At 45.8% G+C, this 72,089-nt stretch overlaps 2 protein-coding genes across 2 annotated transcripts; both read left to right on the forward strand.

Annotated features, from left to right (window-relative positions):
- The first annotated feature begins 23,584 nt into the window (after positions 1 to 23,584).
- On the forward strand, positions 23,585 to 43,180 carry LOC123084149 (uncharacterized). Its single transcript, XM_044505905.1, has 4 exons — positions 23,585 to 23,727; positions 40,544 to 40,768; positions 41,599 to 41,756; positions 42,091 to 43,180. Exons 1-4 carry the CDS (start codon positions 23,585 to 23,587, stop codon positions 42,129 to 42,131), a joined length of 567 nt encoding a protein of 188 aa, XP_044361840.1. The 3' UTR covers positions 42,132 to 43,180.
- A 6,220-nt stretch (positions 43,181 to 49,400) lies between these two features.
- On the forward strand, positions 49,401 to 52,135 carry LOC123082772 (receptor-like protein EIX1). Its single transcript, XM_044505023.1, has one exon. The coding sequence runs from the start codon at positions 49,631 to 49,633 to the stop codon at positions 51,899 to 51,901; it is 2,271 nt and encodes a 756-aa protein (XP_044360958.1). The 5' UTR covers positions 49,401 to 49,630; the 3' UTR covers positions 51,902 to 52,135.
- The last annotated feature ends 19,954 nt before the right edge of the window (positions 52,136 to 72,089 follow it).

Below are 72,089 nucleotides of genomic sequence, written 5' to 3' on the forward strand. Positions count from 1 at the left end.
AGGAATGGTTTATTGAATCTCGATCGTAGTGATACACATTTTCATGCCAAAAGATATAAGATAGTAATGATAGTACCACTTACTTGTGGCACTGCCATGTAAGTCATATTGGTATAAAACGCATGAAGAAGCTCCATGTTGATGGATCTTTGGACTCACTCGTTTTTGAAAAGTTTGAGACATGCGAACCATGTCTATTGGTGTATACGCATGAAGAAACTCCATGCAGATGGATCGTTTGGACTCACTTGATTTTGAATCACTTGAGATATGCAAATCATACCACATGGGCAAGATGACTGAAAAGCCTCGGTTTCAGTAAGATGGAACAAGATAGCAACTTGTTGGAAGTAACACATTTTGATGTGTGCAGTCCAATGAGTGCTGAGGCATGCAGTGAATATCGTTATGTTCTTACTTCACAGATGATTCGAGTAGATGTTGAGTATATTTACTTGATGAAACACAAGTCTGAATTATTGAATGGTTCAAGTAATTTCAGAGTGAAGTTGAAGATCATCGTGACAAGAGGATAAAATGTCTATGATATGATCATAGAGATGAATATCTGAGTTACGAGTTTTGGCACACAATTAAGACATTGTGGAAATTGTTTCGCAATTAATACCGCCTGGAACACCATAGTGTGATGGTGTGTCCGAACATCATAGTTGCACCCTATTGGATATGGTGCGTACCATGATGTCTCTTATCGAATTACCACTATTGTTCATGGGTTAGGCATTAGAGACAACCACATTCACTTTAAATAGGGCACCACGTAATTCCGTTGAGATGACACCGTATGAATTATGGTTTAGAGAAACCTAAGTTGTCGTTTCTTAAAAGTTTGGGGCTGCGACGCTTATGTGAAAAAGTTTCAGGTTGATAAGCTCGAACCCAAAGCGGATAAAATGCATCTTCATAGGACACCCAAAACAGTTGGGTATACCTCCTAATTCAGATCCGAAAGCAATAGGGATTGTTTCTTGAATCGGGTCCTTTCTCGAGGAAAAGTTTGTCTCGAAAGTTGAGTGGGAGGATGGTGGAGACTTGATGAGGTTATTGAACCGTCACTTCAACTAGTGTGTAGCAGGGCACAGGAAGTTGTTCCTGTGGCACCTACACCAATTGAAGTAGAAGCTTATGATAGTGATCATGAACTTCGGATCAAGTCACTACCGTACCTCGTAGGGTGACAAGGATGCGTACTACTTCAGAGTGGTACGGTGATCCTGTCTTGAAGGTCATGTTGCTAGACAACAATGAACCTACGAGCTATGGAGAAGCGATGGTGGGCCCAAATTCCGACAAATGGTTAGAAACCATGAAATCCGAGATAGGATCCATGTATCAGAACAAAGCATGGACTTTGGTGGACTTGCCCAATGATCGGCAAGCCATTGAGATAAATGGATCTTTAAGAAGAAGACGGACGTGGACGGTAATGTCACCGTCTATGAAGCTCGACTTGTGGCGAAGAGTTTTTCACAAGTTCAAGGAGTTGACTACGATGAGATTTTCTCATCCGTAGCGATGCTTAAGTCCGTCGGATTCATGTTAGCATTAGCTGCATTTATGAAATCTGGCAGATGGATGTCAAAACGAGTTTCCTTACCAGTTTTCGTAAGGAAAGGTTGTATGTAATACAATCAGAAAGGTTTTGTCGATCCTAAGGATGCTAAAAGGTATGCTAGCTCTAGCGATCCTTCCATGGACTGGAGTAAGCATCTCGGAGTTGGAATGTGCACTTTGATAAGATGATCAAAGATTTTGGGTTTATACAAAGTTTATAAGAAACTTGTATTTCCAAAGAAGTGAGTGGGAGCACTATAGAATTTCTGATGAGTATATGTTGTTGACATATTGATGATCAGAAATGATGTAGAATTTCTAGAAAGCATATAGGGTTATTTGAAAGGTGTTTTTCAATAGAAAACCTGGATTAAGCTACTTGAACATTGAGCATCAAGATCTATAAGGATAGATCAAAATGCTTAATAATACTTTCAAATGAGCACATACCTTGACATGATCTTGAAGGTGTTCAAGATGGATCAGTCAAAGAAGAAGTTCTTGCCTGAGTTGTAAGGTACGAAGTTAAGACTTAAAGCTCGACCTCGGCAGAAAAGAGAGAAAGGACGAAGGTCGTCCCCTATGCTTTAGACGTAGGCTCTACAGTATGCTATGCTAAGTACCGCACCTGATGTGTGCCTTGCCACATGTCTGGCAAGAGAGTACAAAGGTGATCAAGGAGTGGATCATCAGATAGCGGTCAAAGTTATCCTTAGAGGAATAAGGATATGTTTCTCGATTATGGAGGTGATAAAGAGCTCGGCGTAAAGGGATACGTTGATGCAAGCTTTAACACCTATCCGAATGACTCTGAGTAGCAAACTGGATACGTATAGTGGAGCAACCATTTGGAATAGCTCCAAGTGGAGCGTGGAAGCAGCATTTACAATATGACCTAGAAATTTGCAAAGTACATACGGATCTGAATGTTACAGATCCGTTGACTAAAACCTCTCTCACAAGCGGAACATGATCAAACCCCAGAACTCATTGAGTCTTAATCACATGATGATATGAACTAGTTTAATGACACTAGTAAACTCTTTGGATGTTGGTCACATGGTGATGTGACATGTCAGTGTTAATCACATGGTGATGTGAACTAGATTATTGACTCTAGTGCAAGTGGGAGACTGTTGGAAATATGCCCTAGAGGCAATAATAAAAGTGTTATTATTATATTTCTTTGTTCATGATAATAGTCTTTTATTCATGCTATAACTGTATTATTCGGAAATCGTAATACACGTGTGATTACATAGACCACAATATGTCCCTAGTGAGCCTCTAGTTGACTAGCTCGTTGTGATCAACAGATAGTCATGGTTTCCTGGCTATGGACATTGGATGTCGTTGATAACGGGATCACATCATTAGGAGAATGATGTGATGGACAAGACCCAATCCTAAGCCTAGCACAAAGATCGTGTAGTTCGTATGCTAAAGCTTTTCTAATGTCAAGTATCTTTTCCTTAGACCATGAGATTGTGCAACTCCCGGATACCGTAGGAATGCTTTGGGTGTACCAAACGTCACAACGTAACTGGGTGGCTATAAAGGTGCATTACAGGTATCTCCGAAAGTGTCTGTTGGGTTGGCACGAATCAAGACTGGGATTTGTCACTCCGTGTAAACGGAGAGGTATCTCTGGGCCCACTCGGTAGGACATCATCATAATGTGCACAATGTGACCAAGGGGTTGATCACGGGATGATGTGTTACGGAACGAGTAAAGAGACTTGCCGGTAACGAGATTGAACAAGGTATCGGTATACCGACGATCGAATCTCGGGCAAGTACAATACCGCTAGACAAAGGGAATTGTATACAGGATCGATTGAGTCCTTGACATCGTGGTTCATCCGATGAGATCATCGTGGAACATGTGGGAGCCAACATGGGTATCTAGATCCCGCTGTTGGTTATTGGTCGGAGAACGTCTCAGTCATGTCTACATGTCTCCCGAACCCGTAGGGTCTACACACTTAAGGTTCGATGACGCTAGGATTATAAAGGAAGTTTGTATGTGGTTACCGAACGTTGTTCGGAGTCCCGGATGAGATCCCGGACGTCAGAGGAGTTCCGAAATGGTCCGGAGGTAAAGATTTATATATGGGAAGTCCTGTTTTGGTCACCGGAAAAGTTTCGGGTTTTATCGGTAACGTACCGGGACCACCGGGAGGGTCCCGGGGGTCCACCAAGTGGGGCCACCAACCCCGGAGGGCTGCATGGGCCAAGTGTGGGAGGGAACCAGCCCCAGGTGGGCTGGTGCGCCCCCCACAAGGGACCCAAGGCGCAAGGGAGAGTGGGAGGGGGCAAACCCTAGGGCAGATGGGCCCTAAGGCCCACCCCAGGCGCGCCTCCCCTCTCTTCCCCTCTTGGCCGCCTCCCCAAGCCCCATCTAGGGCTGGCCGCACCCCTTGTGGGGGGGGGGAAACCCTAGATGGGGGCGCAGCCCTCTCCCTCCCCTATATATATTTGAGGTTTGGGGCTGCTATAGACACGAGAACTTCTCCTCTTGGTGCAGCCTTGCCCCTCTCCCTCCTCTTCCTCTCCCATGGTGCTTGGCGAAGCCCTGCGGGATTGCCACGCTCCTCCACCACCACCACGCCGTTGTGCTGCTGCTGGATGGAGTCTTCCTCAACCTCTCCCTCTCTCCTTGCTGGATCAAGGCATGGGAGACGTCACCGGGCTGTACGTGTGTTGAACGTGGAGGTGCCGTCCATTCGGCACTAGGATCTCCGGTGATTTGGATCACGACGAGTACGACTCCTTCAACCCCGTTCTCTTGAACGCTTCCGCTTAGTGATCTACAAGGGTATGTAGATGCACTCTCCTTCCCCTCGTTGTTGGTTTGTCCATTGATAGATCTTGGTGACATGTAGGAAAATTTTAAATTTCTGCTACGTTCCCCAACAGAATGTGTACCTGGGACATTATCGATTTCTTCCGATCAGGCATCCTGTAAGAAAGAAAGGCAAGCATTTCAAAGGTGAGGCGGATCACCGGACGAAGCCTCGCCACCGTACTGGTGCTGATGTACATGATATGGTCAAGGATTTGAAGGTGGTCTTTAGAAAGGGTCCTGGTGGACAACCTGTTCCGAATGATGCTGACGAACGCGCACCCATGTGGAAGAAGAAATCTATATTTTGGGACCTGCCCTATTAGAAAGACCTAGAGGTCCGCTCCGCAATCGACGTGATGCACGTGACGAAGAATCTTTGTGTGACCCTGCTTGGCTTCTTGGGCGTGTATGAGAAGACAAAAGATACACCTGAGGCACGGGAGGACCAGCAACGTATGCACGGAAAAGACGGCATACATCAGGGTCATGCAAGCTACGCTCTTACCAAAGAAGAGAAGGAAATCTTCTTTGAATGCCTGCTCAGTATTAAGGTACTGTCTGGCTTCTCGTCGAATATAAAGGGAATAATAAACATGGCAGAGAAAAAGTTTCAGAACCTAAAGTCTCATGACTGCCACGTGATTATGACGCAACTGCTTTCGGTTGCATTGAGGGGGCTTCTACCGGAAAACGTTCGATTAGACATTGTGAAGCTATGTGCATTTCTCAATGCAATCTCTCAGAAGGTAATCGATCCAGAAATCATACCAAGGTTAGAGAATGATTTGGTGCAATGTCTTGTCACTTTCGAGTTGGTGTTCCCACCATCCTTCTTCAACATCATGGCGCATGTCCTAGTTCACCTATGCGAAGAGATTAACGTTTTGGGTCATGTATTTCTACACAATATGTTCTCCTTTGAGAGGTTTATGGGAGTCTTAAAGAAATATGTTCATAACCGTGCTAGGCCAGAAGGAAGCATCTCCAAGGGCCATGAAAATGAGGAGGTCATTGAGTTTTGTATTGACTTTATTCCTGACCTTAAGTCGATTGGTGTTCCTGAATCGCGGCATAAGGGCAGACTGGATGGAAAAGGCACGCTAGGAGGGGAACAAATAATATGTATGGACGGACATTCTCTCACTGAAGCACACTACACACAGTTCTACAGAATTCCGCCTTGGTGGCTCCGTATATGGATGAACACAAGAATTTGCTACGCTCCAAACATCCGGAGCGGTCTGATGACTGGATTACACGTGAACAAACCAGGAGTTTCGTCAGCTGGTTGAAGACACATACCATGCATGACGCCTCTATTGAAGATGACCTGTACTTGCTGTCCCAGTTACCATCTTCGAATATAATGACTTTCAAAGGGTACGAGATAAATGATAATACATTTTACACGATCGCCCAAGATAAGAAGAGCACCAACCAAAATAGTGGTGTCCGCTTTGATGCAGAGACCAAGACGGGAAATGAAAGATATTATGGTTATATACAGGACATATGGGAACTTGACTATCGACGTGGTTTGAAGGTCCCTTTGTTTCGGTGCAAATGGGTCAATATGACACGAGGCGGGGTAACGGAAGACCCGCAGTACGGAATGACAACAGTGGATCTCAACAATCTTGTGTATGCAGACGAACCATTCGTCCTAACCAATGATGTGGCACAGGTTTTCTATGTGAAGGACATGTCTACCAAGCCGAGAAAAAGAAAAGATAAGGAAGCGAATGCATCATACGATAAGCCAAAGCGGCACATAGTTCTTTCTGGGAAGAGAAACATCGTGGGAGTGAATGACAAGACAGACATGTCAGAAGATTATGAAAAGTTTGATGAAATTGCTCCATTCACAATGAATATTGACCCGAGCATCCGGTTAAATGATGAAGATTTTCCATGGTTACGACGCAAAGGGACACACGCGAAGAAAAAGTTTCACACCCAAAGATCTAGGATGTGATCGGCTTCACTATCATCACTTTCTTCTGTGTTTCACACCCAGGAGAGAATCTCTGTAATAGTTAGGGTAGTTATGTGTTTTGGCATTTGAAACGCAAAGAAATTTTATGTGCAAACAAATTCTTTCATGCCTTTACGGATTTTTAAAGTTAAGTTATTCACAAACTAGTGATTCAAACTAATTTCAAATAATGTACCTAAAGCAAAAATATTCACAAAGAAACTCCAAATACACAAAAAAACAACTCAAAAATAAATAAAACAAAAATAAATAAAGCAAAAAAATAATATAAAAAATCCCGACTACTGGGCCAGAGCGGCCTACATACGACTAGAAACCCAAGATGTTGTTAGGCCAGGATGCAAGCCCACAAAGGCCCAGTGGGCCCACCGGACAGCACAGAACATGTAGGCTCAGTAGGCCTGCTTTGGAGAGGAGCTCGAGAGAGCTACCGCACGGGGGGTTATAAACCAGTGCGGACGCCCCTCGGCTAGCGAGGTGGGACTAAACTTGCCGCACCGCACCTGCGCCAGCGCACCCCCTTTAGTACCGGGTCGTGGCACCAACCGGTACTAAAGGGGGGGCCTTTAGTACCGGTTGGAACCACCACCCGGTACTAAAGAGGGTGCGCTTCCCGCCGCTTGGCCTGGCCAAAATAGGCCTTTAGTACCGGTTGGTGGCTCCAACCGGTACTAAAGGTCCATCCTATATAACTAAACACTTCAAAAACTTCAGTTTCTGCTTCTTCTCCTCTGCCCCGTCGCCCGCCGCCCCTGTCTCCATATCCCTCGTCGCCGCCCCGTCCCCGTCCCCGTCGTCGCCGCCCCGTCGTCCCCGTCCCCATCGTTGCCGCCCCATCGTCCCCGTCCCCGTCGTCCCCGTCGTCACCGCCGCCCCGTCGTCCCGGCCCGTCCAGCATCGTCCCCGTCCCCGTCGTCGCCGCCCCGTCCCCGTCGTCGCCGCCCCATCCCCGTCCCCGTCGTCGCCGCCCCGTCCCTGTCCCCGTCGTGGCCATCCCCGTCGTCGCCGCCCGTCGCCATCCACGTCGCCGCCCCCCGTCGCCTCTCGCCTCGCCGGTGAGCACACACACACATACATTTTTTTCTTCGGTTTTTTAGTTATAGAAATATTTATAGGATTGTTAGAAATTTTTCTGTTCTTTAGTTATAGAAATAGTTATAAAAAAGTTAGAAATTTTTCAATATTAGAAATTTTATAAAAATGTTAGTTATATAGAAATGTTATAATTTTTTTGTTTTTTAGTTATAGAAATATTAGAAATGTTATAGAAATGTTAGTTATATAGCATTGTTAGAAATGTTATAGAAATGTTAGTTATATAGAAATGTTAGAAATTTTAGTTATCAAAATCCAATCATTAAAAAATATTACTTTTTGCGGGCATATAGCTAGTATTTGTTCTCGATGATGCCCGGCCCGCATCCTCACCGTCGACCCTTCCGCGATGACGTCCGGCTGACCCATGTCCGGGACTGGGCTCCGCCGGGCTGACACTGGGAGGTGCTGCTTGGAGGGGCGCGCCGCTTGATGAGGAACCCGGCCCCGGGTCCCGTCGTCGACCCTGATCTCATTTGGTGGCGTTCGCGTGGGCCGATTTCGTGAAATTCAAGGATTCGGAATTAGCTAAGGAACGGTCGAGAATAAACAAGAAGAATGCCGAAAAAAATGATAAGTTCCATAAGCTAGGGCCAGATGGCTACGCAGTGACAATGCCTAAGTGGGATAAGTTTGAGAAAGAGATGGAGAATGCAGGTGTCACTCCGGTTACTAGGAGCTGGCCCCCCAGGTGCAAGACTTGGTTCTATGCACATGGGGGGGAGTTGGACCCGAAGACAGGCAAAGTTTCGACAAAGGCATGTCTGAACGGAGCCGACGATAAGCTACTTGTTGCAATAGAAGAGGCTCGATCGGGGGTGTTCGAGCCCAACAGAGAGAACGACGAGCTTACGCGTGCCCTGGGAAATCCTGAACACCCGGGAAGAACACGAGGAAAGGGCGCTATTCCGTGGTATGAGGGGTTTTTGGACTGGAACGCCGACTACAGAACCCGTGCGAGAAGAAAGATTGCGGAGGAGAAGAAGAGGAAGATGGAGGAGGAGCAGAGGAAGCTGGACTATGAACGCCTTCAAGTCCTAGAATCAAAGCACGCGGACTTGGCAGTCAAATTCCAGCGGCAGCAGGAGCAGATCGACTCACTTAGCCAGCAAAGGGGGTCTCAGCAGCTGCAGCGGCTAGCGGATGATCCAGCATTGGATAGCACCGCCCCATCCATGCCGAGAAGCAGCGTGGGTTCCGCCCCGGGCGACGCAATGCTGGATAGATACCCCGTGGATGACATCATGAAGAACACTAACTGCGAGCTACACTTCAAAATGAAGAACATATCCATGAAGGTGGCGGACGCCGTTGCTTTTACAAATCCCCCCGAGGCAACCTTCCATTGCAACCCGATTCCAGCGGGCTATGCTCGTGTCTTGGTTGATGAGGTGGTGGACCCATATTCGGGGCTACAGCTTGACATTCCTGGAGGTGACGCCGAGCACACATTGGGAGAGGCCATACATCGTGTCATCCTATGGAGAAAGGATTGCGTCGTCTTTCGAAGGCCACCGACACCGCGTCACCCGACTCCTCGTTGAAGTCCGCCACCGAGTCAGCAGACTCCCGCTCCTCCAAGTCCACCAATGCGTGAGGCCACTCCTCCTCCTCCAAGTCCGGAAAAGTGTCAGGCCACTCCTCCTCCAAGTCCGACACAGCGTCAGATGTCCACTCCTCCTCCAAGTCTGATACAACTTCAGGCCACTCCTCCTCCAAGTCCGGCACAGCTTCAGGCCACTCCTCCTCGTCCAACTCAGCCACGTCAGCCGTCTCCGCCGCCTCAGCAATCGCAGAAGAGACACGCCGCAGCTATGGTGCATAGCGGTACGAGTCGAGGTAGTACAGGAAGTACAGGCGGAGGCAAGCGATATAAATATGGTCCAAGCCTCGCGCCTCTTCCGCAGAGGCCTTATGACAAGTCCGAGGAGGAACCGCAGCCATATCGAAGGTCGAGGTGGAAGCCCATTTTGCACCGAAACCGCCACCGCCGCCAAGGGAGAAAGTGCCTGAGGAAAAGATTGACCACTTCATTCGTATGACTCAACAGCTCCCAAGCCTGTTGACACAGACTATGAGCGCCACATCAGGAAGTTAAATCGAGCACGTCTACAGAAGGAGGCGAGCTCGAGCTCGAGCAAACAACAAGCAGCTGTCAAAAATTGCGGGAAAACCGTTCCCCAGCTGGGAGAACAGGCGGCATAATCGATCCCCCCGCTTGTTGTGCCAACAACACATAAGAGTACGCGCGCCCAATATTATTGTGGGCAAACCGTTAACGTACCCGAGGTGGGCAATGTGGTAACCGAGGAGCATATAACGTAGGCTGAAATTCTCAAGATCACTGTTGGACAACTCCTCAAAATCGAGCCCATGCCTGTGCTTAGAGAGGAGGAAATAAGCCGGAAATATGTCCGGGGCCAACCTTTGGTCAAGCTAGCGAATGGAAACAAAAGCTGAAATGGTTTCGACCCAAGGTAAGTAATTAAGTAGTACTAGCTAGCTAGCTAGCTGCCATTTCTTTAATCATCATGCTTGATTAATTATTATCTGATCAAATTCCATTATTGTAAAAGGCCCTTCAGCAGGCGCAGGGGATTGATCTGTGTGCATACTGCGTTTGCGAGAACATTCGCATGATGGCGTCCGAAAGGAGCAGATCTCAAAGACAGGAATGGGTACGTTTGTCAGAACACTATTCAAATTTTTTACACCATTATCGATATCTAGTCACACAACTAATACACATGCATATTGATCTCCTTCTTAACAGTTCACAGAGGTGCGGGACAAGCTCCTACAAACGGAGCACGTACAAGCACGTTAAGAGAAAATAGCGGGATTTTTGCTCGACCAGGTCATAGATCCGAAGGGAGAATATCATTACTCGCTACCGCCCCCATGAACCACTTCCAATTGTCATCGTGCTCCGAAGGCACCAATTAGGCTAATGCCACTGGCTCCGAAGGCAACATGTAGGAGAAATTATATATAGGTAGCTAATTGTGTGTATATATATATATATACATGTGTGTATGTGTGAGTTAATATGGTGGTTTGTGAGACATTTGATGATATATATATGATCGGTTCTACTAGAAATTATATTTATATATATATATATATATATATATATATATATATATATATATATATATGCATAACGTGTATAATGTGTAGTATCGTAAAATACCAGCAAACGAAAAAGAATTAAATGGAAAACACAAAATTAAATGAAAAAGAAATCATAAACCAAAAACCCCCCAAACCTTGTAGTACCAGTTGGTGTTACCAACCGGTACTAAAGGGCTCCCGGCCCCCGGAGCTGGCTCGTGCCACGTGGTTGCCCTTTAGCACCGGTTCATGCTGAACCGGTACTAAAGGGGGGGCCTTTAGTGCCCACACTTTAGTGCCAGTTACCGAACCGACACTAAAGGGCCTTACGAACCGGTGCTATTGCCCGGTTCTGCACTAGTGTAACCAAAAATAACTTACTCAGACGGAGATGGGTAGGTAGCTCGAGGTGTTGCTATTGCGAGAAGGATGAAACAATACAACACCTATTTCTTGATTGCCTGCTTGCGAAGTTACTTTGGAGATCGGTGCATGTAGCCTTTAATATTTCACCTCCTAATAGCATAGAGATGTTGTTTGGGACGTGGTTTGATGGAGTGAATGTACATCTCGCGCGTAATATTCGGATTGGAATATGCACACTTATTTGGGCTATATGGAACAGTAGGAATGATATAATTTTTAACAGAAAACCTATGACTAATTTCTTGCAGGTTATATTCTGGGCTACGGCATGGATCCGTACTTGGTCATTACTCACTCCTGCGGCCTCCAGGGAGCAGCTGGCTACTGGGTGTAACCGATGAAAGATGGCAGCTCGGGTTTTTTTCAACAGGTTTGGATGACGATCACTGCATAGGATTGGTCCTTAGTGGACCCTTGTTAAGCCGGATGCGGCTTTGAGACTTGTATTTTTATTTTTACTTGGCTCCTTTTGTGAGCAGTACTTTGCACTCCAGACTTTGTTTTATCAGTTTTTTAATAAAGTGGCTACATGCATCTATCCGATGCAAAGGCCAGGGGATGACCTCTTTTTCAAAAAAAAAGCATAGACGAATAATTGAGGAAAACAAATGCAAACTTCGGAGAAAAGAGACATAATTAAGGCAAGCAAAACGCCTTAATTTCTCTACGCTTTTCCGTGATGCCACTCACAACTCGCATATAGAACTTCAGGACTCACTCGTGCTCCGTAATTTAAAATTCTAGTCAGGTCGGAAGCGAACGAACGCAAGAGGCAGCACGGTTTCCATGGGCTTTCTTGAACCATCAACAGGCGGAGGCGGCCAAATAGAATTCAGAGAAAACTGGATGCACAGAAATCCCCACAGCGCCTTCCGCAGCCGCAAGCTGCTCGCCCGGAGCTTCACAGACGCTATTCCATCACGCACAGAACACGGGCAGAGTGCACGGGCGGACAAGCTAATTGACTTGCACCAACCGCTCCTACATTGCTCTGATCCCCAATCCATAAGTGGCTTTGTGAATTGGAAGCATTGCACATATTCCCTGTGCCTCTCATTGCCACACCTAGCTACGTCAAGTTTTAGCGGCACACTGTCCAGACTATGAAGCAACTCTAAACAAAGCACATGTTGAACTATCAATCCGATCCTTATGTACAACAATTGCTGGAAGCCTTTTATTTATAAAATGAGAACGAGTGGCACCATGAAGTAATTGTACTGTCCTTCACACATTCATTGCATCTTTGGTACTAGTACATTATGGCTAGGTAATTTTACTTCTGGTTTCACTCTGAAAGATACGCCTAAGCCTAGTACGGTTGAGCTTCTTCATACACCAATAAAAAGTTATAGTAAAAGGTATTAATAGTGTCTCTAGCAGATCCGCTAAAAGCTAAATTTGAGAGAATTTTTTTACGTTTAAGGAGTTAAGAGCATCTCTAGCAGACCCCGTAAAAGTCGGACCCAGAAAACGCGTTTACAGTTCGTTGCAGATCAGGTTTGCAGGGTGACTTCGTGCGCTGCAGATCAGACCCCATATATGAAACTGTAAAAAAAAACATTCCCCGGAGAAACTTGCAACGACATTCATCATACATAGTTGATCATCATACTACATCATTCATAGTACTACATCGAGGGGGAGGGGGGTTGCGGGTCGTGCAGCGTACCCGAGCATAGGCTACCAAAATCGACCGGTGCGGCGAGGCCGGAGGAGCTCAGTCCTCGTCGTAGTCGAGGTCGATCCAGACCTTGGTCTGCTCGGCCTTCATGACGCGCAGGTCCGCCTCCTTGGACACGTGCGCCTGTGATGCCGCGACGCCCTGCTCGAGGAAGATCTCGAGCTCACAGCGGCGACGCGCGTCGGCCTCCTCCTCCCTCGCTGAGCGGTCCATGATGGCGTGCTCGAGGTAGTCCTCCTGCCCTGGGAGGAGGTAGTCTTCGGGGCCGATGACGCCTTGACGCGGCGGGTCTGCGTCGGCCTCGAGCTTGACGGCGAGCGGCCCGAGCTCCTATGGCTATCTCTTGACCGGAGTGATCCGCGATCTCGAGGCGCCTGCAGAGGAGCTCCCCGCGGAAGAGGAGCCGGAAGAGGTGCGGCAGCGGACCGCGAGCTCATGCTCGTACTGGTCAAGCTCGCGGCGTTCGAACGCCAGCGGAGGCCGGCTCCCATAGTTGAGCCACTTCCGCGCCCCTCGCTTGCGTGCGGCGGAGGAGATGCGGCGGCGGCGCGCTCCACGCCATCCCCACCACTTCCGTAGTCGTCCATGGGTCAGGAAGGGTCGCTAGGGCTTTTTTAGGCTCGCCGGCAGCGAGAAATTGGGATGGAGGGGAGGGGAATCGTGGCGGCGGAGGTGGATAGGGTTTGACCCGTATCCGAGTGGTGAAACTGCATAAATAGCAGTGGAGAGGGTCTTTATCCGGGCCACGGAAAACTTTTTACGGGCAGAGCCCGAGATACGGAGTTTATTCTGGCAAGAAAATCGGGTCGAACCTGTATACTCGCCGGAATTATATGGGTTCGGCCCTTTCACGGGGTCTGCTAGAGATGCTCTAAGCACTACCTAGCAAATCCTCTAAACGCATAATTCACTAAAAAATACAACTTTGTTTCCCTAAAAAGCTATCATTTGGACCAAATTTGTTCCAAAGAGCTCTAAGCATATTTGGGGAGGCCGCGCCGCCCCTCTCGGCTCCAAGCCGGGCTGCACCGTTGCCTCCCTCGTCATCACTAGAGAGCTCCTGATGCCCTCCCGCAGCCCTGTCATCCATTCGTCCACCTTCTCCTTCGTCGCCGGTACTGGTTTTGGCTGGATGCATTGTCACCGTCACTGTCAGTGCAAAGTTTCAATCCATCGCTTCTGAGTCCTGATTTTGCTAGTAATGGAGCCGCATGAGGTTAGAGAAGCAGATGGGGCTTCGGGCGCCAGCCCACACTGGCCGGCGGACCGGGAGTGGCCCTTCTTCATCGCCTCCATGGCCGAGCTCCGCGCCGCTCTCGTTCACTCGGCCTTGAGCTCCCCGCTATTGGTGTACGCACTCTAGCGAGCCATTGCGCTGCAACAGTGCCAGTGTCAAATATGCATAGCTTTAAATAACGTGCTAAGCCTCTTAGCAACGGATCATTTCTAAATCTAAACGCCATAGGATGCTATAGCGGAGCTATAAAGAGCTATCTAAAATGATTTTTTAATGTGTTTGGATCAAAATTCCTTAGCGCAAGACCTCTAGTAATCGATATAGCGTGCTATAGCAAAGTGAAATTGCTTCACTTACGGATGGTGATTACGGAAACTGTCCTACGGACATATGTGCCAGCGCTCATCCCCCCCCCCCCCCCCCCCCCCACCCCTGAATTTCGGAGATGGGGCCCTCCTCCTTCCAATCAGATGATTTCATTTCAGTTCGTAAGTCTAAACGCGTTGAAAGTTGCCTGTAAGTGTAGCATCTCCCATAGCGAATCTTTTTTTCGATAAAGGGCGATTTTATTAACTCAAAAATGTAGTATCAAGTGGATACAAAGCATTATGAGCAACATCCGGCCTCTGCATAATTAGGATGCACACAGCCGAACACCAAAAGTCTGACAACCAGAAGAAAACAAAAACCGACAAATCGGCAATAGTAGAGTCCTATAGACCGACACTGTGCCTATGTCAAAAGGTGAGATGGACCGATCCGGAGGTTATGCTGCCACCCATGTTGGGTAAAAACCACCCATAGCGAAGCTATATCGCACTATTTAAAACCATGGATATGTAATACATTATCCCGTATAATTGGGGCTACCCTATGCTACCAACTGTGTGAAGCTATCATTGCCATGGATACTGGATAGCATGATGCAATATATAGAGCCAGTCAAGAGGTTGAGGACAGTATTAGCAACACCAAATTCTTCAGTCAGGGAGCTGGTATGCCATTCTGTTCTTATGTCACATCGGTCATAAAATCATAGTTTTAAATAGCCGGCTATAGCCCCGCTATAGCTGTTTGAGGGTGTTGCCGCTAAATGATTTCATGTAAAATTTGCCACTATAGCTCCGCTATAGCCCAGCTATAGCTATTTTTAAGGGTCGCCGCTAAATGCCATAGCCCGTTATTTAAAACATTGCATAAAACTGGAGCAGGGAAAGCGAGAAAGTTGTAGTCGGTGCGTTCACTTGTGTGACGACACAGAATTTGTGCTGATTCAGAACTTTGATAAGCAACCGAACAATGGACTAAAGACTGGCGATGCATACATTATGAAGGATGCCTCGGAAAACTTGTTGCTGTCAGTTTTCCTTGCATGTCTAAAAGTCCCAGGCTCGTCACGTGGCCAAGTTTTTCACTGGAAGAAAATGCAGAAAAAGCCACCAATCTAATGGGATGGATTTGTATGATCATGTCTGTGCATTCTACTCCAACCGGCAGTCTAGGCCGCATACTACACAGTCTAACTTGCAGAGAGGGATGCGCCGGTCCGGAGGTCGATTGGGTAGCTCTGCTACAGTACGCACGGCTGCGTGTGTGAGGTCGAAGGTCCTCAATTTCAAAATTTGAACACAATGATTGATTTGGTTCTGCTGAAACATAGCCTGGAGGCAAACCGTGGGAGTCCAGAACTACTACAGCTGAACTGTCAATGAGGCAAGTTTAGAAAATTTCTTCAGTGACGCGTCCGAAAAAGAAAACTGAATAATTCTGAAGATTGGTTCGCTCAAACCTATCCACACCATTCCTGGCTTGCTTTACCATTCTAGCAGCGGCCAAGTGTCCGATCCAAAAAAAAAAGTTCTCGTGGCGGGTGTTTCTGCCGGCCGGAATTCAGAGTTGTTTTCAGACCTGAAGCGAACGAACGCGAGAGGAGGCATGGTTAACATGGGCTTTCTTGAACTATCAACAGAAGGAGATGGCCGAAGAGAATTCAGAGAGAACTGGATGCACGAAAATCCCCACAACGCTTGTCAGACTCGCAAGCTGCTAGCCCGGAGCTCCACGGACACTACTCCGTGACGCACAGAACACACGCAGAGCGCACGGGCAGACAGGCAGATTGTTTCGCACTAACCGCTGCTACATTGCTCCGATCCTTTGTCCAGGAACGGCTCGGTGCATTAGACACATTGCATGCATTCCCGGTGCCTCCCATTGCCACATCTACCGATGTACGCCAAGTTTTAACGCCACACTGTCCAAGACTTCGAAGCAACCCAAGCACATGTTGAGCTATCAATTTGATCCTCAAGTGCAGCAATTGTTGGAAGTCTCTGTATATATAGAAAGAAGTGGCACCGTGAAGTAATGGTACAGTCCGTCACACGTTTGGTTGCATCTCTTTGAAAGGTACTAGTACTTTTCACAAGGTTGCGTTAATTAATTTGGATTGGAGGAATTAGATAATTTTACTGCCCGGTTTACTCCGAAAGATACGACTAGACTTGTACGGTTGAAGTTCTGCATACACCAATCGGAAAGTTCGAATGAAGGCAACGTACATACAGTTGTTGTTGCCTTGGAACACCTATTTCCTTTGCTCACGGTACAACCTGTTTACATTCTTTTCAACTCTACGGCATTCCCGAAAAGTCAAAAGCATTGGGATCATGCACTACCAGAATAACCTTATATGCCTACGGCCTTATCTATGCCGACGGCTGCCGTAGGCATAGATAGAGCTATGCCGACGGCCTGGGGAAATATTGTCGGCATAGAAAAGCCATCGGCATAGCTCCATCTATGCCTACGGCAACTGTAGGCATAGTAAGACCGTCGGCATACATCGATCTATGCCTACGGCAGCAGTAGGCATAGTTAGGCCATCGGCATAGAGGTGGCCCTGGTGGCCCGAGGACAGACGGCGAGCTGACGCCGTCAAATCTATGCCGACGGCCCTGACGGCGGCCGTCGGCATAGATATCATCTGTTTTTTTACTAGGAGGTGCCACGTCGCAGAGCTATGCCGACGGCAAAGCCGTAGGCATAGTTTTCCATCTATGCCCCGCCACGTGACGCCTCCTGGTAGCCCCGAGAACTATGCCTACGGCATGGCCTTGGCGACGACGCCGTTAGCTGTCGTCTCTTCCTTTTTCTGCCGATGGTGAAACTATGCCGACGGTTGTACGAAAGTCGTCGACATAGGCAGCTATGCCGACGGCTTTAGTACGCCGGCAGTCTGACAAGAGTACGCTGACGCATTCTATGCCGACGGGCATATGCCGACGGCAGCCGTAGGCATAGGCCTATGCCGACAGCATTGTGGCCTATGCCTACGGCTACAGATTCCGGTAGTGATGGTCTGCTAAAGAAGAATTTGAAAACGGAAGTACTTACTATCGTGACGTATATATACACGTACATCACTCTTCAACGTGTTAGGGTTGTAGCATCGTATTTATGTCTCAACCTATTGATCAGTTCTTCAACTCAGGGTTTATGTGTTTCTCTTGTCTACTGCGGCCAGTCCTTCACCATTCCCATCACAATCCTGCTCCTAAACTCGCTAGGTCCCCGCAGAATCCGCTCAGTTCGATCCTCCCAGAGCTCGCTTCTACCTCACCCGGACCCACGGGAAATAGAATGGAACTGCAAGCCCTCTTACGGCCGTCGGAGACTCACACCTCGCACTTTCCTCTACTATTTCGAGTTCTTCTGACATCGACTATGCGTTGTTCCTTTCTTGAAGGCGCCGTCACGGTGGCCCTGCGTCCTTCGTGTTACTCCGGGTGAAAACCTCGATTCAATGGATCGGGCGGTGGTGGCACTCCCGTGTCGTTTCTTTCTTGGAGGCACCGCTTACTGGTACATCAAGTTTTGGCTTCGTCTCCTCGCAGTGACTCGTTCACGGTTGAGAGCTCCTTAGATCCCTAGCTATGCTCTATCTGTCCACTTCTTGTTTGCTTTGGGCTAGTGTTATTGTTCGTCAGCTCCCTTATATCTGCCTTGGGTGTGTGTGTGGTGTTAGGTTGTATGCATTCTATATGTTGGTCGTGCTTTATATATATAATAAAACGAGATGAAAGCCTTTTTTCAGTAATCACGCAACCGAAAGAAAAGAAAAACTAGAATTCTAAAGATTGCTTCGCGCAAGCCTATCCACACCATTCTTTATATGTATTCTCGGCTTGTTTTAGGGTTCTAGCAGCGGCGATGTCTCTGAGCCAAAGAATTCTTACTTGGAAGGAGTAAATTGCTCAAACCACCACATTTGTGGTTAGGGTTCTCCAAAACTTCCGCTTTTGTCAAAACATTATAAAAAACCACCAACTCTGTGGCAAGTGAGTAACAAATCACACTAATTCGAAACTAATATTGTCTAATAGCAAAACTGACGGGTGGGACCTGTCTATCCGTGCTGACGTGGCAAAGACTAGTCCTAATCTATGGTTGACATGCTGAGGTGGACGGGGGTCCCACCTGTCAATCACACATCCTCTCTTCTCTCCTTCTTCCTCCCCACATATGTCTCTCCCTCACACTGGTCATCCAACAGTGCCGCCACTCCCCGCCGCCTGGCACCGCCCCTCTCAGCACACCTCCCCATCGATGGGCGCCGGCCGAATCTAGTGCACCGCGGTCATCTATGCCCGCCGCCCCCCTCACCGCACGCCTCTCTGCCAGTTGGCGCCGACCAAATCCGAGGCTGTCGATTTTCTCTCCGGTTGCCCCGTCCCGCCGCCCCCTCCCCGCGCACGCCTCCCCCCGCCCCGCGCCGGTCGAATCCGAGGTCATCTTCGCCCGCCGCCCCCTCACCGCGCGCGCCTAGGTCGTGGCTGGTGCTTGGACAGGAGCCGGCGGTGGTGGCCTGGTTTTGGTTGGGCACGAGGCTTCGTCGGTGAGGCGATGGTTGGGCGGCAGCAGAGCCAGCAGCAAGCCGTGCCGCGTGGTCGTGCCCATCCATGACGAGCTGTTGGTCGTGGCCGAGCCGGCTGGCGCGGCTCGGTTCGCAGCCAGTGGCTAGTGCGGCATGGATTCGTGTGAGGAGCATGACATAGGGGGAAGATAGGAGTATGACAGGTGGGGCCCCGTTCCATGTCAATGTACTGTCCACATGTAAATGCCAAGTCAGACTGGCAAGTGGGCCAACTCTGTCAGTTTCTTACTTAGTGGCTGCTCAGTTTCGAATCAGTGTGATTTGTAACTCACTTGCCATAGAGTTGGTGGTTTTTTGTGTTTTTTGACAAAAACGATACTTTTGAAGTACCATAGCCACAAATGTGTTGGTTTTGAGCAATTTACTCTATTTAGAAGCCGCCTAAGCTCTCGGGTCTGGTGTTTTTGCCAGGCGCAAACGCACAATTCAGAGAAGAGACGCATAATTCGAGCAAAGATGCACAATTCAGGCCCCTTAAAAAAAGATGCACAATTCAGCAAACAAACGCACAACTGAATATGGACCACCCCGTCGCCGGCCGAAATTCAGAATTCTCGTCGGCCCGGAGGGGAACGAACGCAAGAGGCAGCATGGTTTACATGGGCTTTCTCGAATCATCGATAGACAGACACGGCCGAAGAGAATTCGGAGAGAACTATGTGCACGAAAATCTCCATGACGCCTCTCTCACCCACAAGCTGCTCACCCGGAGCTCCACAGACGCTACTGCATCACGCACAGAAGATGTGCAGAGCGCGCGGGAGGACAGGCTGATTGTCTCGCATGAAGGGCTCCTACATTACTCTCAGCCTCGATTCGGGAGCGGCTTGCTGAATTGGGCGCATTGCACGCATTCCCGGTGCCTCCCATTGCCACATAGAGCAATGCTTCGGTAGACCCCCCTCACAAAGCGTATAAAGGGCAATATAGACATTTCACAAATTATACAGTAGTCTGTTGTACACGTATTAATAAAAAAATTTAGACACATATCCGTAATAAATGCGAAAAATAAAAGCACTTGCACCTGGTATCGAACTCACAACCTGGCCATGAATGGAACCGATGCTAACCAGACAGCCTAATAACTGAGTACGGCTAAAAGGCAGTGCTAACATTTAAAGTACTATTTAGAATTGCAGATCCGACTTTTTCTTTTCTTTTCCAATACTTTTGCAAAACAATGCGAACAAAATTTCTTGAAAATGCCAACAATGTTTCAAAATCATAAAAAATAGAATATTCTTTTCTTAAATATGAACAGTTTTCTAAAAAGTGAATTTAAAATACGCACTTAACATTTTCCCAGTATACAGTGTTTTTCTTTCAAATACAAACTAAACATTCTTTAAAATATATGCTGAATATTTTTGAAATGCACGTTGAATAAAATTAGTAGACATGATGAACACTTTTTATACACAGTGAACATTTTCCCAAAACCGGTTGCTCATTCAAAGTGGGCCAACGCATATCGTGTGGGTCGCTTTACTTCAACAAAGCCATGACAGTTTGACACCCTCGGGCGGCAAATAGGGTTCGCCTTCGGGAAGTAGAGTCAGATAGAAGGTGCCACGCACAGTATGCTGCCTCGACTGGCCCCGTCCATTATCGCACGCGAAAACAGGGAAACTACCTTTAAAAGGAAAGGGCAATGAGCGGATCAAACCCTGTAACTCTCACTGCCGACCGCTCGCCGCTAGGTACACAAACTGATAAGCTCAAATGTCTAACTACAAAAACGCAAACTACTAGAACTATCCTTTACCAACCAGCTTACTCAGACTTTTTCCACTATTTTCTTTCTCTTTTTTGCTGATAGTTTTTGTTTCTTTTCCATTTCCATTTTTCCAAAATTTCAAAAAAAGTTTGCCTATTCAAATTTTGTTCATAAATTATAACATTCGCATTCTAAAAAATTATACAAACATTGAACAGACACAATTGTAAAAAAAAAGGTACAAACATTGGAATACAAATATTCATAAAATACAAGGCTTCATCTCATAGCATGTTGTTTTTCGACATCCTTTTTTCCAGTGGCTTGTATGACCAAGTTATGGCACCATGCCAAGTTGCTTTGCTTTTTGACAAATTTTGTATTTTCTGGAGTTTTCTCGGTAAAAAATGGTCGATAAATGGCGGGACGTGTCGCAACTTGCATATGGTGTAGGAAATCATTCAAACCTGGTGTAAATGACTACCATGGGCACGCCTACCTGCTTACGGAAGTTTGGGTCAGTCTTGAGATTTCCAAAAATACCATGTTCGACGGAGACTGTTCGGTTAGAACAGAAGAGTCCAATTGGGAGTAGCCCATTTCTCAACATCTCTTAAATGGTCTCAGTTTTTTTTCATGTCATTGTATGATCGATTTAAGGCACCATGTCATGTGGTTTCGGGTTTCAACAAGTTTTGCATTTTTTGGAACATGAATTGAGAAAAATATTCATGTTTGTAGATTTTTCTGAAGGATTTGAGAAAGTTCATCGATTTTGAAAATTTTGGCAAAACAAGTTCATCTACTTTGAAAATATGCATTCATTTTGAAAAACTTCATCAATTTTGAGAAAAAGGAACATCAATTTTGAAAAAAAAAACATCTATTTTCAAAAAATGTTCATCAATATTTTTTATGAATTTTTAAAAAGTTATCGATTTAGGAAAACGTTCACCAAGTTTGAAAAAATATTTGCAAATTTTGTTAAAAGTCCATTCTTTCATAGAAACGAAATTGGAAAAAGTTTGCACATTGCAAGAGAAAAGGGAAAATAAAAAATGAACAAAAAAGAAAGGAAAACGAAAAATAAGAAATAGAGAAGGAAAATAAATCTGGGACAAAACCGTTAAAAACGAGAAAAAAAAGAGCAAGAAAAAGGAAAGAAGGAAAGAAGTAAAGAAGAAAATTGGGGGGGGAAAGCTGATAGAAGAAAAGAATAAGAAAGACACCTGCAACCATGTTAAGTGGTGGTGGCAAGTTTGTTATGGCGTTGCATTTTGAACCAAAAGTTCCTGTCTCGGATCTTGGCACACTCATATATTTTTGCAATTTAAAGAGATGGTTGGGACGGCCCAGCGCGCAAGTGTATGGCCTATATGTATACATCGAATGGATATTCTAAAAAGAAAAACATACACAACAAAATATGACCATCATGTCCTTTATTATGAAGAGGTATGGGCTAATCTGAGCCGTCTTTGTGTTTAGGGGGGTCTACCAAAGCAGAAGTGTTGCCACATATATGTATGTCAAGTTTTAATCCCACACTGTCCAGACTTTGAAGCAACTCTAACCCAAGCACATGTTGAACTATCAATTTTAGCCTCAAGTGCAGCAATTGCTGGAAGCTCGTGTTTATAGAAAGAAAATTGGTGCCACCCTGCAGTAATTGCGCTGTCCTTCACATATTCGTTGCATTTCTAAATGGTACTAGTACCATTAGCTAGATAATTTTACTGCCGGTTTCACTCTGAAAGATAGGCCTACTACGGTTGAACTTCTGCATACACCAATCAAAACTCAGACATACTCCTGGAGCTTGTTTGGGTGGCTCTGCTGCAGTGCACACGGCTGCGTGAGTGAGGTCGCAGGTGCTCAATTTCGAATTTTGCTGCGCCTCAGTAACAAGAAAGCCGCTTACAAAGATCAGCTTGAATGTTGGAACAAATGTACAAAATGACGTATGGGTTCAAGCAGTACATACGTGCAAGAGTAGTTCACTTAGAACTTGGGAGTGGTAGTGAAGTGCCGAAAAAAGGTGCACACGACCTGAAACTTCACGACATCATTTAGTAATTCATCCCGGCCAGTACACTTTTGTGTAAAAAAAGCAAATAAAAATAATGTCTGCTCGGACATCCTTATGTATTTTTGTTACATCGTGTCATTAATAATATTTAGAGGCAGCGCGTAGGGTTCCTCCGGGTCGCTCGCGAGAGCGACATAGGAGAGGAAGATTCACCACTGGACGAGGGGTTCTCAACTCCCTTTTCACCCTTCCAAATGACTGAATCGCACCTGGACAAGAGGAAGATGTGGGGACACCTCTCTCTCTCTCTCTCTCCATCCTGGTCCACGACTCTCCTTTTCTCTTTCATTTTTCTTTACTTTTCTTCCAAAAAACTTAATCTCTGTGCAACATGTGTCCCAATGGGATGAAGAAAAACAAGGAGAAGAGTGTCCCTCTTAGTTCTAGGTTTAAGTAGTTGTATTAGAAAACACTACTAATAGCATCAAGAATTTCACTACAATTAATTATGTTGTCATAGAAGTCCATAAACACCAATACCGAGCACACTGCCAGTGCCAACCATGCAAACATTGATTCGAGAAATATGCATCTCTAAATTACTAGTACTGTAGTCAAGTGACTAGATGAACTCTGATATTTAGAGCAAGTATAATAAGGTGATGCAAGCGGGCTATAAGGATTTAAATATTTTATTATTGTTGAGTTGGAAGAGAGAGAAAAGGAGAAAGAAGGGAAGCGGGCTGTAGACTTACAGCCGGCCGTACCACGAGCTCGAAGAAATTTTGTGAGAGTGGAAGGTAGGCCATATGTTGACAAAGTAGTACTTTCTAATAGCCAACTATTATATTTTTGTTACATCATTTCATTAATGATATTTAGGCCGGTCGAGCGGTGGCGCAAGGCTGTGGCGGGGCCCGCGGCATGGTGGCGCGCGCTCTGTTCAGCGGCGGGGGAACCAGATGGTGGCGTGCCGGCGAGCAAGGCGGGGGTCTGCGGTGCGGCGTCCGCGGGTGGTTCGACTTCGGGCGGAGGCGTGCTGGCGCGAATCCGCCCAGGTCTGGCAGGTTGGCGGCGGTTAATTTTTTTGGTTAGAAACAAAGAGTCCTTAACAGACTCACCGCGATTCTGAGACGTAAGATCGTAGGCTGTTACTTACTCGGATGTGGTTCTAGCCCACGTCTCCCTACCCAATCGCGCCTACATATTGGAGGTGTCGGCAACCCTAGCTGCCACCCGAGATCAGATCACATCTACTCTGCCTCCGCGCATATTGCCCACCGTCATTCCACTCGCTTGTGCTCCTGTCGGCGATCCCATCCCGTCGACTGTGTGCACAGCTTTAGGGGAGAGCAGGCCTCCGGAACTCTTCCCTTTGCGATCCTGCACCGAGATAAGGGCAATTAGGTTTTTGGGGAGCGTCTCCTATGCGTCTGCTCACCGCCATTCTTCTACGTCCACCACTTTGTATAATTTCTGGTCGCCTTCATCATCAACAAGTCCACTGGCGCCGAAAAACTTGCCGCCAAGTAGAAGGCCACCACCACCACCGCTGTCGTCGTGGTTTTAACCTGGCCTAGTGGATGATATAACTCGTTTATCCCGCTCCTATTTCTATTTGTGTTGGCCGTATTAGCTATTTATGTAGAAGTTTTTGCTATATGCATAGTACAATATGTGATTAATACTGTCCATGCCGGTCATGATTTATATATATATGGATTAATTGAATCGAAAAATTACTGATATACTCAATAGACATCTCCAAGCTTGCGTGCCTTATGATGCGACTAAGGGCCTGTTCGGTAGCTCGCCAGCTCCCAGCTTCCACAAATCCGCAAGGGAAGCTGGCCCGAACGGCCCAGCTCCAGGAAGCTGGCTTCCTAGATCGAAGCAACATCGACGTACAAAAACTTGGAGCCGCAGTTTTGTCGATCCCAGAAGCTGGATTCCTGGAGTTAGCGTTATTTACAATCGGATGCCACCGCGAAGTGCCTCACGTACCAGTTCGTTATGTTTCCCTCCGATCTGGGCCAAGCCCATCCTCTCTCGTCCTGTTTCACACCGATCCTACCTATTGAGCCGATTGGGCTCTAGCCCGCTCAGGCAGGCCGGCCTGCTAGCGTGACGTGAAGCCGAAGTGATCGAGCCGAACGGTTTTCCATCGATCCCGATTCGTGGAAGAAGCTAGCGATCGAAAACAGAAGCTGGATTTGAGGATTTCCTGGAGCCAGGGAGTTACCGAACAGGCCCTAAAAGGGGCAACAATAGTGGTTCACTTATATTACCATGGAATCTAGGCACTTGAGAAGTTGTAATACAATATTACCATATTGGAGTTACCATATGCTACCAACTGTGTGAAGCTATCATTGCAATTGGATCCTAGAAAGCATGATGCAAAATACAGCTAGAAGTCCAGAACTACTATAGTTGTTAGTTGAACCGTCAATTAGGTAAGTTTAGAAAATTTCTTCCGTGACGCAACCAAAAAAAAAGAATTCTGAAGATTGCTTCCCCCCAAACCTATCCACACCATTCCTTATATGAATTATGGGCTTGCTTTAGCGTTCTAGCAGCAGCGAGTGTCCGATCCAAAAAATCTTTCTTGGAGGCCAGCTAAGCTATCGGGTCCGGTGTTTCTGCCTGGCACAAATGCACAATTCAGAGCAGGTATGCAAAATTCAAGAAAACAAACACAAGACTCAGAGCAAAGACGCACAATTCAAGAAAAAAACGCACAATTGACCCCCCCCCCCCCCCCCCCCACACACACACACAGACACAGACACACGCACACTCACAATTGCCCGCCAGAATTTAGAGTTCTTGACAGGTCGGAAGTAAGTGAACGAGAGAAGCAACATGGTTCCCACGGGCTTTGTTAATCATCAACAAGCGGAGACGGCCAAAGTGAATTCAGTCAGAACTGGATGCATGAAAATTCCCACAAAGCCTTTCTCGACCGTGAGTTGCTCGCCCGGAGTTCCACGGACGCTACTCAGTCACTCACAGAACACACGCAGAGCGAGCCGGTGGACAGGCCGATTGTCTCGCACCAGTGGCTCCTACAGTAATCTTATCCTCAATTCTGGTACGACTTGGTGAATTGGATGCATTGCACGTATTCCCGGTGCTTCCCATTGCCACATCTATGTATGTCAAGTTTTAGCACCACACTCTCCAGACTTTCAAGCAACTCTAACCTAAGCACATGTTGAACTATCAGTTCGATCCTCAAGTGCAGCAATTGCTGGAAGTTTCGTATTTATACAAATAGAATGACTGTCACCACGAAGTAATTGTACTGTCCTTCCCACATTCGTTACATCTCTAAATGATACTATTACTTTATATCTAGATAATTTTATTGCCCACTTTACTCCCAAAGATAGGACTAGTACAATCGAACTTCTGCATACACCACATAAAGTTAGAATAAAGGTATATAGTCGTTGTTGCCTTGGAACACCTATTTTCTTTGCTCATGGAACAAGCCGTTTGCATTCTTTAAGAACGTTCTCATAATGCCTTTTATTTTTGCAAAATGATTATTGAGACATATGGACAACTATAAACTTAAGAGGCTGGTTTGCGACGCTGAATGTTGAACACTTAAACACATGCCTGAAAGTCAAAAGGATTGGAGATTTGGAGTTGAGGGTGCGCTAATAGAGGACTTAAAATGCAATACATCCACCGTTCAAGTTTACAAGTCCTCTCAAATTTTGAGACCAAAATTGATTAGCAATTTGCTATAACTCAGAATTTATTTGTCAAAATTAGGCTCAAAATCGGAGTGGAAAATTGTCAAAATTGATTAGAAATTTGTCATAACTCAGATTTTATTTGTCGAAATTAGGCTCAAAATTTCTCATAACCCAGAATTTTCAGCCAAGGCAAAGTATTTTCCCACATAGTGCGATAAATTTTGAAGAATTTTTTTTATGCAAAAGAGTGAGTGGGAGGACAGTGCAGCTCGACGAGGTTATAGATTCTTTGTCATCAGGTCAAAGGGAGAAATGCTAGGAGTAGTTCCAGAATTTCCTACTACGAACTGATGCAGAAGCCTCTACATGAGATATAGAGACTTCGGACGACCTTACAGCTGAACTATATAGGTTAGGCCAAACTCATGCAAACCTTCATGGTATGCAAACGAGATATTGTTGCAACAATGAACCTATAATATACAATAAAGCGTTCATGGGCGCTAACTCCGGAAATGGCTAAAGTGTACAACGTCGGCGGCGATGCGCCCGCATATTCGGGGAGGCCCCTGGTTCTCATGTGCGGCTGTGAGTTCAATATGTACTAAGAAAACATATACAACTAGAAATTACAAGTGAGACTTCTTCGCTTGGGGTGGCGGCGAATCCAAGGTATAACACAAATTCCTTTATGTTTGTAATTAGGTATATTAATCTCATAACAGTATACACATGCAGAGAGGATACACTTGCAACACATGGATATGAGTCGATCTAGTGAAGCTTTATGTAAAACAATTGGCAATTGTTGGACTGCTACTATCGATGACTGAGAGAGAAGGTAGATGACGCACTTATAGACGCGTGAGAGAAGCAATTCCAGCTCAACAAGAAGCAAGTCCAAAGCAACGAGATGTAAGCCCAAAGAACAAAAAACTAAAAAGCGTGCTACACTCTTTGCCACTGTGATGATTTGGTTAATACTCCTTGAATCAACATCAACAATTCTCCTTGTGAGAGCTTTGCACAAATGATGTTTTTAATTTAGGCGACGACGAGTAAAGCTATATAGTATGTAGTGTTTATACGTTTTATGCTATGTAGTGTCTGACTGAGAAATGTATTCTTTAATTATGTTATGATGATGCTGATGTGGTAGCATTGTTGAATTATGCAATTAACTAGTTTAAATTAGTGTTCAAAATGAACTTGTGTCCAAAAACTTATATTTGTTTTTTACGGGATCTGTTAGCTGAAAAAAAGTATAACCCCTCAACTGTTTTGACTTTTGGAATAGCAGAGGTCTATCTGACTTGGCTAAACGTAGATTCCTGGCTAAGACAACGGTAGAGCAACATTTAGACTTTATTGCGCTTTTGGAAACTAGACGAGATAATAACTTCACCTCACAGTTCCTTGGAACTCTTTCCGGTGGAATTGATTTTGATTGGCATGTCTTACCTCCTAGAGGAAGATCTGGTGGGATCTTGCTACGGGTTCGGTGTGCAACACTCGAGGTGCCTAATGTGGTCAGGGGAGACTTTACGGTCAAATTTTGGGTGAGATCCAAATTGGATGGATTCCGATGGTCTCTTGTGGCTGTATATGGAGCAGCACAACCTAAATTCAAACCAGATTTTTTAGCCGAGTTAGTGCGGATTTGTGGCGATGAATCCTTGCCTATCCTAGTCAGTGGGGATTTTAATATAATTCGGAGGAGAGAGGAAAAAACAATGACAATTTTGATAGACGATGGTCTATGATGTTCAACATGATTGTCGAGAGTCTTAATTTGAGAGAAATTGAGGTCATCGGTAGACAATTTACTTGGGCCAGTTTGTTGCCCATTCTGACTTATTAGAAGTTGGATAGGGTACTCGCCAGTGTGGAACGGGAACAAAAGTACCCTTTGGTGTCGGTTCATGCGATGCGTAGAGGGATCTCAGATCATACACCTCTTTGGGAGAGGCTACCCATGTCGCGAATAAGAATGATTTCTCTTTCAAACTAAGCTAGTTCGAGAAAGAAAACTTTCTGGAGATCATTGCACGCGAATGGGCAAAACTTGTTAGCGGTAGAACTAGCATTAAGAGATGGCAAAATAAGATCAGACATCTGAGATAGTTTTTGCGAGGTTGGGCCAGAAATGGAGTGGGATATACAAGCAAGAGAAAGAACGCCTTACTCATTTAATTGAGACTTTAGATTTAAAAGCCGAAAGCAATCTTCTTACGATTACTGAGCAACACTCCAAGTCCGAAGCTGAGCAAGGCTTACGCGCTCTTCTTAGAGAAGAAGAGCTCAAGTGGGCACTGCGCGCTAAAGTGCTTAAGGTTGTCTAAGGGGACGATAATACAGAATTCTTCCATATGGTTGCGAATGGTAAACATAGGAAGAAGAAAATCATACAGCTCGAACAGGACGAGGGGACAATTCTAGGGCACGAGAATTCGAAAGCACATATCTCTAATTACTATAAAAAACTTTTTGGGCATCCGGAAGCAAGCATGGTGGCCCTAGATGAATCTGGTTTTGGAGATATACCTGAACTTTAGGTAGAGGAGAATGATATTCTATCTGCACCATTTACTGAGAAGGAGGTTTTGAATGCCATCTCACAAATGAAACTGAATAAACCACCGGGACCAAATGGGTTTCCAGCTGAATTTTATAATAAATGTTGTCATATTATTAAGAATGATCTTATGCCTATGTTTCATGACTTCTTTAGTGGCCATCTCGAGCTGTTTCATCTTAATTTTGGCCTCATTACGCGGTTACCCAAAAAAGAAGAAGCGATTCGGATTGAACAATTTAGGCCAATATGTCTTCTTAATGTGAGTTTCAAAATTTTCACAAAGGTTGGTACCAATAGATTGACACAAATTGCTCATTTAGTGGTACAACCGAGTCAAACAGCGTTCATGCCAGGGCGACACATACTTGAAGGGGTTGTCGTGCTGCATGAAACACTTCATGAAATCCATTCGAAGAAGCTAGATGGGGTTATCTTCAAAGGGGATTTTGAGAAGGCATATGATAAAGTTAAATGGCCTTTCCTTCAGCAGGCAATGCACATGAAAGGATTTAGTGAGGCTTGGCGGAGCCAAGTGGGCTCTCAAGTCCAGAATGATAGTGTCGGAATCAAGATTAATGATGATATCGGTCATTAATTTCAGACACATAAGGGTTTGAGACAAGGAGATTCCATGTTTCCTCTCTTATTTAATATAGAGGCCGATATGTTGGTCATTCTTATTGGCAGAGCCAAACAGCATGGTCAGGTGAAGGGTTTAGTTCCTCATTTGGTCGATGGAGGAGTCTCCATCTTGCAGTACGCTGACGACACCGTCTTATTCATTCATGGAACATGACATTGCTAAAGCGCGCAATATGAAACTTATATTGTGCCTCTTTGAACAATTGTCTGGACTAAACATAAACTTTCACAAAAGTGAGTTGTTCTGCTTTGGGGTGGCTAAAGACGAACAAGACACATATAGACAACTGTTCGGGTGTGAATTAGGGTCGTTACCATTTAGTTATTTGGGCACACCAATTCACCACCGTAAGTTGTCTAATAAAGAATGGAAGTGTATCGAAGATGGAATTGAGAAAAAGCTGAGCTGCTGGAAGGGTAAGCTTATGTCTTATGGAGGTCGGCTAGTGCTGATTAATTCGGTATTGACGAGTATGCCGATGTTCCTACTCTCTTTCTTCGAAATCCCTAAAGGGGTATGAAAGCGACTTGATTTCTTCAGATCTCGTTTCTTCTGGCAGTCAGATGAGGCCAAAAGGAAATACCGACTGGCGCGATGGGACATCCTTTGCCGGCCAAAAGACCAGGGAGGTCTTGGTATTGAGAACTTAGAAATCAAGAATAAATGCCTTATGAGCAAGTGGCTCTACAGGCTGGAGACAGAGCCGGAGGGCATATGGGCACAACTTTTGTGCAATAAATACTTGAAGTCGAAAACGCTAGCTCATGTTACCATGAGACCCACTGACTCGTCATTCTGGAAAGGGCTTATGAGAGTGAAGGATTTATTCTTTCGTAGGGTCAAATTCTTGGTTGGTAATGGGACGTCAACAAGATTTTGGAGGATACGTGGTTAGGAGCAACACCCCTGGCCCCTTTATAATATTGTACAATGCAATGAGGATTACGCAGGTACCGTGTTCCAAACAATCCCCTTGAATATCCAGTTCAGGCATGCGTTAGTTGGTGAGCGATGGACTGCTTGGTTGCACTTGGTTTGGAGATTGATAGATGTTCAACTTTCCGACCAGCCGGATTCGACACAATGGACATTAGCTAAGAATGGAGTTTTCACGGTGAAATCTTTTTACATAGATTTGATTAATTCCGGCCCAATCTCGAGATCGTTGCATATTTGGAAGATTAAGGTTCCCTTGCGTATTAAAAATTTTATGTGGTTTGTCCACAAGCAAGTAATACTCACTAAGGACAACTTAATCAAGAGGCGATGGGTAGGTAGTTCACGTTGTTGTTTTTGTGATCATGATGAAACAATACAACACTCATTCCTTGAATGCCTTCTCGCTAAATTGCTTTGGAGAACTATCCATATTGCCTTCAATATTAATCCCCCAGCTAACATCGAAAAGTTGTTTGGAACGTGGTTAGCTGGGGTTGAACATGTTACTGCTGCTCGTATTCGGATTGGAATATGTGCGCTTTTGTGGGCTATATGAAACTGTAGGAATGATTTGATTTTTAACAGACAACACACTTTAACTTTCTTGCAGGTTATCTTCAGAGCTACCGCTTGGATCCGTACGTGGTCCTTACTCACTCCTACGGACTCCAGGGCGCCTTTGGTTACTGGGTGCAACCAATGGGAAATGGTATCATGGGTTATATTCAACCTGTTCGGATGGCGGTCGCATAACAGGATAGGAGTCTAGGGAGTTTATCCTCTTTTTTGCCTTACCGGTTGTGATTCTGGGCATGTACTTTTCTTTTCTTTTTCTTTGCTCCGCTTGCGAGCTGTAATACCTTTTATGACTTTGTGATACTTCGAAACCTTTTAATAAGATGGTTGCATGCATCATTATGATGCAGAGGCCGGGGGCACGCCTCCCTTTAAAAAAACTGTTTTGACTTTTTAGGATAGGGAGACGATTTGATGGATTAAGTGTAGGGGTCTGCTAGAGCCTAGAGATGCTCTGTCGTATATATAGTTGTTGTTTCATTGATACACCTATTTTCTTTGCTCACGGTACAACCTGTTTGCATTCTTCTAAGAACATTTTTTTGGGGAAAACGATCATTGATACATGCGGACAACTATAAACTTATGGTAATGTTCCCTGGCAAACGTTAGTTGGAAACAGGTGGCCTTTCAAAAGTTTTTTACGACATTTTTAGTTGTGTGTGGGACGGAAGTTTCCTCATAGCAGCATGTCATTTTCTGGGAAGATGTCTCTCTGGAAAAACTGCCACCCCACACATAACTAAAAATGCCATCAAAATGTCCGTAAATGCCACCCCCTCATGGCGAACATTTACCAGATAAGAGGATGCTAAACTTAAGATACTGTTTACAACACTGAATGTAAACACATGCATGTAAGTCAAAAGGTTTGATAATTTGGAGCTAAGAGTCGGCTTACATGCAATACTTCCGTGTCCATGTTTACTAATCACCTCGAATTTTAAGCTCAAAATTGATCAGAAATTTGACTAACATATTTCTCCAATCATATACTTTTGTGGCATACATCAGAATTTATTAGTAAAAATTAGGCTCAAAATTGGAGGGGAAATTATAAACTCAAGTGGGTGAAGTATGAAACATGATTTGTACACTTACATGTACCTTTCTCTTCCATGTGCTTAGCTTATAGCGTAGCAGCCAATAATATATACCTCCTATAACAAATTATAGTGCATATTAAAGTCGAGGACTCCTGACCAAACAAATAAAATTATATGTTGAACATGGGCAAAGGTGGCACATGAACGGCGTATGAGGCACAGAAGGTGCATCCCAACTAACGGTAACCTAACAAAAGTTGTGATCTCTTGCACTATGTCGAAGTTGTGCATGCCCACCTACATCTTGAACCATAGACATGCAAGTTATTCAACTATGTCGGCTAGACAGACGATTGCACATACTCCCGATGCATCCCATTGCTACACCCAAGTACGACATCAAGCTTTGATGCTACACTGTCCTGATCAACTCTCATTGAAGCACACGATGAAGTACTAACTCGATCGCTCAAGTGTGGTAGTTGTGGAAAGTCTTGTATTTATAGGAAGAGAACAGGTGATACCATGAAGTAATTGTGTTGTCCTTACACATGTTCATTACGTTGTTGGATGGTACTTGTACTTTATAGTTAGAAAAAAATTGGCGTGCGGTTCAATATTTGTATTTTTTGGCTCCAAATATTTTAGAGAAAACTATATTTTTCGTCCCTTAATTTTTGGCCGAGTCTACTCTTAACTTTTCAAACTGGACAAGTATGGTTCCTTGACTCAACAAAAACAGTTTTCGTGCTAACTCACTGTGGTTTTGATCGGTCAGCGCCCACATGGCAATCTCTTCCTCTCTCATCCTAGCTCTGGTCAGCATTTCGTCCAGCAATTGACATGCGTGTGTCCCGGCACTGGCACCGGAGGCAACTGGAGGCGTAATTGCAGGGCAGCGGCAGCATGGAGCGCCACGAGCGGGTGTCCAGGCACCCCCTTATCAGCACCGTAGGTTCAGATTCCGGCGCCTAGGGATATATACCAGGTACTGTAGCAAGCATTTGATTAGGAGGTGCTAACCACGGGCGGCTGGGCACATTTCATATAAAGCTGTGCCTAGTCTGGCACTGTGCCTCGTAGGTTGATTCCCCCTACTAACCGAGGCACTGTAGCAGATTCCACAACCCTTTCTCTTATGTCTTCTCTCACTCATAGGACACAGCCTCGGCAAATTTTTGTGTTTTGACCCTTTTTTGAAACCTATTCGAGATTTGATCCTAGTTTGAAAAAAATTCAAGATCTGACCCTTTTGCTACCGTCAGAGTCCATGGCGGTAGGGTCTAACAGCCTACCGCCAGGGACTTTGATGGTAGGAAACATCGCTACCGCCAACCGGGCTGGCGGTAGCCTGCACAACCCTATCGTCAGGGTGCTTGGCGGTAGGCACGAGCACACACTGTGTTCAATACTTAGGAGGTTTTTGGCGGTAGGGCATGCAACCCTACCGCCAGGGATAATACACTACCGCCATGGTCCCTGGCGGTAGCAAAAGGGTCAGATCTCGAAAAAAATTCAAACTAGGATCAAATCTCGAATAGGTTTTAAAAAAGGGTCAAAACACGAAATTTAGCCCACAGCCTCTCTCCTCACTTTCTCTGACACACGGGCTAACAAAAAGAAAGGATATCCTCACGCTTCTTCTTTCTCCCTTCACAGGACCTTCGACGCTCTCTCTCTCTCTTGTGAAAAACAACTCTTTTTCTCTCCTCTCGGTCCTGTCTCTTCTCTCTCTGACAGCCTCTGTCTCTCTCCTTCCATTCCAAAAAAATGATGTCTCTCCTCATCTTTCGCCTCTCTCTTCACTCAAAAAGGAATAGAGGAAAAGATATAAAAAAACGACATGACACACTGTGTGAACGAGTTGACAAAACAGCTTGGTTTCTACTCAAAGGTATCTCATGTCATGCCGCTGGGCGCATGCACTCGTCTTTGTGCTGTCACTTCAACGAGCACCGCGTGGGCTGCAAGACCTCGTGCCAGGCCTAGTCCTGCCAGCTCTGTCTCACCTCCGGCCGCTCTTTGTCTCCTTAAATAAAGCCTGCTAATTAGCCTGGCACGGCAAAGTATTTGCACATGTAATGTAACTAGCACGAATCTTGTACTCGGCTAACGGACCAGATAACCGGGTGTCGGGCCCGACACCCGGATTCCATCACACCTTTTCGCCACGGAGCTAGGGGCATGATGACGGGCCGGAGGGGAGCTCTCCTTGGTAGCTGCTGACCAGCAGCACGAGGTCGTTTGGGTGGCTTTGCGGCAGTGCGCATGGCTGCCTGCGCGTGGCAAACCATGAGAGTACCGAAGTTCTACAGCTGAACTCTCAACGAGGAAAGTTTAGAAAATTTCTTGGGTCACGCAACAAAAAAAAAGGAAACTGAAGAATTCTGAAGATTGCTTCGCCCAAACCTATACACACCGAAACTCGTCAGAATTCTCGGCTTGTTTTAGCACTCTAGCAGCGGCGACGTGTCTGATCTAAAAAGTGTTGCTTGGAGGCCAGCTATAAGCTCTCTGGTCGGGTGTTTTTCGCGGGCGCAAAACCACAATTCAGAGCATAGACGCATAATTCAGGAAAAGAAGTACAAAATTCAGAGCAAAGACGCATAATTTAGGCAAGAAAATGCACAATTGAAACCCCCTGTCACCGGTTGGAATTCAGAGTTCTTCTCAGGTTCGAAGAAAATCAAGGCAAGAGATGGCATGGTTTCCATGGGCTTTCTTGAACAATTAACAGGCGGATACGACCAAAGAGAAGTTAGTGAGAACTGGATGCACAAAAATCCCCACGACGTCTCGCGCACCCGCCAGCTGCTCGCTCGGAGCTCCACAGACACTACTCCGATACACACAGAACACGCGCAGAGCGCGGGGGCAGACAGGCTGACTCTCGTACCAACCGCTCCTAATTGCTCTGCTCCTCAGTCACGGAGCAGCTTAGTGAATTGAACGCATTGCACGTATTCCCTGTGCCTCCCATTACCACCCCTATGGACGTCAGGTTTTAGTGCCACACTGTAACTGCGAAGCAACTCTAACCCAAGCACACGTTGAACTATCAATTCGATGCTCAAGTGCACCAATTGTTGGAAGCCTCGTATATTTATTGAAAGAGAATGAGCGGCATCGTGAAGTAACTGTACTGGGTGTCCTTCACACATTCGTTGCATCACTAAATGGTGGAGTACTAGTACTTTAGACGAATCACAATGGATAGTAACTTAGACTAGTAACATGCATATGTTACTAGTCTATGTTACTACCTCTATAGTGCAGATTAACATATGTGTAGTGTCATGCAACACTTCATTTATTAGGTTATAGACTCCTCTTGTCTTGGTATGTGTGATGTTACAGTAACTAGCTATGTTAGCACATGCCTCTCTTTCCTCATTAATTACTCGCCACATCACCTGTTTTGCCTAGAAATGTGTGATGTTACCACCTATGTTACTCTCACTATGAGTAGTCTTATAGTTGGATAATTTGAGTGCCCAGTTTACTCCAAGATATAGGACTAGTACGATCAAACTTTACATACACCAATCAAACCAAAATTATAATAAAGGTAGTAATAGCGTCTCTAGCAGATCCGCTAAAAGCTAGTACATTTGAGAGATCTTTTTTATGTTCAAGGAGTTAAACACTAGCTAGCAAATCATCTGAATACATTACTCACCAAAAATGTGACTTTGTTTCCCTCAAAAAGCTATTATTTGGACTGGATTTGGTCCAAGGAGTAAACTCTGAGCATCTTTGGGGAGGCCGCGCCGCACCGCCGCCCCCGTCATCGCCTGAGAGCCCCTGACGCCCTCCTGCAGCCCCATCATCCATTCCTCCACCTTCTCCTTTGTCATCGGCGCCAGTTTCGATCGAATCTGCTGTCTTGGCTGCCGCCTTGGCCGAGCTCCCCGCAGCTACCGTCAGCTCGGCCTTGAGCCGGTGTCGGATCTGTCCGCAAATTGTACAACGCCGGCAGCAATGCGCCTGAATATCCGGCGAGGCCCCCGTTGCTCATGTGTGGCCGCAAGTACCCCGTATTAAAAAACCCGGTACACACCTAGGAATTACAAGCGAAACTTCTTTCAGTTGTGGTGGCGGCGAAGGCAAGATATAACACAGATCCCTTTATGTTTGTAATTAGGTATATTAATCCTGTAGCTCATAACATTATAGACACGTAGAGAAGATACACTTGCAACAGGTGGAAATGAGTCGATCTCGTGAAGCTTTACGTAAACCAATTGCTTGACCATACTACCGATCAGTGAGAGAGAAGCTAGATGATGTGATCATACACGCATGAGAGAAACAAGTCCAAATCAACAAGATGCAACCAAAGAAAATAATGAAAAACGTTTGCTTTACATTCCTTGTCGCTATAATGATCAAGTTTCGTACTCCCAGCATCAACAGTTCTTGTTGTGAAAGCCATTGCACTGATGATGTTTTTAATTTGGGCGACGGCGAGTAGAGATAGATAATATGTACTGTTTATATTTTTATTATCCTATGTATAGTGTTCAATGTAGTGTTACTGTACTAAGCAATGTATTCCTTAATTATGCTATGTATGGTGCTAATGTGGTAGCGTTGTTGAATTATGCAATTAACTAGTTTAAATTAGTGTTTGAAATGAGCTTGCGTACAAAAACTTAATTAGTGTGTGTGGTTGCGGCTGTGAGGTCGCAAGTGCTCAATTTCGAAAATTGAACACAATGATAGATTTAGTTATGCAGAAACATGACCAGACAAACCATGGGAGTCCGGAAATACTACGGCTGAATGGTCGATGAGGCAAGTACAGAAAAATTCTTCAGTGACACACTTAAAAGAAAAAAAACTGAAGAATTTTGAAGATTGCTTCGCCCAAACCTATCCACACCATTCCTAATCGGAATTCTGGGCTTGCTTTAGCATTGTAGCAGCAGTGACGTGTCCCATCTAAAAAATTATTGCTTGGAAGCCAGCTAAGCCCTCGGGTCGGGTGTTTTTGCTGGGCGCAAACCCACAATTCAAAGCAGAGACGCATAATTCAGAAAAACTAACGCAAAATTCAGAGCAAACACGCATAATTCAGGCAAACAAACACACAATTGAACATAGTTCTTCTCAGGTCAGAAGCGAATGAGCCCAACATAACGCATGGTTCCATGGGCTTTCTTGAACCATCAACTGACGGAGACGACAAAAGAGAATTCAGAGCGAACTGGATGCACAAAAATCACCACAATGTCTTTCCCAGCTGCCAGCTGCTTGCCCCGATCTCCGGGGACGCTACTCTATCACACACAGAGCATGCGCAGAATGCCCGGGCGGACAGGCTGATTGTCTCGCAGCAACTGCTCCTACAATGCTTAGTGAATTGGACACATTGCACGTATTCCCTGTGCGTCCCATTGCTCCGCCCACACCTATGTACGTCAAGTTTTGGTGCCAACACTGTCCGAACATCGAAGCAACTCTAACCCAATCACATGTTGAATTATCAATTCAATCCTCAAGTGCAGCAATTGTTGGAAGTCTCGTATTTATAGAAAGAAAATGGGTGGCACTGTGGAGTCATTGTGCTGTCCTTCCCACATTCGTTACATCTCTAAATGGTATTACTATACTAGTACATTATGGCTAGATAATTTTGCTTCCGGTTTCACCTGGAAGATAGGCCTAGTTAGTACGGTTGAACTTCTGCATATACACCAATCAAGAAGTTAGAATAAATGTAGTAATAACATCTCTAGCAGATCCACTACAAGCTATATTTGAGATAATCTTTTCATTTAAGGAGTTAAGCGCTAGCTAGCAAATTCTCTAAATACATAACTCACAAAAACTACGACTTTGTTTCCCTCAAAAAGCTATCATTTGGACTAAATTTGCTCCAAAGAGTAAACTTTTAAGCATATTTGGGGAGGCCGCGCCGCCCATCTCGGCTCCGAGCCGAGCCGCACCGCTACCTCTGCCGTCATCGCCGGAGAGCTCCTGATGCCCTCCTCCAGCCCTGTCATTCATTCCTCCACCTTCTCCTTTGTCGCCGGTACTGGTTTTGGCCGGATCCGTCGTCGCCGCCACCGCCATTGCAAAGTTTCAATCCGTCGCTTCCGAGCCCCGATTTAGCCAGGAATGGAGCCGCATGAGGTTAGGGAAGCAAATGGGGCTCCGGGCGCGAGCCCACACCGGCCAGCGGAGCCGTAGTGGCCCTTCTTTACCGCCGACGTGGCCGAGCTCCCCGCAACTCCCGTTCACTCGGCCTTGAGCCCCCCACCCCTGGCATACGCACTCTGGCGAGTCATCGCGCTGTAACAGCGCCTATGTCAGATATGTCCACAAAGTGTACAACACCGGCGGCGATGCTCCGGCAAATCCAGCGAGCTTCCTGGCAAAAATTTAACCCCTCTTAAGTGTACGGGATCGGATCTGCTAGCTGAGCAAAAATGTAACCCTCAATTTTTGGAACGAGATCCTCTGACGTGCTTCGATCTAGTGCTGAGGGACGTTGTTCGCGTGTCACCATTCGCTAGCCATCCGACAGCAGCAGGTGGAAACCAGGGAAACAGAGCCAAGAAGCAGCAAGAAGCAATCAGCCCAGAAGAGATGCGACCCAGTTCAAAAGAAAACACCCATCCTCGTTCGCTCGCCATCGCCATGACCCTGCCTAACCCTAGCGCTGCTGCGGGAGATTGAGCGACCGCCGCTGCCATTGCTGCACCAGCGCGGGAGTGCGGCCGCCGCCGCCGTCTATGTCACCGCAAGAGGGAGAGCTGCTGGCAACGCCATGGTCACCGCCACCGCATGGCTGCACCACGTTGTCGAGCTCGCGGTCGCTGCGGCAGGCGCCAAGTGAGCGCCGCGTTGCTGAGCGCAAGCAACCGCAGATGAAGGCCGGCCAACACAAGCCTGGAGTGCGATGCGGCCGATGCAATCGATGACTATGTCCGCATTGGTGAAGACACAATCTTTGACTCTGTTCGATGATTCACCAAAACAATGATCGTTGTCTTTGGCTCGAAGTACTTGAGAGCACCAACCGAGGAATACATCCAGAGGCTGATGACTAAGAATGAAGCAAGATGATGGCCAGGGATGCTTGGATAAGTTGACTATGTGCACTGGACATGGAAGAATTGTCCTGCAGGGTGGAAGGGTTAGTACAAAGGCCACTGCAATGATCCAATGATCACTCTTGAGGCAGTTGCATCGAAGGATCTTTGGCTATGCCATTCATTTTTTGGTTTGCCTGGCTCTCACAATGACTTGAATGTGTTGTCGAGACCACCTCTGTTTTCTAGGCTTATTATAGGTGATGCTCCTGATTGCAACTACTCGGTCAACGGGCACAACTACTTGATGGATTACTACCTTGTGGATGGCATCTATCCACAATGGGCCACCTTAGTCAAAACAATTCCACGTCCAAAAGGTAACAAAAAACATTCACTTTGCCCAACGTCAAGAAGCTACTAGGAAATATCTTGAGAGAGCGTTCAGTGTACTTCAAAAGCGCTTTGAAATTGTCCGTGGTCCTGCCGAGTACCGGAACTCCAAGGTTCTATGGTGGATCATGACTTGTTGCATCATCTTGCATGACATGATCATTGAAGACAAGAGAGATATGCCTGAGAACTTTCGATACACTACCAATGGGACTCCGGTTGAGCCAGAGTATGATACGAACAAGATCTTGACATTCTTTGAGGAGCATCGCAAGATCGAGAATCGTCAAGTTCATTCTCAGCTCCAACAGATCTTGTTGAGCATCATTGCCAACGTCTTAGCGAGTCCTAGTTGTTCTATCGCGTGCTACTTTGCTACATTTCAACCATTCGGCGTGTTCAAATTTGAATAATTTGCATTGTAAACTTTGAATTCGGTCTGTAAACTATATTGGTGATTTGCACGAACATTCAAATTTATGTTTAGTTTCTACTCCCTCCGTTCCTAAATACTTGTCTTTCTAAGCATTTCAACAAGTGACTACATACGGAGCAAAATGAGTGAATCTACACTCTAAAAAATGTCTACATACATCCGTATGTAGTAGTCATTTGAAATGTCTAGAAAGACAAATATTTAGGACGGAGGGAGTATATGTGTGCTAATATGTAGTTGCACTTTATACTAGAAAGGCAAAATTTAGAAAAACAAAATTTTACTCCGTTAAATATAGGGGATTGGTTAGGTCCGGCCAAAACTTAGTGAAGTATTATACTCCACTAAGCGTTTACTCGCCGAATACTCCACTATTTTGAGGAGACCGGTTAGTGTTGCCCTTAGGGGCTGATATTTGTATAAAGGCCTCTACTTTTCTTAGGCCTCGTTTGGTAGGAGAGGATCGAAGGGGTTTTGAAGGGAATTTCCTCGCGTGGCCCAGAAACCCTGCAAAACCTCGAGGGCCCATTTGGTACACGGGGTTTCGGCGGCCCAACCCCCACTGACCCCCTCCAACATCCTCCTTTCCACGCGGTTCAGAGCCCTCGAGGGGGGACGCGCGGATTTGGGGAGGAAACGACACCGCGCCGCCGCCCGCTCACAGTGCCGCCACCCGACTCCTCCTCAACGCGCCACCGACCAACTCATCGACGCCTACGTACCTCCTCCGCCGGCTTCTCCCCGATGGTAAGCCCTCGCCTCGTCTCCCCCTCTTTCCCCTCGTCGTTCAGGTTTCTTCCATCCACCCGTCCATGGCTGCCGCCTGGTCTTCCTCGGCGAGCTCGCCAAGCACGCCGTCTCCGAGGGCACCAGGGCCGTCACCAAGTTCACCTCCTCCTAGACTGATGACATATTGTTGGTTTCTGTATCTGCACTGTTGACTCTGCCTATCTATCTGCAGGTAGTGGTAGTAGTACGTGTCGTTGATTTTTTACTTGGTGACTGAATTGATCTCTGCTATGCACATTAGGTTTATCATGGAGCGGATGTAGTAGTAGCTTCAGACTTGGCTCCGACGGTGCTCTGTAGTTAGGTGATGGTGTGTGCTCTGACCATGTTATCTTACTGCAAGATTTTTGCTGGAATTCATGTTCTTGGATAAATCAGAAGTGGCATATGCAACTGAATTATGTCGCTCTTAAGTCTTAACTAGCAAATGTCCTACCTAGCAAATGTGCAGATGTTTGCTGATTACTGTGTAGAAAACTGTTAGCAATGTAGTACTATTTTGGCCATTAGTCTTTTTTCCGAACCATGCATGTATGAGAGCTGATAAAGGTACAAAAGAGGTTGATCTAGAGGATACACTACACTCATGTTCTTATTTGACAGCCTGTCGCTTGGATTCTTGTTTGGGTGGATGAGTTGCCTCCATCTTTAGATGCTTACTAATGGTTGTTCATGTTCTAGAATTGTCTCGGTTTCCCTGTTCCAAGTTCCAACTGGTGGAATACATCTTTTTGAAGAAGTAATTGTGTGTTACTGATTCAATTTGGCTGCTGCGACGTAAAGAGCAGGTTGTGGCAGATATATTGTTCACCCTGCTTCATCCAGGCTGCTTCTGGAACTGTGGGAAGAATGGAAGACTTGGCTGCTTGTGAGACGATGGGCTGGCTGAGTCCGAGCAGTGAACTACTAGGAAGAGGAACCCATAAGCATCTAGATGGATGGAGAGGTTAGTGGGATTAACTTAATTAGTACTCAAGTCCCAGCATTTGCATGATGTGCTCATATACACCCACACGTATGTTCCATCCATATAAAAGGATTCAGATATAGTTGCATGAAAGTGTAGTACATGATTTGACTGAGATCCGATTTGGGGAACTCAAAGTGTTTGTTCATAGTTGTGGTCTGACATTGATATATTGTTCTCTGCAACTACTGTATTGGACTAGAGAGGAGATGTTATTCTAAAAAACATCACTCCTCTGGGTGCCTTATTTTTGTTCAGTAGTTTTTTTTTCCTTGTTTGAGTGTCGCTTTGCTAATTTTGTCTCTATTTGCAGGCTATCATCTGAGCAGTCATCCATTACCCAGCTTAAGCTAATACAGGTTACACTCCAAACAGACCTGGCAAGTGATTGTCTCTCTGTAGATATTATATAGGCAATATTCTGCCAAAGCTTAGAAAATATATATTATCCCAAGTTTGGTGTATATTCATTTTTATTTGCATTCGTTTATGTTGATAATTACGGTCAGATGCTCGTTTAGTTGCACATGTTTGTCTTGAGGAATCGTGCTTATAAACATTCTTTATACCTTGTATTGTACAAGTCGTCATCAGTCACTCGATTGATTAGGTGGATGTTTGTTTCTAGTGATCCAGTCTGAATGATTATGTATCATCTTACATGCCTGTTCCGAGTTTTCCTTTGCCTGAATCATAATCAATTAACGGATAAGATCTTACACAGTTTGTTTCTTGTTCTGTATCCTATTCCAAGTTGGTCTGTACTGCTTTTGTTGGAGAAGACATGAAGATGCAGTACTACTATGGAAATGTCTAACTTTTTGCCAATAAGATTGTAGTTCTCATATGATTCTCTTGCTGCTATTGAGTGATCCTTCATATTGTGGCTGTATGTGTTCTCTGGTTTATAAAGGTCATAGTGATTATTTTTGTGGAGTCCCCCTTGTTAGTTTATTTTTTCAGGTTACATCCTCAACTAAGATTTGGTAAGTAGCCATATCCTATCTTCTCGGCAAATACTCGACCGATTCTTTTTGCCATTCACCTGAGAAAGGCGCATTAATACTAACCTCTTGCTATGATCTTGAATTTTTGCAGTGCAAGTGGCGGACATTTAGCTAGTGGTACATGCCTTGCCGAGCTCCCCGACGGATAGTGCCTGACTTGCAAGCACGTCGGAGGCTTTGTCCACGGTCTTGCAGTGGACGATATTATTTGGTCGGCAATGATAAAGTTTTCCCACAATGGCTGCCAGAGCGAGTCATCTAGCACGAGCTTGACGATCACCACCGTGCTTCTACACTTCTGTAGCAACATGATTAGTTTTACGTGTGGATTCTACCTGTAGCAAGTTTTTCTATTATGATGTTGTTTTGCTTGTAAAGATTGGATTTTTGGATGTCTTGCACCGTCGTAAATCAATATGCAAACCCTGCGTATCAAACAACACTTCTATACAAAAAGGATTGTGGCTAGAGGGGGATTGGGAATTCAGGAGATTTGAGAGGATTGGGTGGAAGAGAGGGATTCACTGAATCCCCTCAAATCCCCACCCCCTTTGGGGTTGGAAACCCCCCTCTACCAAACAAGGCCTTAGGGGTTGGGCAAGTCACTGCAGTCGTGCATTGACCTCAAGTTGAACACTCTGACACCCACCTCCTGTTTGTCATTGGGTTTTGGCAAGTCTCTTACTGTTGGGTTTATGTGTATGCTTCTTGTTGATTCTTCCGAGCATTTACTTATTCCTCCGCTGCAAGCGTTAGGCATCCTTGATCCTACGAAACTGTGACACACCATGTGTTCGACAAAATGCTATTACACCAGCAGTGACATGAAGCCACTGACCCACCATCTGTTCGACACAATGCTACTCCCTCTAGTGTCAAAAACACTCTGATATTATGAGACGGAGGGAATACTACACTGACAGTGACATAAAGCTACCTGCATCCGCCGTCACCCAGGAATCGACTCCGTGTGCATCCTCATTGCCATCGTGCTCAATGAGGAGATGGGTGCGCTGGCCGACCAGGAAGACATCTCCAAGCTGGTGTGCCTTATGATGCAACCAGAAGGGGGCAAGAGTAGTGGATCACTCATATTACCATGGAATGTAGGCACTCGAGGAGTTGTAAATTGTAATACACTGTCCCATATAATTGGGGCTACCCTATGCTACTAACTTTGTGAAGCTATCATTGCCATGGGATCCTGGAAAGCATGATGCAATATACAGACCCAGTCAAGAGCTTGAGGACAGTCTTCGCAACACCAAATTCTTCAGTCATGGAGTTTGGTATGCCATTTTGATGTCACGTTGGTCATAAAATTGGAGCAGGGGAAGTGAGAAAATTATAGTAGGTGCATCCACTTGTTTGATGACACAGTATTTGGGTTGATTCAAAACTTTGACAAGCATCCGAACAATGGATGAAATGCTGGCTATGCATACATTATGGAGGATGCCTCGGAAACACTTGTTGCTGTCGGTTTTCCTTGAATGGCTACAGGTCCGAGGCTCATCATGTGGCCAACTTTTTCACTGGAAGAAAATTGCAGAAAAAGACATCATGCTAATGCGGATGGATTTACATGATCATGTATGTGCATTCTACTCCAACCAGCAGTCCAAGCCACATACTACACCGATGATATTAGAGGTAAAGAAGCGGGAGCCACTAATTAACGAGCGCTTCTTCAGGAGTCTCGCAACGATCAGCGCCACTTGGCGCACTCTCAGCCATTCGCCACATGTCGCGCTCTGGACGCTCCCTCCGAATTTTGTTTTTCTTTTATTTTTCCACATTTCGGCTATTTAAACGGGGTTTTTTGACATTTTGGTTTCCCACCGGTATTCCTTAGCTTTCGACCAAAAAAAAAATTCAGAATTTTTTTTGAGTGAAAAAACACGTTTCTTTTTTTCCCTTTTGCGAGAGTCACGGTTTTCCTTCCGCGAAAGTCACGGTTTTGCTTTCGCGAGAGTCACGGCTATGCCTCTCAGAAACGAAAAAAAAACGTGTTTTCTGTTTTCTTTTTTCTTTTGCGAGAGTCACGGTTTTGCTTCCATGAGAGGCACGGTTTTATTTTCGCGAGAGTCACGGCCGTGCCTTTCGGAAGGGAAAAAACGCATTTTTTATTTTTTTCCCTTTGCAAGAGTCACGGTTTTGCTTCCGCGAGAGGCACGGTTGTGCTTTCGCGAGAGTCGCGGCCGTGCCTCTCGGAGACGAAAATAAAACGTGTTTCCTGTTTTTTTCTTCCTTTCGTGAGAGTCACGGTTTTGCTTCCGCGAAAGGTATGGTTGTACTTTCGCGAGAGTCACGGCCGTGCCTCTCGAAAAGAGAAAAACACGTTTTTTTTCATTTCGTGAGAGTCACGGTTTTGCTTCCGCGAGAGGCACGGGTGTGCTTTCACGAGAGTCACGGTTGTGCCTCTCGGAAACGAAAAAAAACTCTTTTTCTGGTTTTTTTCCTTTCGCGAGAGTCACGGCCGTGCCTCTTTCGGAAAGGGAAAAAAATCCGTGCTCCCGGTTCGGTTTTTTCATCCGGTTTTTCTGGCCGGCTTCTTTTGTGAAAAAAAGTACATCAAAACCTATCAACATGGGATCTAGATTTGAAGATCTCGACGCGAGGAATCCAACGGTAAAAGCGGGTTGAGATTTGGATGCACGGTTTGAGAGATAAAACATTTTGAATAAATGGATCTACGAAAAAAAGAAAAACTCCTAGGTTGCGACAAATGGCGCGTTGCATGTGCACCACTTGTCGCAACCTAAGGTGTTGGAGCGATCTTTACAACAAGTACTCCTCAACTAGTGATTTCGTAAAGAAGCAACGTGGGACATTTAATTGAAAAAACAACATGGGGTTTCTGTATATGTGAGTCAACGCACGCACTGCTGCTGGGCAGCCCAATATGGTAACATAAAAAATAAATCCTTTTGCAACTGAGCGGGCTGGCCAAGGCCGGAGCACACGTACTGCTGCTGGCAGCCCAATACGGGGACGGGAAACAAATCGGACTAAAATCACACCCCAAAAAATAGTATCACCTCTGAAATGGTACGGGAGAAAATAAGTCTATACGGTGGATCAAAAATCAGTGAAACACACCTCACTTTATAAGCAGGTAGGTCGATATATATTAGCTCTAAAGTAAGTGTCATCCACTTTAATTATGAACTATGCTGTTAAACCACTATGCATAATTATGCGCAATGTGGTTTAAATCTAGTTTCCGATTTGGGTTTCGAATGAGATGTTTGTGCATAATTTGAATTTAAAAGGTTAAACTTAAGGGTTCAGTTAGCTCCACACATTTTTAACTCTTCATATTTGAGGAGTTATGATTTTAGGAGATATCTGAGGGAGAATATTTCAATGATTCGATTAGAGACTCCCTTGGAGTGAAGGCAAAAGTATTGTTGATGATGCATTGGAGCGCCCATTTTCTTTGCTCGCCGCACAACATTTTCAAGAACATCATCATTTTTTTCATTACCAAACGATTATTGAAACTTGTACTAGGACTAGAAAGTTAAGAGGCTGAATTGAGGCATTGAAAAGTTAAACGCTAAAGCGAGGGACATGTAAGGCGGGCGTGCTCCTTCAGCTCGTCATCTCAAGCTTCCCCTCTTCTCGGTTCATCTGTTCTCCTCCACTCCGTTGCTCCCCTTCCCACTCCACCATTCCCATCAGAATCCCGCTCCCGAATTCGCCGGAGTCCCCGCGGAATCCTCCCAGCTCCACCCTCCCGGAGCTCGATTTGTTCCCTGGACCCGCCGGCTCGGCCGCCTCTTCGCTCCGCAGATCCGCGCCCTCCCCGGTGATTCGACTCGCATGAGCTCGGATAGGTATCAGTCCTCTTTTAATTTTGCTGCTGATGCCGGGTCGCAGTCTCCGAAAGAGGTGGTACCGCCTGACAGTTTGCTGCTCGCAGCTCGCTGCTGGGCGATGAAAATCTGTCATTTCCGCTGAGAATATGATACAAACCGAATAACACAACCTCGCATACCACTACTCGATCAGAACTGATGCTCGCGGCCCTTCTACCTTTGCAACACTCCGTATGGCAGCTTCTACTAGTGTTAGCCAGGCCAACGTAATTTCTTCTATTTTCCTAACAGCCGGTGTGCTTGTACTTGTGATTCTTGATTTGCAACACTCCATATACCACTATTCTGCTACCATTATGTGCTTGTGATTCAAATTCCTTCTACCTATTTTCCTAACAGCCGGTGTTAAGTTTAGATTTCTCTGGTCCAGATACCTGACACTGACAGTGATGCCCAATTAACTATGAGTATATGCACACTCTTGTCCACCAAATCAGACAGCTGGCCAGTTTTGCCAATCCTTGTCTCAGTCGCTTTGAATTCTAAATTTCTATTCCTGAAAGTCATCGTCGGTGTGCTATCTCACATCTAAGAAGCTATAAATAGCGTAGATCCCTTTTTGGAACGAAGGCTCAAGTAGAGCCCGGCTTTGATTTAACAAAGCCATTAACCGGCCAGGATTACACAAGGCCACCAAGCATGAGCGACCGAAAGATACATGGGAGTTGACCGAGCAACTTACAACGCAACGCACACTACTGCACACCAAGAAAATACACGAGAAAGTCCTGCAAGTAATGTCGAAGCCCGCTGCACCCCGGGACCAAAGACAGGAAAACAAAGAAACATCGAGGTTCAGTCAGTAGCATGGAGGCACCGGGGGTCGCCTGACCACGGAGCATCGGACAAAACGAGCACCTGTCTTCCAACACCGAAGAGGAACCCTATCCTCTCGCCTAGGCTCGAAGGCGCCGCACCATCGGATCGTTGGGAGCTCACCTGAGAGCTAGAGCAGGCGCCGGCCGACACACTAGAGCAAGTAAACTATCGGTCCTCGCCACACCAAAGACACACCACATCCGCTACACTGCCACCTTCCTTGTACACCGAGAAACAGAAGGAAAGCTGCCGGGAGGATCGTCGAAGAAGCAATGCAGAGCACCAGGGAAGAAAGTTGGAAGCACCAGGTGCCGCTCCAGTGTCCGCACAAGGGAAGAGGCTTCTGCGGTGCGCGTCGTGGGGCTGTCAACGGGAAGAGGAACCCTATCCCCCTCCAACCCGGCTCAGGAGCAGAGCCACCATGACACACCACGACCTTGCCGCCGCAGAGCATTACTCCGTCAAGGCATACACCTGCAGGAACACACACCCTACACAAAAAAATCACCCCTTGGGCTCGCCGCCGACAGGCGCTCTCCAACCTCACAACCACTCTCCCGAAGAACCAGAGAGCCCCAGGCGGCGTCTCCAAGGAGAGAACGACGCGCATGGCGCCGCCGCCGCCCAACCCGGGACGGGTTTTGGGCTTTCACCCGGGATCTGGGACGGGGGTGGAAAAAAATAGGTCCTCAGCGGCGCCTCCAGGGAGGAAAACCACACGCGCACGCGCCGTGGCCGGAGAACCGGCCAAGGGATTACCCCAGACGCAATCCTATACCACCATCACCCCGCCAGCACCGGATCTGATAGCCAAAGCCACAGATTGAACACCGCCAGAGGGGGGAGTGGAGCAGAGGAGGAGAGAAGCACGACCTTCAGATCTGGAGTGGAAGAAGCCCACACCACGACCACCTCCTGCCGGCTCCTCGCTGCCCAAGCTGCCGAGGAGGCCGTCCGCCGCATCCCGCGCCCGCGACCTGCCGCGAAGGTGGCGCCGCCTCGCCGTCCGGGGCCGCCACCCCGGCGTCCAGGGTCCTTCGCCAAGGGACGAAGCGACGGGGAGCCTCGCCGCCACCTTCATCGGCAGCCTCCTAGGTTGGCGTACCTCTGGCGGCGGCAAGGGGAGGGGGGGCTGGAGGGGGTGGCGGCGCCGGGGGAAACCCTAGTCGCCCCCGAGTCGCCCAAGGGGGACGACGCGGGAGCCGCGGGGGGGGGGGGGGGGGGTGTTGAAATCCGTAGACAGTAGTTTGTCAATAGCGTAGATCCCTGCTACTTCTTTCTTGGAAAAATCAGAGGGGGTCTTCATCAGCATGGACATTGTGTGGTCTCTACAATATTCAACAACGACATTGTCATGGAAGCCACTGGTGCTCAAGTTTACACACAAGTCGTGCAACCTGTAAGCACGTCGTGTGGCAGTTAAGCATGGCACAGTATTCAGCAGCCATGGCACAAAATCACAGAGACATATAGAAGCCTCTACTGGTGTTGGCCAGGACGAGGGAACCCCATCCTTTTGTTTTGTTTAATTTCTTGTAGTATTAGCCTAACACACGGATGGTATTTAGTTCTGGATTTCTCTCACCCTCACTCCTGACTCCTGACAGTGATGTGCAGTTAACTATATGCATACTCTTCTCCACCAATCCAGGCAGCTGGCCAATTTTGTCAATTCATGTTTCAGTCGCTTTGAATTCTAATCCTGGAAGTCATCATCCGCGTGCTATCCCACATCCACATCTAAGAAGCTATAAATAGCATAGGCCCCTGCTAGTCCTAAGAAGGAAAAATCAGAGGGGTCTTCATCTGCATGGACATTGTGTGGTCTACAATATTGACCTGCAACATAATACTGTCATGGAAATCCCTGCTGCTCAAGTTTACACGCAAGTCATGCAACTGTACATTGAAAGACAATCGCCAACTCATACCAACTGTACATTGAAGACAATCGCCACTCATATCACTGTAAGCACATAATGGTGGCAGTTGAGCATGCCACAAAATTCAACAGCCATGGCACCAAGAGTTGAGTCTATTATTTCGTTGTGAGGTGACACCAAGAGGTGGATACCATAAATATCATGCATACCATTGGGTATCCTGCACCAAGATCGAACACACATCCATCCCAAAAGCACCCATGGGCACAATTCAACTCTCCTGCATCCAGATAGCCATAGGCTTGCTCTTCCTCACTCAAGCCAAGAGCACCAAAGAGGAGACATCTGCCCATCGAAACTATACCATCACCAGCTGTATTTCGGACGAGAGGTCTGCCCTTGTCACCTTCAGGGCAGGCCTCTCAGACACTGCAAACCGTCTTTCATCATGGAAGGGCGGTGACTGCTGCCAATGGAAGGGCGTCCACTGCAGCAACATTACCGGCCGTGTCATCAGGCTCGATCTCCATGGACCAGGTTGCCACAACAGCATTGTGCAGGTGCTTGGAGGTAACATAAGCTCCTCGCTGCTTGGTTTACAACACCTACAGTATCTCGACCTCAGCTGCAACAGGTTCGAGTTGCAGATACCAGAGTTCTTAGGCTCCCTCTACAACTTGAAATATATAGACCTATCAAATTCATACTTCGTTGGAAGGGTACCCCCACAGCTTGGTAATCTCTCCAACCTGCGTTACTTCAGTCTTGATTCCACTCTTGGTGACACATACTCCAGGGATATCACGTGGTTGTCCCGGTTAACTTCCCTTCAACACCTAGACATGACATTTGTAAACCTTAGTACAATTGCTCATTGGCTTCCGGTTGTGAACATGCTTCCATTTCTAAAAATTCTCCGTCTTGGATATTGCGATCTTACAAGCAGCCCTGATTCTCTTCAGTTTTCAAATCTGACATCTCTTGAAATACTTGACCTTCCGGCCAATGACTTCCTCAAACGTAGCACGCCAAACTGGTTTTGGGGTTTAACTAGACTTAAGTATCTAGATATATCAGCGAGTGGTCTCCATGGGCCGTTTCCCGACGAGATAGGTAATATGACCTCCATGGTTAGACTTGATTTATCAAGCAATGACCTGGTGGGCATGGTACCAACTAGCATGAAGAATCTTTGTAACTTGGAAGAGTTGTTTCTGTTTGAAAACAACATCAATGGGTGCATAGCAGAATTCTTCCAACGCTTACCTAGTTGTTCATGGAATAAGTTACAAACATTGGATCTACCTTTTACCAATCTGACTGGAAGTCTGCCAACTACGCCAGTACCCTTAAGCAACCTGACAATCCTTGATCTAAGCTGTAACAAGCTCACAGGCCCCCTGCCGTTGTGGATAGGAGAGCTCACAAAGCTAAAATCATTGTACCTTGGCTCCAACAACCTGGATGGGGTCATACATGAAGGTCATTTATCGCGTCTAGACATGCTAGACGTGTTGACATTGTCTGACAACTCCATAGCCATCGTAGTCAGCCCAGCTTGGGTTCCTGCCTTCAATCTAACAACACTTGAACTTCGATCCTGCCAGCTAGGGGCCAAGTTTCCAATGTGGCTTAGATGGCAAAGACAACTATATAGTCTCGATATATCAAACACAAGTATATCTGACATGTTGCCAGATTGGTTTTGGGTTTCAACTTCCTCAGTATTTTATATCAATATCCGAGATAATAAGATCAGAGGAGTCCTCCCATCAACAATGGAATTTATGAGAGGAATAGCAATGGATTTTAGTTCTAATCAGATCACTGGTCCAATTCCTAAGCTTCCTACAAATCTATCCAACCTAGATATCAGTAGGAACAATTTAGTAGGACCATTGCCATTAGACTTTGGAGCGTCGGGACTTCAAACACTTGTTCTGTTTGACAATTGTATCTCAGGAAACATACCATATTCTCTGTTCAAATTGCAATCACTCAGTCTGTTAGACATATCAGGAAACAATCTAACTGGGTCAGTTCCAGATTGCCTAGACAATGAATCCACAACAAACACAACTAGTCTGAGTATTCGTAACCTAAGCTTGAGAAACAACCACCTCTCTGGTGAATTTCCTTCATTTCTCCAAAGCTGCAACCTACTCATCTTTCTTGATCTTTCAAATAATCATTTCTTTGGGACTTTGCCAACATGGATTGGGCAGAAATTGACGTCGTTGGCATTCTTACGTCTGCGATCAAATATGTTTTATGGCCACATTCCAGTGGAGCTTATGAAGATCAGTAATCTTCAGTATTTGGACCTTGCCTACAACAATATAACTGGGAGCATACCAACATCCATTGTTAACTTCAAAGGGATGATACTAATGGGAGATGACGATGCTGGATATGAAGAAGCATTTGGCCATGGTTTGGCAATCGGTGATAATGAATTGGTGGACTACAGTGAGAGTACTCACAAAGGGTCAAGAGAGATTATATACAGGAGAAATCATATTTTATGGTGAATCTTCATTTATCCTCAAATAATCTTGTTGGAGATATTCCTGAAGAAATTGGCAGTCTTGTCGCATTGAAGAGCCTGAACTTATCATGGAATGCGTTCGGTGGAAAAATTCCTGAGAAGATTGTTGCCTTGGTGCAAGTGGAGTCACTCGATCTATCACACAATAAGTTGTCTGGTAGAATACCTACAAGCTTATCGGCCCTCACATCATTGAGTCGCCTGAACTTATCATGGAATGCGTTCAGAGGAAAAATTCCTGAGAAGATTGTTGCCTTGGTACAAGTGGAGTCACTCGATCTATCACACAATAAGTTGTCTGGTAGAATCCCTACAAGCTTATCATGGAATGCGTTCAGAGGAAAAATTCTTCGTCACTCGATCTATCACACAATAAGTTGTCTGGTAGAATCCCTACAAGCTTATCGGCCCTCACATCATTGAGTCGCCTGAACATGTCTTACAACAATCTGACAGGAGAGGTGCCCTCCGGAAATCAGTTATAAACACTCGAGGATCCGGCATACATATATGTCGGCAACCCAGGCCTTTGCGGCCCTCTTCTCCTGTAGAAATGTCCAGGACAAGTCGAGGACCCAATCGGATTTCTGTGCTAGGCGCTGTGACCTGGGCTTCCTTGACAAGAAAATCTGCACTTTCATATGTACTAGTAGAACATATACGGGAGCTCCTATGTGCCGCTCTCTGCGGCAGACTGTCGACGTAACGCACAGGCAAATCTGTCGACTAGGCCGGCCCATCTCACTCGCGAACAGTAGATCACGCTGAAATAAAAAAGGATGCATTGCCACGATTCGAACGCTAGACCCGCGGCTTCCGAGCATACGATTAAAACCAGTTGAGCTAGCTAGCTTTCTTGATTCCAGAAAAGCGCAAAACCTTATAAGAAACTCAAACGCCGATCCGAACGTTTTCAAAAATTCAAACGCAAAACTTTTTTTTCAAAAACAAAACGTGAATGTTTTATCAAATGCGAACATCTTTATTTTTTTTGCAAATTCTGAGCAAACTCAAACATTTTTCAACATGCAAACAAATTTTGGAGACCCAAACATTTTTCTAAACGGGAACATGTTTTAAATTACCCCAAAAAACTGAACAGGAACAATTTTTCAAATTCCAAAACAAAGTTTGGAAACACGAACAACTTTTGCACGCGAACATTTTTTGAAACTCCAGAACAAATTTGGAGACACGAACATTTTTTGAAATTTGCAAACAATTTTGGAAACTCTCGAACAAAACTTGGAAATATTAACATTTTTTGAAATTTGCAAACAAATTTTGAAACAGGAACATTTTTCAAACTACCAAAGAAATTTTGAAAACATGAACATTTTTTGAAAATTTGCGAACAATTTTGAAAATGCAAACATTTTCTTGAATCCCAAATAATTTTTGAGAAGTTGTGAAATTTTGAACAGGCACATAAAGAAAAAGAAGAAGAAGAAAAAAGAATAAATACAGAAAACAAAAAAAATTATAGGAAACTGAAAACCAGTCAAAAACAAAAAAAAATGGTTCAGGAACCTTCTAGAAGGTTCCCAAAACCAATAAAGACCAGGGCTCTACCTTCCAGAAGGTTCACAAAACCGATGCAAATCTACACGTTAGCTATCTCTGATGGGCCGGCCCAGTGTTAGGTTAGGTGTTATCGCTGTGTGCGTTAGGTCGACAGTTTGACGCATATACGGTGTATGGTTCGTATAATTCCCGTCACACAACACTCCCTCATGGGCTCAGCCCGTTTAGCTTTTTTTTTTGTTTTAAGCTTCAAATAATTAGATGTCATACGTGTGATTCGAACTGCAGCCCTCATGCACCATGCGTGAGTGCGCTAACCAGCTGGGATAGCTAATGCGACTTGCTTACTAACCTTGTTTTAAACTTCTTGTCCGAGACAGATAACGCTAAGGAAAATATGCACCAACTCTTTGGTTTTACTTTGTTTTATTTATTTTCTTCACGGTTTTTTAGTTTTCTTTTTTGTTCATAAAATACAAATATTCAAATTTTAGAAAATTGCACAGAATTTTTGAAAAAATATTCATGTCTTTCAAACTTGCTCAGAATTTCAAAAAACAAACATTTTTTAAAATGAGCGAACAAAATTTTGAAACACGTATTTAAAAAAACAGTAACAAATTCGGAATTAAAAAAATCAGAAAACACGAACAAAATTTGAATTCTGGAAATTTTGAATTTATAAGAAATAGAAATAATAAACAAAAAAATGAAAAGTCAAAGAAAACGAAAATGGAAAAGAAGAAACAGAAATAACGTGGTTCACGACCTCTGACAAGGTTCCCAAAGCCAGGAAAAAAATGGCTGGGAAGCAGAGATTCCTAAATCCGAGAACATATTGTTTTCAGTTTTATCCCTTTGTAGTTATTTTATGTTTACAATTCAAAATAACAATTTTAAATACCTATTCAAATTATTATTTTAAATACTTTTTTCCTTCAAACATACCATGGATGTCTATGATGGGCAATGCCCACTGGCTGGCAAAAGTTTGAATCATTTCAAGAATGTCCAAAAATATCATGTTCAATGTATGATGTCTGGGTAGGCCAGAAAGTTCAGTTTGAGAGCATGTTGTTTCTTGAAATCCCTCAAAAAGGGCGATAAATGGTCGAACGTGTGACAACTTACATACACTGTAGACAATGGCTCAAGCTTAGCATGAATACCTAGCATGGGCATGCCCATCTGCATGCAAAAATTTGGGTCATTTCAAGGATGTCCACAAAAGACTCTGGTTTTCCTTTTCAATCAGGCTGGTTTTTTCTATAATTTTGTTTATGCTTTTGTTTTCTTGTTTCTTGTTTCTGTTTTTGTTTCTGTTTCTTTTATTGATTTTGAAAAAAGTTCATCAAAAATTTTAAAAAAGTTCATCGATTTAGAAGAAAAGCTCATTGATTTGGAAAAGAAGTTCACAGATTTGAAAAAAGTTCATTTTCTTAGAAACAAAGTTCATCATTTATATAAATTTAATTTTAAAAAATCGCCTACTTTTGAAATAATTCACAAATTTGTGAAAACAGGAACAATTTTTGAAAAAAAGGAGTTCACCAATTTGGAAAAAAAAAATCAAATTTTAAATTTTGTCATCTTTTTGAAAAAATAAATCATGAAAATTAAAAAGTTCACGCATTTAAGAAAGAAAAAGGAAACAAAAAAGAAAAGGGAAAAACTAACAGAAAATATTGCGCTTTTCCAGTGTTCTATTTTAAGTCTAAAAAACTTTCTTAACACCTGAAGTCTGATCGTCCGGTTGGACAGTGCGGCTGCGCTAATAGGTGAGGGACCTGGGTTCGAGTCGTACAGCAAGCAACTTTTTTGCGGTTTCCAAAAAAAGGATGAATGGGCTGAATAGGCCAGCCCAGCGGGGTGTACCGAAGAAGAAGTGAATAATCAAAAGGATCAGCCTGGAGAACAGTATTTCTAGCTTATTTCTCGAGGCAAGTCTACAAGGAGGTTGTCCCCGTTGGAAAACCCACACCCAACTTCACTTTTTGCCTGCGATGAATCTTGCCTATGTCACTATTCAACATCTGCACGGAAGACATATAATTCTAAAGAAACCCAATCTAGTGTAATGCCTCACTTTGCCAAGAACAACATCATTTCGGTGATGTCAAGTATGCCACCACATGAACATCAATTTTGTGTGCATGTCTTCATTCATCTTGTCAAGCACAATAAGAACATAGTCTTTCCTGAAGTAATTTAACTCGTTATCCCATGGGATGCCCAAAACATCTTGCAAGCCCATATCGCAAATCCCCAACAAACGTACACCACATTACCGCATGAAAGATGTGTTTTAGTTCGGCACCGCAAACATTGCAAATTGGTGATAGAGTTGGTATCCACTTGCATCGATTAGTGTGTATCAGAAGGGATACATTGGCTAGCTTGCACGCAAAAACATGAACCTTCAGGGGCACTAGGTGAAGGAAATATGCCCTAGAGGCAATAATAAAGTTATTATTTATTTCCTTATATCATGATAAATGTTTATTATTCATGCTAGAATTGTATTAACGGGAAACATAATACATGTGTGAATACATAAACAAACAGAGTGTCACTAGTATGCCTCTACTTGACTAGCTCGTTAATCAAAGATGGTTATGTTTCCTAACCATGAACAAAGTGTTGTTATTTGATTAACGAGGTCACATCATTAGTTGAATGATCTGATTGACATGACCCATTCCATTAGCTTAGCACCCGATCGTTTAGTATGTTGCTATTGCTTTCTTCATGACTTATACATGTTCCTATGACTATGAGATTATGCAACTCCCGTTTACCGGACGAACACTTTGTGTGCTACCAAACATCACAACATAACTGGGTCATTATAAAGGAGCTCTACAGGTGTCTCCAAAGGTAGATGTTGGGTTGGCGTATTTCGAGATTAGGATTTGTCACTCCGATTGTCGGAGAGGTATCTCTGGGCCCTCTCGGTAATGCACATCACATAAGCCTTGCAAGCATTGCAACTAATGAGTTAGTTGCGGGATGATGTATTACAGAACGAGTAAAGAGACTTGCCGGTAACGAGATTGAACTAGGTATTGGATACCGACGATCGAATCTCGGGCAAGTAACATACCGATGACAAAGGGAACAACGTATGTTGTTATGCGGTCTGACCGATAAAGATCTTCGTAGAATATGTAGGAGCCAATATGGGCATCCAGGTCCCGCTATTGGTTATTGACCGGAGACGTGTCTCGGTCATGTCTACATTGTTCTCGAACCGTAGGGTCCGCACGCTTAACGTTACGATGACAGTTATTATGAGTTTATGCATTTTGATGTACCGAAGATTGTTCGGAGTCCCGGATATGATCATGGACATGACGAGGAGTCTCGAAATGGTCGAGACATAAAGATTGATATATTGGAAGCCTATGTTTGGATATGGAAGTGTTCCGGGTGAAATCGGGATTTTACCGGAGTACCGGGAGGTTACCGGAACCCCCCGGGAATTATATGGGCCTTAGTGGGCTTTAGTGGAAAGGAGAAAGGGGCAGCCCAAGGTGGCCGCGCGCCTCCCCCCTCCCCTAGTCCTATTAGGACAAGGAGAGGTGGCCGGCCCCCTCTCTCTCTTTCCCCCCTCGAGGAATCCTATTCCAACTAGGATTAGGGGGGAATCCTACTCCCAGAGGGAGTAGGACTCCCTTGGCGCGCCCTCCTTGGCCGGCCGCCCCCTCCCCCTTGGCTCCTTTATATACGGAGGCAGGGGGGCACCCTAGGACACACAAGTTGATCCTTGAGATCGTTCCTTAGCCGTGTGCGGTGCCCCCTGCCACCATATTCCACCTCGATCATATTGTAGCGGTGCTTAGGCGAAGCCCTGCGATGGTAGAACATCAAGATCGTCATCAAGATCGAAGCCCTACGGAACTCCTCCCCGACGATTTGCTGGATCGGAGCCCGGGGATCATCATCGAGCTATACGTGTGCTAAGAATTCAGAGGTGCCGGAGTAACGGTGCTTGGATCGGTCGGATCAGGAAGACGTACGACTACTTCCTCTATGTTGCGTCAACGCTTCCGCAGTCGGTCTGTGTGGGTACGTAGACAACACTCTCCCCTCTCGTTGCTATGCATCACCATGATCTTGCGTGTGCGTAGGAATTTTTTTGAAATTACTGCGTTCCCCAACAGTGGCATCCGAGCCTAGGTTTTATGGTTTGATGTTATATGCACGAGTAGAACACAAGTGAGTTGTGGGTGATATAAGTCATACTGCCTACCAGCATGTCATACTTTGGTTCGGCGGTATTGTTGGACGAGACGACCCGGACCAACATTACGCGTACGCTTACGCGAGACCGGTTCTCCCGACGTGCTTTGCACATAGGTGGCTTGCGGGCGACTGTCTCTCCAACTTTAATTGAACCGAGTGTGGCTACGCCCGGTCCTTGCGAAGGTTAAAATGGAGTCTATTTGACAAACTATCATTGTGGTTTTGATGTGTAGGTGAGATTGGTTCTTGCTTAAGCCCGTAGCAGCCACGTAAAACTTGCAACAACAAAGTAGAGGACGTCTAACTTGTTTTTCAGGGCATGTTGTGATGTGATATGGCCAAGACATGATGCTAAATTTTATTGTATGAGATGATCATGTTTTGTAACCGAGTTATCGGCAACTGGCAGGAGCCATATGATTGTCGCTTTATTGTATGCAATGCAATCGCATCGTAATGCTTTACTTTATCACTAAGCGGTAGCGATAGTCGTGGAAGCATAAGATTGGCGAGACGACAACGATGCTACGATGGAGATCAAGGTGTCACACCGGTGACGATGGTGATCATGACGGTGCTTCGGAGATGGAGATCACAAGCACAAAATGATGATTGCATGTGATGTTTATCCTTTTATGCATCTTATCTTGCTTTGATTGACGGTAGCATTATAAGATGATCTCTCACTAAATTATCAAGAAGTGTTCTCCCTGAGTATGCACCATTGCGAAAGTTCTTCGTGCTGAGACACCACGTGATGATCGGGTGTGATAGGCTCTACGTTCAAATACAACGGGTGCAAAACAGTTGCACACGCGGAATACTCAGGTTATACTTGACGAGCCAAGCATATACAGATATGGCCTCGGAACACGGAGACCGAAAGGTCGAGCGTGAATCATATAGTAGATATGATCAAACATAGCGATGTTCACCAATGAAACTACTCCATCTCACGTGATGATCGGACATGGTTTAGTTGATTTGGATCACGTGATCACTTAGAGGATTAGAGGGATGTCTATCTAAGTGGGAGTTCTTAAGTAATTTGATTAATTGAACTTAAACTTATCATGAACTTAGTACCTGATAGTATCTTGCTGGTTTATGTTTGATTGTAGATAGATGGCTCGTGCTGTTGTTCCGTTGAATTTTAATGCATTCCTTGAGAAATCAAAAGTTGAAAGATGATGGTAGCAGTTACACGGACTGGGTCAATAACTTGAGGATTATCCTTATTGCTGCTCAGAAGAATTATGTCCTGGAAGCACCGCTGGGTGCCAGGCCTGCTGCTGGAGCAACACCAGATGTTATGAACGTCTGGCAGAGCAAAGCTGATGACTACTCGATAGTTCAGTGTGCCATGCTTTACGGCTTAGAATCGGGACTTCAACGATGTTTTGAACGTCATGGAGCATATGACATGTTCCAGGAGTTGAAGTTAATATTTCAAGCAAATGCCAGGATTGAGAGATATGAAGTCTCCAATAAGTTCTATAGCTGCAAGATGGAGGAGAACAGTTCTGTCAGTGAGCATATACTCAAAATGTCTGGGTATAATAATCACTTGATTCAGATGGGAGTTAATCTTCCAGATGATTGCGTCATTGACAGAATTCTCCAATCACTGCCACCAAGCTACAAGAGCTTCGTGATGAACTATAATATGCAAGGGATGAACAAGACTATTCCCGAGCTCTTCGCAATGCTGAAAGCTGCGGAGGTACAAATCAAAAAGGAGCATCAAGTGTTGATGGTCAACAAGACCACTAGTTTCAAGAAAAAGGGCAAAGGGAAGAAGAAGGGGAACTTCAAGAAGAACAACAAGCAAGTTGCTGCTCAAGAGAAGAAACCCAAGTCTGGACCTAAGCCTGAAACTGAGTGCTTCTACTGCAAGCAAACTGGTCACTGGAAGCGGAACTGCCCCAAGTATTTGGCGGATAAGAAGGATGGCAAGGTGAACAAAGATATATGTGATATACATGTTATTGATGTGTACCTTACTAATGCTCGCAGTAGCACCTGGGTATTTGATACTGGTTCTGTTGCTAATATTTGCAACTCGAAACAGGGACTACGGATTAAGCGAAGATTGGCTAAGGACGAGGTGACGATGCGCGTGGGAAACGGTTCCAAAGTCGATGTGATCGCGGTCGGCACGCTACCTCTACATCTACCTTCGGGATTAGTATTAGACCTAAATAATTGTTATTTGGTGCCAGCGTTGAGCATGAACATTATATCTGGATCTTGTTTAATGCGAGACGGTTATTCATTTAAATCAGAGCATAATGGTTGTTCTATTTATATGAGTAATATCTTTTATGGTCATGCACCCTGAAAGAGTGGTCTATTCTTATTGAATCTCGATAGTAGTAATACACATATTCATAATGTTGAAGCCAAAAGATGCAGAGTTAATAATGATAGTGCAACTTATTTGTGGCACTGCCGTTTAGGTCATATCGGTGTAAAGTGCATGAAGAAACTCCATACTGATGGACTTTTGGAACCACTTGATTATGAATCACTTGGTACTTGCGAACCGTGCCTCATGGCAAGATGACTAAAACACCGTTCTCCGGTACTATGGAGAGAGCAACAGATTTGTTGGAAATCGTACATACAGATGTATGTGGTCCGATGAATATTGAGGCTCGTGGCGGATATCGTTATTTTCTCACCTTCACAGATGACTTAAGCAGATATGGGTATATCTACTTAATGAAACACAAGTCTAAAACATTTGAAAAGTTCAAAGAATTTCAGAGTGAAGTTGAAAATCATCGTAACAAGAAAATAAAGTTTCTACGATCTGATCGTGGAGGAGAATATTTGAGTTACGAGTTTGGTGTACATTTGAAAAATTGTGGAATAGTTTCGCAACTCACGCCACCCGGAACACCACAGCGTAATGGTGTGTACGAACGTCGTAATCGTACTTTACTAGATATGGTGCGATCTATGATGTCTCTTACTGATTTACCGCTATCATTTTGGGGATACGCTCTAGAGACGGCCGCATTCACGTTAAATAGGGCACCATCAAAATCCGTTGAGACGACGCCTTATGAACTATGGTTTTGCAAGAAACCAAAGTTGTCGTTTCTGAAAGTTTGGGGCTACGATGCTTATGTGAAAAAGCTTCAACCTGATAAGCTCGAACCCAAATCGAAGAAATGTGTCTTCATAGGATATCCAAAGGAAACTATTGGATACACCTTCTATCAAAGATCCGAAGGCAAGACTTTTGTTGCTAAATTCGGAAACTTTCTGGAGAAGGAGTTTCTCTCGAAAGAAGTGAGTGGGAGGAAAGTAGAACTTGACGAGGTAACTGTACCTGCTCCCTTGTTGGAAAGTAGTACATCACAGAAAACTGTTTCTGCGACACCTACACCAATAAGTGAGGAAGTTAATGATAATGATCATGAAACTTCAGATCAAGATACTACTGAACCTCGTAGATCAACCAGAGTGAGATCCGCGCCAGAATGGTACGGTAATCCTGTTCTGGAAGTCATGCTACTAGATCATGATGAACCTACGAACTATGAAGAAGCGATGGTGAGCCCAGATTCCGCAAAATGGCTTGAAGCCATGAAATCTGAGATGGGATCCATATATGAGAACAAAGTATGGACTTTGGTTGACTTGCCCGATGATCGGCAAGCGATTAAGAATAAATGGATCTTCAAGAAGAAGACTGACGCTAACGGTAATGTTATTGTCTACAAAGCTCGACTTATCGCAAAAGGTTTTCGACAAGTTCAAGGAGTTGACTACGATGAGACCTTCTCACCCGTAGTGATGCTTAAGTCCGTCCGAATCATGTTAGCAATTGCCGCATTTTATGATTATGAAATTTGGCAAATGGATGTCAAAACTGCATTCCTGAATGGATTTCTGGAACAAGAGTTGTATATGATGCAACCAGAAGGTTTTGTCGATCCAAAGGGAGCTAACAAAGTGTGCAAGCTCCAGCGATCCATTTATGGACTGGTGCAAGCCTCTCGGAGTTGGAATAAACGCTTTGATAGTGTGATCAAAGCATTTGGTTTTATACAGACTTTCAGAGAAGCCTGTATTTACAAGAAAGTGAGTGGGAGCTCTGTAGCATTTCTGATATTATATGTGGATGACATATTACTAATTGTAAATGATATAGAATTTCTGGATAGCATAAAGGGATACTTGAATAAGAGTTTTTCAATGAAAGACCTTGGTGAAGCTGCTTACATATTAGGCATAAAGATCTATAGAGATAGATCAAGACACTTAATTGGACTTTCACAAAACACATACCTTGACAAGATTTTGAAGAAGTTTAAAATGGATCAAGCAAAGAAAGGGTTCTTGCCTGTGTTACAAGGTGTGAAGTTGAGTCAGACTCAATGCCCGACCACTGCAGAAGATAGAGAGAAAATGAAAGATGTTCCCTATGCTTCAGCCATAGGCTCTATCATGTATGCAATGCTGTGTACCAGACCTGATGTGTGCCTTGCTATAAGTTTAGCAGGGAGGTACCAAAGTAATCCAGGAGTGGATCACTGGACAGCGGTCAAGAACATCCTGAAATACCTGAAAAGGACTAAGGATATGTTTCTCGTATATGGAGGTGACAAAGAGCTCATCGTAAAAGGTTACGTTGATGCGAGCTTTGACACTGATCCGGACGATTCTAAATCGCAAACCGGATACGTGTTTACATTAAACGGTGGAGCTGTCAGTTGGTGCAGTTCTAAACAAAGCGTCGTAGCGGGATCTACATGTGAAGCGGAGTACATAGCTGCTTCGGAAGCAGCGAACGAAGAAGTCTGGATGAAGGAGTTCATATCCGATCTAGGTGTCATACCTAGTGCATCGGGTCCAATGAAAATCTTTTGTGACAATACTGGTGCAATTGCCTTGGCAAAGGAATCCAGATTTCACAAGAGAACCAAGCACATCAAGAGACGCTTCAATTCCATCCGGGATCTAGTCCAGGTGGGAGACATAGAGATTTGCAAGATACATACGGATCTGAATGTTGCAGATCCGTTGACTAAGCCTCTTCCACGAGCAAAACATGATCAACATCAAGGCTCCATGGGTGTTAGAATCATTACTGTGTAATCTAGATTATTGACTCTAGTGCAAGTGGGAGACTGAAGGTAATATGCCCTAGAGGCAATAATAAAGTTATTATTTATTTCCTTATATCATGATAAATGTTTATTATTCATGCTAGAATTGTATTAACGGGAAACATAATACATGTGTGAATACATAAACAAACAGAGTGTCACTAGTATGCCTCTACTTGACTAGCTCGTTAATCAAAGATGGTTATGTTTCCTAACCATGAACAAAGTGTTGTTATTTGATTAACGAGGTCACATCATTAGTTGAATGATCTGATTGACATGACCCATTCCATTAGCTTAGCACCCGATCGTTTAGTATGTTGCTATTGCTTTCTTCATGACTTATACATGTTCCTATGACTATGAGATTATGCAACTCCCGATTACCGGAGGAACACTTTGTGTGCTACCAAACGTCACAACGTAACTGGGTGATTATAAAGGAGCTCTACAGGTGTCTCCAAAGGTAGATGTTGGGTTGGCGTATTTCGAGATTAGGATTTGTCACTCCGATTGTCGGAGAGGTATCTCTGGGCCCTCTCGGTAATGCACATCACATAAGCCTTGCAAGCATTGCAACTAATGAGTTAGTTGCGGGATGATGTATTACAGAACGAGTAAAGAGACTTGCCGGTAACGAGATTGAACTAGGTATTGGATACCGACGATCAAATCTCGGGCAAGTAACATACCGATGACAAAGGGAACAACGTATGTTGTTATGCGGTCTGACCGATAAAGATCTTCGTAGAATATGTAGGAGCCAATATGGGCATCCAGGTCCCGCTATTGGTTATTGACCGGAGACGTGTCTCGGTCATGTCTACATTGTTCTCGAACTGTAGGGTCCGCATGCTTAACGTTACAATGACAGTTATTATGAGTTTATGCATTTTGATGTACCGAAGATTGTTCGGAGTCCCGGTTGTGATCATGGACATGAAGAGGAGTCTCGAAATGGTCGAGACATAAAGATTGATATATTGGAAGCCTATGTTTGGATATCGGAAGTGTTCCGGGTGAAATCGGGATTTTACCGGAGTACCGGGAGGTTACCGGAAGCCCCCGGAAACTATATGGGCCTTAGTGGGCTTTAGTGGAAAGGAGAAAGGGGCAGCCCAAGGTGGCCGCGCGCCTCCCCCCTCCCCTAGTCCTATTAGGACAGGGAGAGGTGGCCGGCCCCCTCTCTCTCTTTCCCCCCTCGAGGAATCCTATTCCAACTAGGATTGGGGGGGGGGAATCCTACTCCCAGAGGGAGTATGACTCCCTTGGCGCGCCCTCCTTGGCCGGCCGCCCCCTCCCCCTTGGCTCCTTTATATACGGAGGCAGGAGGGCACCCTAGGACACACAAGTTGATCCTTGAGATCGTTCCTTAGCCGTGTGTGGTGCCCCCTGCCACCATATTCCACATTGATCATATTGTAGCGGTGCTTAGGCGAAGCCCTGCGACGGTAGAACATCAAGATCGTCACCACGCCGTCGTGCTAACGGAACTCCTCCCCGACGCTTTGCTGGATCGGAGCCCGGGGATCGTCATTGAGCTGTACGTGTGCTAAGAACTCGGAGGTTCCGGAGTAACGGTGCTTGGATCGGTCGGATCGGGAAGACGTACGACTACTTCCTCTACGTTGCGTCAACGCTTCCGCAGTCGGTCTGCGTGGGTACATAGACAACACTCTCCCCTCTCGTTGCTATGCATCACCATGATCTTGCGTGTGCGTAGGAAATTTTTTGAAATTACTGCGTTCCCCAACACTAGGGCCTTCCAAATTTTTTTGGTTGTGTTGGAGTTTGCTTGTACTTAGCGTAGCATCGAGCGCCAAAAGGTAGGTGCTCCGGACAAAAAACATGTCGTTCTTAGGATAGTAGGTAGTGAAGTCATCATCTTCATAATTTGGGCAACCTGATTCTTGACTTTGAATGATTACTCGCAATATTATGGTTTCCTCTCGAGATCCAACTAATTCTCATCTTTTAACATTTACAGGTCATGCATAATGCTTTGTCATCCTAACGATGTAGTTCGAACAAAAGCATTATCTTTAAACCTCCCTCAATATATACTTAGTTTTCAATAATATTGCACACAATTTGTCCGAGAAGGGATTTTAAAAAAGTTAGGTCTCTAAATCTAGTTCCACTAGCCTTTTCTCTTTCATCACCCCCACCGAAGAGGAGAATTCAAAAACACTCATCCCATAAGTAAGGGAGGATGCAATACATGTGGTATATTCCACAAGAGTTAGTTGTGTGTTTATGATAGAAAACAAAACACCACACATGAACAAACGAGTGATGGCCACAAAGATGACATGCACACACACACACACAGAAGATAAGCATGACATGCAACAGGAGATGTAAGTCACCACACTAAAAAATAGAGTTTACAAGACATAGAAGAATCACAAGTAAGAACAAGTCTGGTAACTCTTACACCTTGGGACCATCCTAGTTTGGAGTGAATCAATATTATCTCCCATCAGGACCAAGACACCAACAATAGAGAAGGAGACACTATTATTACGGTGGCTGAGCGTCTTATTTGAGATCTTCAGTGGGAGTGTGTGACCCTGACTGAGGAGGTGGTGAAGCAGCACCCTTCTCGCCCTCGGCCTTGTCTGCACGGGTACTGGTCATGCGAACATCAGCAGCAACTTCCTTGGCAATAATCTCAGCAGCTTCTACAAGCGTGTTCGTAAATGTAGATTTACCTACAAATATGTAAACAAAATGTAAGAACGGTGCTCAATTTTATTATTCAACAAAATGAAAGCATCAGTTTTGAACAACTGAACACAATTATATGAAGAGACAATTACAAATTTAGTAGGGCACAACAGTGAAGTACATTGAAACAAAATAAGATGACTATACATGTCAAATAGCAGAGCTTACAAATTGTAATAAAAACATGATCATGATTCATGAGTACACACCAAACTTGGTAGATTTGAGCCCATTGGCACATGTAGTAGTTACATTTTAGCTTATTAAAACATAAATCAATCATATGACAAAAAAACAAAATACGGTGGATTGATACCTTCAGGGATGGAATTAATTACTTCTAACAAAATTTAGAATATACACACCTTTTTAGAATTAATGCGATATAATTAAGAACGGGCTATAAAGACATCAATCAACACGATTCTACAATATAAAATTATAGTCCGAGGCCACCGCGCACTGTTCAGGCACATACCATGGTCCACATTCGCAATAACAGAGCTATTACGGATGTTGTTCTTCTTATCCATAATTGCGCGGTCTGTGTTGCCCTCCTTGCTATGTGACCTAATCAGCATTCCCTCAAACAATAAAAGAGTAGCAGTCACTATTAGTGTCTCAGATGGAAGTAGATGCACCTGAAGTTCATGAGAAAAATCCCTATCAACAAAATTTTCTTCCACGGCATCTATGAACTCCAACCAATCGCCGATCGAGGGGTTGATGTCACCTGTATGGGTTGTACCAATCGGCAGCAATGCATTCCATGTGCAGCGTAGCAGCACAGCACTAACCCAAAAGCACTCATGAATATTGAAGATTTTGAAGAATTCAAGGCACTGAGCTTGCCAGCGGCTTGGATTCACAACGTAAAAGCAAGGAAAGATAGCCGGCGGAAGGGGTGAACGTCTTCCTGCTGGATGCTTCTCCACTTGACAGGGAGGACCACGGGACATGTCGTTGTCGTTGTTGCGAGTGCGTGCGCCAGAATTAGTTGTGGGCATGTGAAGACATGGGTTGAATACCAGTCCCTCTCACACCTAGCAGCATGTCGTTCCTGGCACCGGACGGGCTCGTTGCAGGGAGATGCGAGCTGCCACTGGTTGGGAACGCAACCTCAACATGGTTGCTGCCCACATTGACAGCTAGGCCTAGTGTCGAACACCTTGTGGTCATGGTGGGAGAAAGCGTCCATGTGTAGAGCACTGCAACCACAACCTAGCTTCCCGAGGGGAACAAGCATGATGCAGCCTCACACGATGGCTTCACTCATACTTGACCCGGCTTGAGCAACAGCGTTGTTGCGCTGCCAGGGTGAAGTTGTGGTAGCCGCCTTCCCTTCCTGCTGTTTGAACCCCAAATTAATCGACTCATTGAGGCTCGTCATGGGTGCCGCTAGTGTCACCTCCGTGTTCCTGTCAGGCCAACTGCCTCTACACGACCGAATCAATCGGGGGGAAATTCTGGAGGAATAGAGGCAAACTGTGGGGATTTGGGTGCAGAGGAAAGGGAATTGGATCAAGGATGCGAGGGTGAAAAGGGAAACAAAAATTGGTGGCAAACCAAGGCGATAGGAAGCAAAATTTGTATGATTTTCGTGGGATTTTTCTAGCTCTGAATACCAAATCATCAAATCCTGTTGCCACAGTGTTGTCGGACGTGAGTTTGAAGAGATGCTAAAGCTTGTGGTGAGCTGACACCGAGGAATGCATGTTGCTTGTGGAGAGCAGACCTCAAACAAGTTGGCGATCCAGAGAAGAGCATGAGCAGGCAGAGGAAGAAGACTTTCAGAGGTAGAAGAAGCAGCCAGGAGGAGTTTCCTCAGTTCCTTCTTTTTGACGTCCTCCTTTTAGCATTGCTGCCTCCTACATCGTCTCTAGTGCCGGCACAAGCCCAACTCCGCCTAGGCCACATCCCATAGCATTCGAGTCCAGTGCAGCTAAGAGCACGGGTATGACATTCTGACATTGATTCAGAAGGAGCTAGCTAAGGGCATCTCCAGCCATGTCCCCAACAGATCCTTCCCAAGCGTTTTTGCCGCGTCGGCGTCAAAAAAACGGTCCAGTCGCGCCTCCAGAAACCCGTTTTTCGCCGGCTCGGGCCAAAACTGGTGCCGGCAGACCCAAGCCGAACCCGGCGCCCTGGGGGGCGCTTGGGAAGCCGGCACAAGCGAAAAAGGCGCGTGGGTCCGCCCTGGCGGCGTCCCGAGGGCCTTTTCCCGCCGTTTCTTGACGCTTTTCCCTCGCATCCCTCCCGCTCGCTCGCCTTCCTCCCGCCATTCCCTCCCTTTCTCCCGCCAAACCCCCTCCCGCTCGCCTTTCAGTCGCCGCCATGCCGCCGAAGAAGTACGCCATGCCGCGCGCGGCGGCAACCACGACTGGCACCGTAGCCCAGCCGAAGCAGAGGAAGCCGAGGGCGCCGCCATTGAAGCCACCGGGCATGTCGAACGCCGAGTGAAGGGTGGAAGTTCAGCGACACGACGCAGTCACCGCCGACCGGCGGAACAGGGCATCGCCAAGAAGGCCCGCGACAACGCGGCGCGCGCGGCGGCGTCCTCCTCATCGGTCGACCACGCAGGGATAATGAATCCACCCGTCGTCAGCCACGCCCAGTACGCGCCCTGGGGACAGCAAGGCGTCGGATCTCCATGGGGATCGTCGTCGCCCGGCTACGCCGACGGCGACGCGCACGGTGGGTTCAACCCAAACATGACCTTCCCCGTTGGCCACCCCGCGACGCGCACACCCTCACCCGCCTTCGTCGGCGTGCAGTACCCTCCATACAACTACTCGCCGCCTGCCTATGCGTCCACACCGATGCCCCATCTCCGCCGTGGACCGCTTCCCTTCTCGCACCTCGGCAACGCCGACGACACAGGAGCCGACATGGACGACATCATCGCAACAGGATCGACCGCGGACGCCGCGTCTCCTGGGTTCGCCACCCAGGACGAGGTAGTGGATCTCAGCGGCGACATGGAGGCTGAGCTCGGCTACGTCTACGGCGAGGACGCGCATGAAGCGCAGGAACCCGAGGAGGAGGACGAGGACGAGGACGACGAGGAGGAGGAGCCAGCTCCTGATCCGATGAAGGGGCGCCAGAAGAAGAAGCGGGCGGCTAGGACAGGCGAAGCGCGCATCAAGTGGACGTCCAAGGAGGAGGAATGCCTCGCCGAAGCATGGAAAGTCGTCTGCCTCGACCCGACCACCGGCACGAACCAGAGCTTCGAGACGTACTGGGACCGCATCAAGGCCGAGTTCGACGAGCGAAAGCTCGTCGACCCCTACTTCAAAGGCGTCTACATGTAGCGCGGCTCCAAGGCGATGGCGAACCATTGGGGCGTATCCAGGGGCGTGCAACAAATGGCATGGAATCGTCAAGGAGGTCGCGGCTCGCCCGGAGAGCGGCGCCAATGTTGAGGATCAGGTACGCACGCCGTTCACCCGCATCTCTTCGTCGTCTACGCCCGCCGCCCGCCAACTGTTTGTTCCTCCGTGCAGTTGCTGCGCATGTTCACCATGTATCGGCGCGACAACCTCGACGCCGACTTCAAGTTCCTCCACGTCTACAAGCGCATTGACAAGTGCGAGAAGTGGGCGGAAGTCCGACGTACCCTCGACAAGGCCAAGAAGACATACAAACCGGACGCGACGACTCCGGGCGCGTCAGAGGGGCGGCCAGACCGCCACAAGTTGCCAAAGAAGGCGAAAAACGCCGACGCGGCAACCGCGCGAGTGCAGGAGTCCATCGAGCATTGCCTCGCCGACGCCCAGGCCCGGGCCGTCCTACGTGAAGAGAAGACCGAGGCGCGGTGGTCGTCGCTGATGACGAACATCGCTATCAAGCTCGACTTGCTCCGGACCAACGTCGACCTGCTCCGGACCAACGTCGCCGCGAAGAAGAGGAACACCGACATGGCTTTTCTGATGGGCGGGGCGGACATGCTCCAGAGTAACGACGAGCAGCTCAGGGCGTGGTACATGGCGGAGCGCGGCCTCATCCTGAACCAGATGCAGACGGTAACGCCGACGACGCCGACGACGCCAGGTCCCGCGCCCACGGCCGCACGAACGCCAAGCCCGAATGACGCCTCTACATCGCCGCCCAGCAGTACCGAAGCCGCGCCGACACGGTCCAGCACCGAAGCAGCTCCGACACCGCCGAGCCCACGCACGCCGACACCGCCAACGCCTGGAGCCGACCCCGCCGGGTGATTCGTTGCGCACGCGAACTTGCGGCGTGCGGCACTCTATTTTCTGTAACGCCAGACTACGTCCGATCGCCGGATTTATGACGTCTTTTGTGAGCGGGAACGACCTAGTTCAAATTTCCCGCATCCTGGGGCCGGCGCTTGGGGGCGTGACTGGGAGCTAGGTCGCCCCCAGAGACCGAACTAGCGCCGGCACGCTCCAGGCCGCTCTATTTAGGCGTCCTGGGGGGCCGAACGGCTGGAGATGCCCTAACATGGACACACTGCACATATCCCGGTGCCTCCCATTGCTACACCTATGTACATTATCAAGTTTTGACGCCATTGCTGTCCAGAACAACTCTCACTCAAGCACATGGTGAACTACCAATGCGATCCTCAAGTGCAGCAAGTGTGTGAAGTCACGTATTTATAGAAGGGGAATGGGTGATGCCATGAAGTAATTGTACCGTCCTTCACACATTGACTGTGTCTCTAAGTGGTAGTACTTTGTAGCTGGAACAGTTTTCCACTGGTGGGATGTAAGAATTATGATCTGATGGGATAGTTGGAAAGGATTAGATTGGGGTTTGCTCCTTATGTTTCATGTGCTTCCATGTGTGTGCCTGGTGTCCTATTCAGCCGAAGTTCATTGCGAGAGTCAAAATACGTGTCCAAGGCAAAGAATTAGATATATTATGCATGCTACGTGTCCAAGGTAAAGAATTAGATATCATTTATTTAGGACGCTGATAACGTCCACACGTGTAGGTGTTAAGGGGTCTGCCCATACATTTTGTGTGGTGTCTAAAAGGATCAGCCCACATGCCTACGTGTGGACATGTGGGCAAAACAAGTAATGCCCACACACCTCTTTTTTTCCCCACGGTCCCTCTCACACGCCTATATGTGCGCAAAATAGATAACGCCCACACGCCCGTACCTCAGGCCTTCTACCTCATGGTCCCGCACGCCCCACGTGACAGTCACCATGCGCCCCGCAGTTGTCATGGTCCGGATCCTCTTCCACGTTCGTTTAACTGCAGTTGCCATGTCGCTAAACTACAGTTGCCATGTCGGACAACTACAGTTGACATGGTTGCTCAACTGCAGTTGCCATCTCAGGTCAAGTGCGAGATGCCATTTTTGGACAACTGCAGTTGTTGCCATGTATGGTCTGATCTACTATAGTTGCCATGATTTGAAAAACTTTAGGGGTTGCCACCTACTAATACTAGGCAGTTGCCATGTATGATATAGTTTACTACAATTGCCATGATTTGAAAACTTTAGAAGTTGTCACCTACTAACACTAGGCAGTTGCCGTGTAGTGCTACAAAGAGACATGGCAAAATAACATGTTCGGGTAAAAAAAGAGTTGATATCTGCTTACAAGCACACTAGGGCAGTTGCCATGTACCCTACGAAACACATGGCAACTGACATGTACGGGTAAAAGAGAGAGTTGCCATCTGCTTACAAGCACACTAGAGCAATTGCCATGTACCCTGCAAAACACATGGCAACTGGCAGCTTTGAGTGTGGGAGAGAAGACGGGCGTGTGGGCGAACTAATAAATGCCCACACACCAGCCCCTGCGTGGGCGAGCTGCTAAACGCTCACATATCGGTCCCTTCGTGTGGTGAAAACGGACGTGTGGGCGACTGAATGAATGTCCACACACCAGCCCAGTTCTACGTGGCGCCACAAACATGACAAGATTCATGCAACCACAAACGCACGTGGATCCACGCGTGTGGGCGAGATGTAAACGCCCACATGTGTGGGCGTTAGTGTTTCCGTTTATTTAATAGAATATATCTTGACTTTTTTTAAAGATGCAATGTATGAGTTTTTGCAGTACATACATTTTCTCTTGACTGTCTTGATCAAATTAGGAATTATAGTTACATTGATTTATTCTGTTGTTAGATTCGGTTAAAGGATTGGGCAAATTATGGTTACATTGATTTATCTGATACCAATTGACAAATCAAATGGCAACTAGGTCAACAATGTTTGTCCGACTCCGACGAGTAAGGGGTGATGATGGCGACGCGCCTTCGGCTCGCTCCAGTGATTGTGGTCGTCGCTAGGTGGTCTACGGACCTGGGTGTAAATTTTACTTCTATTGTTCTTTGTACTATGTTGACAATTGATGAATAGATCAAAAAAATTCTCGCAAAAAAAACTAGGTTAATTGTTTTTTGTGAAGATCGTTCATTCACTGCCAAATTTGGCCTGATTCCAGTCGTTAATTCAACTTAATTTTGGCATGTCACTCTTAGAGCATATTAAGTTGGCCCTGCATAGTTATTCCGAGAGTACTTGCCTCCTCTTCGGTGGAGGGCCTTGGT

The sequence above is a fragment of the Triticum aestivum genome, chromosome 4A, assembly GCF_018294505.1.
Source record: "Triticum aestivum cultivar Chinese Spring chromosome 4A, IWGSC CS RefSeq v2.1, whole genome shotgun sequence".
Classification (NCBI taxonomy): Eukaryota; Viridiplantae; Streptophyta; class Magnoliopsida; order Poales; family Poaceae; genus Triticum; species Triticum aestivum.

Coding starts and splice junctions, on each gene's coding strand:
- LOC123082772 (XM_044505023.1), top strand. CDS start 49,631: ATGGGCACAATTCAACTCTCCTGCATCCAGATAGCCATAGGCTTGCTC.
- LOC123084149 (XM_044505905.1), top strand. CDS start 23,585: ATGGTGGCGCGCGCTCTGTTCAGCGGCGGGGGAACCAGATGGTGGCGT. Junction 23,728..40,543: donor AATCCGCCCAGGTCTGGCAG/GTTGGCGGCGGT, acceptor CAAAACCTCGAG/GGCCCATTTGGTACACGGGG. Junction 40,769..41,598: donor CCGCCGGCTTCTCCCCGATG/GTAAGCCCTCGC, acceptor CGTAAAGAGCAG/GTTGTGGCAGATATATTGTT.